The 70,322-nt window shown below is 44.7% G+C and overlaps 3 protein-coding genes across 5 annotated transcripts; 1 reads left to right on the top strand and 2 right to left on the bottom strand.

Annotated features, from left to right (window-relative positions):
• The first annotated feature begins 22,185 nt into the window (after nt 1-22,185).
• Nucleotides 22,186-48,908, top strand: ATP1A3 (ATPase Na+/K+ transporting subunit alpha 3). The gene is made up of 23 exons (XM_088139895.1): nt 22,186-22,364; nt 28,223-28,351; nt 28,493-28,552; nt 30,086-30,289; nt 30,402-30,515; nt 31,178-31,312; nt 31,771-31,888; nt 32,596-32,864; nt 33,140-33,338; nt 33,732-33,841; nt 34,447-34,581; nt 36,366-36,558; nt 37,415-37,590; nt 38,327-38,463; nt 38,972-39,122; nt 40,138-40,306; nt 41,583-41,737; nt 42,507-42,630; nt 44,068-44,213; nt 45,160-45,290; nt 46,530-46,631; nt 46,785-46,876; nt 47,602-48,908. Exons 1-23 carry the CDS (start codon nt 22,359-22,361, stop codon nt 47,628-47,630), a joined length of 3,084 nt encoding a protein of 1,027 aa, XP_087996021.1. The 5' UTR covers nt 22,186-22,358; the 3' UTR covers nt 47,631-48,908.
• Nucleotides 48,909-52,047: 3,139 nt separating this feature from the next.
• On the bottom strand, nt 52,048-57,871 carry RABAC1 (Rab acceptor 1). Of its 2 annotated transcripts, none has more exons than XM_007437570.4 (6): nt 57,744-57,871; nt 56,237-56,350; nt 55,773-55,985; nt 54,698-54,795; nt 53,087-53,188; nt 52,048-52,534 (listed from the first exon to the last, which is right to left on the bottom strand). In XM_007437570.4, the coding sequence occupies exons 2-6, from the start codon at nt 56,314-56,316 to the stop codon at nt 52,446-52,448; spliced, it is 582 nt and encodes a 193-aa protein (XP_007437632.1). In that variant the 5' UTR covers nt 56,317-56,350; nt 57,744-57,871; the 3' UTR covers nt 52,048-52,445. The 2 variants fall into 2 exon arrangements, with proteins under 2 accessions (XP_007437632.1, XP_087996020.1); XM_088139894.1 differs by lacking the exon at nt 57,744-57,871 and adding an exon at nt 57,281-57,300.
• A 2,315-nt stretch (nt 57,872-60,186) lies between these two features.
• Nucleotides 60,187-67,676, bottom strand: LOC112541795 (cornifelin homolog). Of its 2 annotated transcripts, none has more exons than XM_025172791.2 (4): nt 67,571-67,676; nt 62,592-62,722; nt 61,101-61,237; nt 60,187-60,888 (listed from the first exon to the last, which is right to left on the bottom strand). In XM_025172791.2, the coding sequence occupies exons 2-4, from the start codon at nt 62,713-62,715 to the stop codon at nt 60,802-60,804; spliced, it is 348 nt and encodes a 115-aa protein (XP_025028559.1). In that variant the 5' UTR covers nt 62,716-62,722; nt 67,571-67,676; the 3' UTR covers nt 60,187-60,801. The 2 variants fall into 2 exon arrangements, with proteins under 2 accessions (XP_025028559.1, XP_025028558.1); XM_025172790.2 differs by having other exon boundaries at nt 67,559-67,659.
• Nucleotides 67,677-70,322: the final 2,646 nt, after the last annotated feature.

Genomic DNA, 70,322 nt, shown 5'->3' with positions numbered 1-70,322 from the left:
GAGTCTTGCTGTGCGGAGCTGAGGGAACAGAACTATTGCTCTCCATGTTCTTCTGGACCCCTGGCCTCCCTCCAGCTCATCCTGGCCCTCCCACGTTTTCTGCAAGGCAGCTTTGTGCTGACCCCCCATTCCTTCCTCATCCGGAGGGAGTGCTCAGGCAGCTGTACTGGAGGGCAAAGAATCATGTGGCTCAGGAACGCTGGGCTGTGGCCCTCCAGCCTTTGGCGGGGAGAGGGGTGGTGTGGTTTCCACGCTTGGAATGCCCCACCCCACCCCACCCCACCAGAAAGCACACATAGCTATGAGTCACTCCCCACCTCAGTTAAGGCAAACAGGGTTTGGGGTTGTGTGGGCAAAATAGGCGTTGGGCATTGAGGCTGAGCTCAGAAGCCACTAAACTGTCTTTGGGGGATTCAGGGGACCCAGTGGATTCCACGTGGAGATCATGGGACCAAGATCTGGAGGGGCAGTTGAAAGAAAGAGCAGAGGTGACCAACATACCAAACCTTGGAAGGGGGAAATTAACAACACAGGACCCCCCAAAGAGAAGATAGTGGGGTGTGAGGTCGGGTCTATGGAGCCCCCTCCTCACAATATCTTGTCTGTCTTTTTTTAATTTTTGTTTCATTCTTTTAATTTTTTTTTTCCTTTGGGATAAATTTCTATAGAAGCCAAAACAAAACAAAAACAAAAAAAAAATCCCTGGAGACTTTAGTGGCAACCCCGAAAGACAAATAAATGTGAAAATACTTGATTCTTTTATGTGAGTGATGGGAGAGGATTTTTTTTTTATGGTGATTGTGAGAGCTCCCTAACCTTGTGGTACAATCACAGGTGCATGCACACACACACACACACACACACCCCTCATTGCACAGTTTGCTGTTTTGTCTTTTTTACTTAACTATACAGGAATTCTTGAAAAGAAGAAGAAAAAAAGAACAACAGTTGAGCAAGCTTTGTGTGGGTGCATGAAGCTATTTTTTAAAAATGTCCCAATGTGTTCAAAAGTACATGTTCTTCCTTGGGAGAAAAACAGTGTGCAGTGACTGAAAATCTGCATTGATTCATAGCCCCAGAAATGGAAGCGAAACTTTTCCTTCTGCTTTGATTCCCCAGTGCAGAAGGAAGGATAATTAAAATAAAGAGAAATGGAAGAGCTTTAATGCAGGAACATAATGCACATTTCAGAGACAGCGCTCCCCGCCTTTAGGCAGGCAGGATAAGGCAGGCTGTTCTCATGCAGCTGGTTTTAAGGTAATAAAAAGCAAATGTTCAAATTAGTTTAATGTATTACTGTATGTTTACAACATGCCAGTGAGGGCGACCATTTGAATATTCTTCCTTGGGCAACCACATTAGTTTAAGTTGTTGTGAGATTCTAGCAAAGAGCATGTTGACTTTCAGCTGTAGGGCTCAGTTTATATGTCCAAAAAGAAATTTAATCTTTTTGAAAAAGTGCTACTATCCGGTGTAATGTATATCAGTCCAATCATGGAGCATGGAATGAGGCAAAGAGCTAAAGGGATCAGCTTTCCCCAACCTGATGTCCTCCAAGATGGGGAAAGCTAATTCGAACGCATTGTCTGAAGTCTTAATATCTTCCTCAGCATCCTGTCCACCATGATTGCTATGGTCCACATTTCCTTGTAGTCGCCATGTCCACACTCTGTTCTTCACTGAAGCAGCTGTTACTCAAACCTGATGCTGCTGAGATACTGAGGAGAACCTATGAAACTCTGCTCCTCTAGTATTTCTTCTGAACTCTTTATTGCCAGCCTCAACTTGAACCTGGATTGAAGTATATCCAGATAATCTGTTTCTTCCCAAAGTGCCTAATGTTGGACTGCCCTGGAAGTGAGTATTGGCGGTAGGATGGTCATTGTTATGTTCATTTAGGCCCAGGGAGGGCTTTACTTCCTTCAAGGTGGTCCAGATCATTCTCTCTTGATGATCACTCTCCTGTCCAGCTTGAAATAAGCTAACATAGGCCAAGTTTGTAATTAAAGGTGGTTAATTAAAAGCTTCTAATAGAAGAGAATATGTGTAGCTCAGGGTTGAACTGTGGAGTCCCTTGAGTTCTCTGAGCTTGGCTGTTCTCTTGCAAACATTTCATTACCCGGCTAGGTAACATCTTCAGTTTGCAAGAGGACAGCCATGCTCAGAGAACTCAAGGGACTCCACATAAAAGCTTCTATGCACCTGGTCCTTTTTCAGGCTGAAGTGGCTGAAATAGCCTGAGTAATCAGACCAGTCAGTGATCTGGGGAGTTCCACAGAAGCTATGTCAGTCAAGGAATGAAAACCAGTGGGAATGGTAAATTTGCCACAAGAGGTGTTGGAAGGTTCCAGTCAAGGTCTAGATGTAAGGGTTCCCTGGCATCAGAGAGTTGTCCAAGGATACAATGGTGGTAAGAAAGTAAAATGGTTTCATTACTATCACGAAGTTGACACAATATGCTTTTGTGCCAAGTGGTAGTTGCTGCACAGAACTGGCCTATGATGTTTAGCTGATTGAGGCAAACATGGGAACTCCTTTTGTGGTCCACAGGAGAAGCTGTGGTGGGAGAGAGGAGGTCTGTATCTCCTGCTTCTGAGCACCTCAGAGGCATCTCCTTGACCACAGGGAGAAACAGTGGTGGACAAAGAGGAGCTTTGGCCTGATCTGGCAGGACCGATCTTGTACTCTTAGCTGTTGCGCTGCATCCTTACATTCTTCAGCACTACTGAAGGAAGAATGTCCTTCAAATCTCTTGAAGATTGCAGACTGCTGGCATGCCCCATTCAAAGTGAGATAGGTTGGTGCAGAATTACTTTATCTTAACTTTCCCCTTGCCCAAGAAATATATTTTATGAAGAGATTGACTAGAATTTTGAATTAATGTGAATTTTGAGTGGCAAAGAGAACTCTGGAATTTTGGCAGTGCTTGGTGAGTTGCCTGCAGGTTGCTCCCCCGGCCCTCCCAGGATAAATCACGTTAAAAGCTTCTGTTAAAAGCCCACTGCTGATCAGATTTACAGTCAGTTTTGCAGACCTGTAATGCTCATAGCGGAGGGCTGTTTCATGACAGGATGTCCAAAATTATGATTATAGAAAAAAATGACAATTTTCAGACATGACGTTCTGTCTAAGATTTCTACCAACAAGAAAACCTTCATTTAAACCATTGATTTTAGTCAACTTGCTGGTTCTCATTTATGTTCTTTACTACCAACAGGGACATTTTTATGGATTGACACTTATTATTGATTGGTGCAGCCATTAAAGCATGTTGATTTGCAATTAAAGAATACTTCTGTAAAAGATAGAGTGCATTTCCCCATCCCCACTGACTTTGGAGGGCACATTGTAGCTAAATATATTATTTGGTCCCATAAAGAAATGAATTCAGTTTTTTTTCTTAATTGCTTCTTTTTCATTTTTTTCTGCCTTCCATTTCTTTTGTAGACAAAAGGTAGGATTTTACCCCATTTTTAAAATGTTTCTTTTCAAATAAAATCTTGTGGATTCACCGTACTTCATTTACTTGAGGTTCGTGGGTTCAAATCTCAGTTCAGCTTCATTTATTTGCATATATATCCAGCCTTTCTTGTAGGAACTCAACCCCACATCCATGACTTGCCCCCCCACCTCATTTTATCCTTGTAACAACCCTGTGAGGAAGGGTAATTTGAGAGGCATAGTGGCCCAAAATAACTCACAACCTTCATGGCTTCGTGGGAATTTGCTTCTGCCACTCCTGTGACTCTTTCATATGGAAGTAATCGTCCTGATTCATCATGAAGGGCTTGCAGTCATGAAGGTGTAGGTCATTGGAAAGAAAACCACTCCTTGTAACCTCCAGAAATCTTCGGGCTGCAGTTCCCAGGATCATCAGCCAGCATATTGGCTGAATGTTTGAGAGCTGAAATTCAGAAATATCTGAAGGACCCCAGAGTGGGGAAGGCGATCCAGTTTCTGCCCTCCACTTCCACTAGAGGGGAACTGGGGTGAGATCAGACCTTGCGTCCGTGGCCCTGGTGATCCCTGACAGCTGATTCTTAAAATAAACCCAATTTTTTAAAAAAATGATATCGTTTGCTCTCATGGAGAAAATCGATGTGGTCGCTAGGAGTCAAAAACGACTTGATGGCACATACTCGCTCACTTGCGTTTGGTCTGTCACATAGACCTGGATTGGTTCACCCCATATTTTTCACCCTAAATCTGGGTTTGAAGAGCCCTAGTTGCTGTGTTCATGTAAAATGCCATGCTCCAACAATGCGGAGATAATGCCTAGGCATCCCATAACATTTCAACCTAGTTTAAAGTGTGGTGTGAACACAACCAAGACTTCCAATGCTTCCTTGCGCTGCCCATGTTTTAACACCAGATGGCAGAGTCTTCCTGAATTGGAATGGTTCCCCCTGAAGAGAAGCAGCATCTGCCCCCCCCCTCCAAAAAACCCTGAATCACATCTATTTAGTTCAACCGTACTTTAAGATTTTTCAGGTTTCAATATAGGACATGAGTATTCCTTCTCTCTCATCTCTCTGGTTTGAGTGTATCTTTTTCCATTTTATCTTTAAAAGAAAAACTGGCCTCATTTGGCAAAAGCTTGCAGCAGAGGAGCCTCTAATATTCTGAGGACAGATTATCCACCAGCAGCCCTTTGCAAATCAAATTGTACTAATCTGGGGTTCAGAGGACACTCTAGATCAGGCTAATAGGGGATGGAAGAGTGCATGAACCAGGCCACCATTTGCACCTAAAATGTGGTTATTTAATTTGGGCAAAGCATATCATGTGAATGAAGCCAGGGTGTTTTGGGAGCCCGGATTTAGTTTAAAATATGTTGTGTAAATGTGGGCCACAGGCTGAAAGTGAGAGCACTGCTTAAGAGGGTTGCAGAGGTGACTTAAAGAAGGAAGCCAACTCGGTGTTTGATTTGCTTTAAACCGAATGATCTGATCTGGAGAAAAATGTCTCTTGGGCCAGCTCAAGATTTGCAGATGCTTCTAGTTCAGTAGCTCTTCACCCACACCCCGCCAGCTGTCTTTAAGGGCATCAACTCAAGGGCATTCTGGCAAAGTATAATGGGCATTCCTAAACTTCCTAAAACAGATGCTGCTGTTTTAATTTCCCACAATGCCTCTAAGCAACATTATTTGAGAGGTATTCTGGGAAATTAAAATGGTGGCCCTGTTTACTACCCTGGGAAAAAGTGATTCCTATCAGCGTCTTGATTCTGTTAATAAACATGGATCTATTCAATACTGTAAAGGGACAAAGTTATTCTGTGTCTTCAACAGCAGAGCAGCAAAAACAGCTTCAGCTGATACGAGTAAGTAGAATTGGTTTGCTGTATTTATTATTTTCTCTATATTTATATTCCACCTTTCCTGCAAGAAACAGCTGGGTTCAGCATCTTAAATCTGGGTTAACAGTTATGGTTACAGAGTATGCTGTGTCTGAACAAACAAACCACATTGTCTCTTAAGGTGGTAGTGACCCAATTCACATAAAATGCTGCTACTCATGCTTTCAAGCTGTTCTATCATCCTTAGCAACCTCTCACGGTTGTGGTGCAGAGTTAAACCAAAAATGCATTAAAGTACTCTGTATTTCAGAGCTTCATCCTAAATCAGTGTTGTCCAAACTTGGCCACTTTAAGATGAGTGGACTTCAACTCCCAGAATTCCCCAGCCAGCATCTTAAAGTGGCCAAGTTTGGACAACACTGTCCTAAAGGCAAAGTACATATTACTGTATTTACTGAAAGTGGGATTGACGGTAGCTAGACAGAGAGGAGTTCTGCTGTCATGGGGCAAGTTCATAGAACACGCTTGATTAGATTAAAATGGAAGTTTGTGTTTTAACTTATTGTGGGAACCCAACCGTTCCCTTGGCATGTTCTGGGAAACAAGCCATCAAGTGAGGACATAAGATGGATTTGATTGATTATGTGCCATCAAGTCAGTGTTGACTCGTAGCAACCACATAGCTAGATGTTTTCCAGGAACATCTGTCCCCTGGAAGGTCCTTCAGGTCTTCAAATGGTGCACCCATCACTGCTGTGATAGAGTCCATCCACTTTGCTGCTGGTCATCCTCTTCTTCTCTTTCCTTCTACCATTCCCAGAATTATAGACTTCTACAAAGAGCTAGGGCTTTGCATAGTGTGTCCAAAATTGAGCTGGTCATTTGTTGATTTATTCAGTGATACATTTGTTCATTTCCTTGGAATCTTCTCCCAACACTGAACCAGGTTCACTGTTGCATGAACCAGACTAGTATGAGTCTGGATCAAGGAGGATGGACAGAAGAAAGTCTTAGTTTCCACAAGCAGATGGATCAACTTATGGAAAGTGGCGTCCCAAGGTGTGATGGCCACCCATCTAGAAGATTTTGAAATGGGGTGGCAAACATTCATGGAGGAATAAAATTGCTACTGGATACTAGTCATGATAATGGTATCAGACCTACAGGACTGAGAGCAGAAGGTTCTGCGGGAAAATTACCCAAGGGGGTGTTATCCCCTTTATGTTTCCTTGAGGATTTTTCAAGGCCATTTGGTTGGCCATTGTAAAAAAAAATAAAGGATATGATTCCAGTAGAAGAAAATCTCTGTAGCTCAGGGTTGAACTGTGGAGTCCGTGGTGGTCTCTGAGCTTGGTGGTTTGCTTGCAGACGTTTCATTACCCAACTAGGTAACACCATCAGTGCTCTAATGATGTTACCTAGTCAGGTAATGAAACATCTGCAAGCAAACCACCAAGCTCAGAGAGCATCAAGGACTCCACAAAAAGGACATGAGTTTGGAGAGGACTTTGGCCTGATCTAGCAGAAATTTAATATTCTAATATATACACTGGGATGGCAAGCCCTTTTTCGATCGGTCAAATGGGGGCAGTAGTTGTATTTAAGTTTCTCTGGTAAGCAAATTATAACGGGCATATTCTTCGCTCTTGTAATGGAAAGACACTCAACCTTTCCCCTCTCTCTCTCTTTAATCTTAATGCTTTTTGAGGGCTACTAAATCTGGACAGCATAAATGCAGGCTGCAAAAAAGGTGGGAAAGTCTGTATCTGCTGTTTCTAGTAGTCATCCAGACGTCCTAGTTTCTTCTCTGAATGTCAAGTTTCGGCTTTGAAGGAAGCTGGGAAGGGGCCCACTAGAGCAGCAACTTTAAGACGTGTGGACTTTAATTCCCAGAATTCCCTAGCCAGCATGAGGCCATTTTTATTATTAACACGTGGGGCAACCTCAAGTCCCCATTTGGTCTTATTTTGTTCTCCAGTCATCAGACTTTCAAGATGATTTTTTAAAAAAGTCTTCAAGTCAAGCTTCACCTCTGGTGACTAGTCTAACTGGTCCAGAAGTGGTTTGCCATTGCCCTCTTTCAGCATACGTTTTGGACTTCTCAATTTTAGCTCCAGTGTGGCTGTTTCCGGGAACTCTCCCATCCATATACTAACCAGCCCTGATCCTGCTTAACTCCTGAGCTCAGGCAGGGTTAAGACAATGGAATGAAAGGGGTTAAAATTGCACAGGGATGGGGAGGAGAAATGCACACGCCCACACCCACCCACCCCTTGTAATCGGAGGGTTTGGTGTTAGTGGTGATGTAGATATGATAGGAGGATAAAAGATAAAGACCCCAAAGAGATTTCCCACTGCTTTCTTCCAAGATGTGGCTTCAATTTCCCAGTCCAGTGTAGCCCCCCTAGGACTTCCCTTCCAAACTCTAACCAGATCTGACCCTATTTAGCTTTTTAAAGGTTCACTTGTGGTTGCTGAGGGCATAAGCGCTGGAATCTTAGAATAGCTTTGGGGTCCAGGGGTTGCATCCAACCAACTGAGATCACGGGATGTGTTTGAGGTCCATTGGGAATATTGGGAAGAGGGGCAGATGGAGAGGGGAGCTGGAGAAGAGACCTTGCCTATTTTCCTTTCCTTTCCTTTCCTTTCCTTTCCTTTCCTTTCCTTTCCTTTCCTTTCCTTTCCTTTCCTTTCCTTTCCTTTCCTTTCCTTTCCTTTCCTTTCCTTTCCTTTCCTTTCCTTTCCTTTCCTTTCCTTTCCTTTCCTTTCCTTTCCTTTCCCTTCCCTTCCCTTCCCTTCCCTTCCCTTCCCTTCCCTTCCCTTTGTTAAGTGGCAGAGTTAACAGTTTGGACCAGGTGGATCAGAAGGATGTTTCCCACTGCAAAGCTGAACATTTCCGGGAGGAACCTGGCCTTGTCCTTGAGAAGGAAAGAAAAAGAGAGGAGAGGGAAAGGGAGAGGGAGAAGCAAGGATACCGCCCCCACCATCTCGAATAAAGTGAGAACTGAAGGAGCATTCTTTCACCTATGGGGGGGAGACAGACAGCTGCAAGTTCATCCCTGTGGAATCTATGCAAGAGAGGCAAAGGGGGAGGCGTCGTTACAGCTGCTCCTGCCCCGCCCCCTTCTGCCAGTCTTTGATGCATGATTGACAGTTGTAAACAGTGCATGCACCAGTGCAGACATGCAGCTGAAAGGGCGGGCGGGGGCTGAAAGTCATTGCCTCCCTCCAGAGATCAGCTGCCTGTCTGCAGCGGTCTCTCCCCCCGCCACTCACCCCATGTGCCTGAGGTCCTCCCATGACATGGAAGATCCCAGACCTTGCAGACAAGGTTAGGTATTCCAGTTAGGTATTCCAAGAGCTCTCCACCAGCCAGCCTGGGCAAGACAGTGGAAGAGGCAGGCCAGGGGTCTGGGGAGGGGTCTGGGGAGAGAGTCTGGAGGGGAGGACACAAATGAAATAGAAGGTTGTGTCTTCCTCTGGGAAAGGGGATCTCGGTTTAAAATTTTCTAGCCACTCTAACCACTAGCGTTCATGCCTTTCTTACAGTCGGGATCCAGAAGTCCTGTTTCCCCCCATCCCAGGTGGCAAGGCACTTTGGGATAATAATGCAAACACCTTAGAAAGTTGGTCTGGTCAGAATTAGCACCTGGATCCTCTTTCCACCATCCCTGGCTAGGAAGAGAGTAGCTGGGATGGCCAACTTACCCACCGGCCACTGCAGCTGTGCTTTGAGCACGTGCTTGACCTGAATGTCAGAGGAGCTGGCAGGGTCTTGCTCACCTTGGCTGTGCTCAGAAACAGCTAATCCGGGTCAGGATCTGGTTAGGACATGGGGGGAGACCACAAGGAATTCTCCAGGCTGTGGGAGAGACAGAAATGTTCAAAAGGTGACAAGCGATTGCAATGGGGAAGAAAGCCATGACGTCACTTTCATACTGCTGCCAAGAGAATTATAAGGATAAAATCCAAGGAGATTTTGTCTGTCTTTCTTTTTTTAAAGATGAACAAATATATTTCTTTCACGGCTGAGAAGAAGCATCCATTCTGTTTGTAGCTGTATAAACATCATGTTCCTGCTGAAAACCCAGCAAAACTCCGGGCTGTATTTTTCTGGTCATTTGGCAATCCCAAATTCATTTTCATCATCCCAGAATTAGCTATCTTCCCAAACCTATCTCTAGCCTACTCTCTCCTGCCCCACATCCTTTTTGCTGATTCTCTCCCCTACCATCCCCACCATCGTGCCAATATGTAGATGACAAGAACATGGATTCATATTTATGGAGCTAAAACATTATTCCTCAAGTAAAATAATCCCTAACAGTACTTAATCAGCTAGCTGAGAGGGGGAAGTGGATCATTTTCAATGGGTTTTATTGCTTTTAAAAATTATTTTATGGCTTCTTCAAGTGTGCTTTTAATTGTCTTTTTAATTATCTTATAATTGATTCTAGAAATGTTAGCCATTTCTACCACTCTTTTCAAGCTGTAAGGCCAATAAATGGTGAGGATGATGATGATGATGATGGATCCCAAACATCGTTAGGGTAGAGGTGTGTGTAGAGGTGCGTTCGTGTGCATGTGAAGATTTAGAGCATTGTTTTTCAACCTTGGCAACGTTAAGATGTGTGGACTTCAACTCATGCTGGCTGGGGAATTCTGGGAGTTGAAGTCCACACATCTTAACGTTGCCAAGGTTGAAAGACACTGGTTTAGAGGCAATTATCTGGATCCAAGCTGGAAGAAAATCACTGTTGAAGTGGTGGGGTGGGGAACCAAAACTAGGGCAAAACTGGATAAAGCAGGATAATAGTGTTGAAAGACTGTACATGTGGATTTTCTGTCTGTCTCTCCACATCAAACAACTCTCTCTCTGTCTCCAGAAATAGCCCACTGCCCACACCATCTGTCCCCTTCAGTCACCCAAGCAGCTCTCCTTCCACCCTGGAGGGGGTTTTCCCTGCCCCCCCCTTTTTTTACAACCCTTGCCAAAAGAAAGGCAACAAGGCCCCCGCCCACCACCACAAGACCACCCACCATCGCCTCTTTGCAAGATCTCGCCATCTTTCCCCTTTCACTGTGTTTCCTGTGCCTATGTCTCGCATTCTGCAAAGGAGAAGAATCAAAGAATTCAAGAGGAGGGAGTGGGGAGAAGAATCCCATAAGCCAGGATTAAGCCTGGATCACCCTCTCCCATCCCTGCCACCTTCATCCGCTTCCTCCCGTTCGTGACTTGCCTGGTGAGACAAGTCCTGTCATTCCCACCCCCTCCTCAGCTCAGTCTGTTGCATGCCATATGCTTGAATGGCCAAAAGACTCTGTGGATCAATGGCTGCCATAGAAACCGCCAATGACCTTCAGAGAGCAAGGGAACAAGGGCATGGAGCCTAGGATGGGTTGGGGAACCCCCCTAGATTGACTGTCCCCAAGGCCATCTCAACCCCACAGAGCTCAGAGTCAAGGTAATAGGCTTTTAAAGAGGAAATGAGATTAGGCAATGCTTCCCACAGGGAAACTCGAGAAGATGTGATATACTCCCGTCAGACTTACGTGCTTGTCGCTATGGATCTGCTTATTTATTTATTCCACAAAACTTATATGCTGCCAAATATTTATTTATACACACACAGACACACACACGTATACCCAGAGTATAGGCCCCCTCGACAAAGTCAAGCCCCACAGGCAATTTATGATATCAGTGACATTAAATGTTTGAATGGGTTGCTGTTTTTTCCTAAACACTTCTTTATTCATTTGATCCATGACCTTTCAAGGTTCCTGAGTATAGCACTTGGAAAAAAATTAATAAAAAATGTGATTGGCGTATGGGGCCTGTCTTTTGGTATATCCTGTATGTATATGTGTGTGTGTGTGTGTGCAAGCATAAAAACCCAAGATTGTGGGAGAACAACAGTCACTTAACACCATACGGCCACCTTGCAGGCTTACCATGGGATCTCCAAGGTTGATGGAAAAACCATGTTTTAAGGGCTATTGGATTTGGGCTGTATAGTAAACAAGAACAAGGGATAAACCGATCTCCAACCTTGAAAATAGTGTATTGATTTTTCTGAGTAATCATCAACACCAAACCAGGAGAGTGTGTTAGATGTTCCAGATTACTAAATCCAAACCAGTGGTAGGGATGGTATCAGTGCAGAATGCTTCACAAAATGAAGCTAAGTCTCCTTCTGGTTTCACTGCATGATTTGGGAAATATCATAAAGTTTATTATAGGGCTGGGTACTCGTTTGTTAATCATCTCTCTCTACAGGCCATTATTGGTGTAAATCTGATGTGTGTTGCCCAATAAGTTGTGATGGAATGGAATTATGAAGGCCAGGCTCAGAGAGATAAACGTTTTCTTAGCTCGCCAGAACAGCGTGGGAGGAACAAGAGGATGAGACTGGCACCTCCCTGAGGAATTCACACTGTTGTGGCTGGATGACTTTGGGAGATGGGGTTTTAGTCTGGGAAAATTCTTGCTAGAGGTTGGAGCTAATAAACATAGCTGGACTGAATTGGCATTGTCTCTTGGAGTTCCTTGGGCTAGGCCCAACATCAATCTTCCCAGACTAAAACCCCATCTCCCAAAGTCATCCAGCCACAAGTGTGAATTCCTCAGGGAGGTGCCAGTCTCATCCTCTTGTTCCTCCCACGCTGTTCTGGCGAGCTAAGAAAACGTTTATCTCTCTGAGCCTGGCCTTCATAATTCCATTCCATCACACAAGTAGGGGTACCAACTACAGTAGGGGGATCCTATTTAGGACATCCAAAGCTTACTTTGCTGAGCATCTCTCTGCTCCTTTATAATGATCAATATGTACCAAAGCAAGTTGAAGAAAACAGGAGCTTTATTCGGAAGGGATTGTTATAAAGCCCCAGAGACAAAAGCTGTGTGGATTAAGAACATTTATCTTACCATACACGTCCAGATAGACTTCGCTTGCTTACCAAGGCGGCCTTGCAAGCCCGCTTTTGAACTCTCACCACCAAGTGGGAGAATAGTATTCAAGGTTAGCTCAAGACCATTGAAGGGGCTTGCTTGGCGGGTTACGGCTCAACTCTTTTGGAATATCCCAAGGGGACTGAAAGGTTGAAAATAAAAAGGCATTGATCTTTCCTGCCCAGGAAAATTCTGAGCCGTGTGAAATCATCACAAGTACAGGTGATTGTGGTAGTTATTCCAGAATTACTACTTTGGAATTTAAAAAGGAAAGACAAGGAATATTTAGGAAGAGACATCAATCCGTTGCCATCTCTGATTTAAAGATGGAGCATTCAGGAAGATTCCCTCTATGACAGTGTTTCTCAACCTTGACAACTTGAAGATGGGTGGACTTCAACTCCCAGCATTCCCATGGCTGGCTGGGGAATGCTGGGAGTTGAAGTCCATCCATCTTCAAGTTGCCAAGGTTGAGAAACACTGCTCTATGATCTGAAATCCTGTTCTTGTAATCAATTATGGAGGCTACCCTTGGCCTTCAACATTCACAGCGACTACATCCACTTTTTTTATTCCTTTTCATGACCATAGAGCAAAATGGCCTCTCCTTTCAGACGTTAAAACTGCTGTTCCTAGAATTAAGACCAGCTATATCAAGAATGCTCTAACCATGAGTTACCCCAGCCTGCAGCTACTCCTACATTCAGTTTGAGGATGGTTCTTCCCCTCCTAAGTAATCTGTAGTTCAGCCTGGTATCACTCACATTCTGGGACAGTTGGATGGCGATTTGGAGGAACCCTGGGGCATTCTTTTTAATTCGATAAAGCGTATGTGTAGCTTTTAATTCTATAACACGTAGAAAAGACCCATCCTCCTCCTTTTTTGTTATTCCTGGGCAGGCGAACAAGGGGATGGTAAAGGATCATGTGAACTTGTCTTTGCTAGGATCATGGGGCTATCAACCAGATAATCGACTTTTTGGAGTAGGAATGTCCATGGGATGTGTGTGTGCACGTGAGGATGGTGCTTCTGACTGCATGATAAAGCCCCACCCCTTTTCTACACATATTGCACAAGAGGTGGGGGCTTCAATTGTGCAGTTGCAGACCCCATCTTGACTTTTTCTCTCTCTCCCCTGCAGACACTTCTGCTCCCCTATTTCAGTAGCCATATCCACAACTCTGTTTCTGAATTTTGAACTCTGTTTGCACATCACACTAAACCACACTTTAAGAGTATAGTTTGGCTAAGCCCCAATTGGTGTTTTTTTTTCCCCCCACACTGCCCTAAGCATTAACGGTTGGGGTTTTCAAGCCACAATGGCTGGGCTCAGGCAAGCCACTGATCGGACAAACAGATCGTATTGTGGCTTAGAGTAATGTGTGAACCAGGCTTTCGTACAGATGGAGGGTAGCAGGGACTTGTTTTAACTCTTTCTCTCTAAGCCACTTAGCAAGGATTTAACCTGAGGCAGGAATTGGCTGTAAAGACTCTGGAATGATGATGATCAATAAAACAAGGAGGTCTCAAGAGATCTACTTGGTGCTTAAATGGTATGCTCAGACCACAGTCCAAAGGAGTGGTCAGGGCCATGAGTAAAATTATTTTTTTATTCACATGTGTTTATAAATAAGAATACAATATCTCTCCAATCATCTATTTAATAATTTTCCAGTTCTGTCTCATTAAAAATAGCAAGTTGGTAACATTTTGGACATCTCAGGGTGCCACATTCAAGGTTCTTTTGGGAGGGGGCTCATTATTATTATTATTATTTTAAAATTGACTTTAGCCACCCACTCCCATTTATTCTGCGTGGCTATACTAAATTTTAATAAGTAAACACATAAACCTGAAGTCTCAGGTTGTGCAACTTTGCAGTAGAGTCTTTTGAGCATGTGCAAAATGCATCTTTTTTTCCCGGCTAACTTTATTAGGTTTTTAAGATAAAGAGATAAAAACTAACAAGAACTAATGATTAAGATAGAAAGTACAGAAGAGAAAAAGGTAAAAAATGAAAAAGAAAACAAAGTCAAAAGTGCAGAAAGAAAAAGAAAGTAAAAGAAAAGCAAAAGAAAAATGAATTCCGACTTTCTTTTATAACAGATATAAGTATAAATTTGCTTTAAGCCTGTACTCTAAGTTTACAACATAACTTTCATTTTTTTCTATTGTCTACTATTATTTCTAATTGTCAAATCCATATAACGTGATTTCATTTTTCTTTTTTATGTTTCACACAAAAAGTCCAAAAGGGGTTTCCAGCTAGCTGGGGAATTCTGGAAGTTGAAGTCCACAGATCTTCCCCAGCCACAGATGCTGGCTGGGGAATTCTGGGAGCTGAAGTCCACACAGCTTAAAGCTGCCTAGGTTGAGAAACCCTGATCTAGATTGTAAATGTTAAAACATAGCTTCTCCCACTGGGTGCCCTCTAGATGTCAGGCCACAACTCTCATAATCCCAGCCAAAGTCACCACTGACACTGTCGTTCATTCTAGTATATCCCGGTTGTTATTGCTGCTGCTGGAAATATTAGTTTAGGGAAGCATAGAAGGTTCTCTATCTTCACCCTAATCTAGAACTGCCAAATTTTGATCCAGACTTTAAATGCTAAAGTGACTCCCTTTAGGAGGATGTTTATCCTGAAAAACAGCAGATTAACAAATATTTTAAATTAAATTTCTCTAGCTTGAAAGAACATACTGCTTTCGATGCAGCAATGGGGAGGGGTGTGTGTGTGTGTGTGGCTGGAATCTGCTTTCCTTTGCCTTCCCCAGTTGAATAGCCTGCACAACTTCTGCATCTCGGGGACGTTCCTCCCCTTTCCAAGGCAAGGGAGAGAAAGCAAAACCTGATCATCGCAAGGTGGCATTTCACCACCTTCATCCCGTTTCTAGAGCCGAATAGAATGGGGGCTGGGCTGGAGGAATCTTTGGACTGGGACTTTGCAAAAGAGGGATGCTGGATCGGAGAGGCTGCATATCCTTGGAAGATGTCGTTTTCCTTTCTGTCGCTTCAGCCAAGAAGAGGTGGAATTCCAGCTCCTGACCCTGTTTTGCTTTTGCAACCACCAGAGACAAGGAAGGACAAATCAAGGTTGAAGGAAGAAGAACACAGGCTGAGAAAAAAGAGAGGAGGGGGAAACAAGAGGCAACCCAGAAAGACCCCCACCCCACCCCAAGGGCTGGTGGGAGATATGCGAAGAAGGGCTGTGATGGGCTGGTGAAAACAAGGCTCCCCATGGAAATGGGGATAAATTGTCCCACTTTGCTAAAGATACCACCTCAGCCTGTTCTTAATTTCTCTATGGCCACCAAGGTAGGTCTTCAGGCCAGATCTCTCTCAGCAGAATAAGCTGGCAAGGCCCCCAATGCACCAAGGTTGGCACATTACTTTCTGAGAAAGAGGAAGGGTCATGGAGACCCTTCATTCCGGAGACTACAACCACCTCACTGCCCCATTACTTTAGTCCTCTTCACGAAAGAGCCTTTTTTCTCCCTTGAGACAGAGAAGCAGGTTGTCTACCTTCTGTTTTGCTCTCTGAAGCCACCTGCACTTCCTGACAATGCAAAATCTTGCTGCTTCAACATACGCAGGGCATACATCTCTGCCAAATGAAGATGCAGAGAAGGATGTTCTTCACTGGTGCTCTCCAAATCAAGCTGTATGGGAGTTGGGAAGGGGTCTTAGACGATGTGCATCTGTCTTTGTGTTTTATGCTAGTGACAGCTATCAACGATAAGAGGTGGGGCGGCAAAGAGAGAGAGAGATTTTGCTACCAGTTCTGCTCGTGTGCTCCTTGGAAGTGTCTAGCTACCCACTGCTAATTATATTGAACTAGACAGTGGCACCAAGTGCCCGTGAGATTAATTGTATCTGGGCTAATTCCCACCTTTGTGTCATTGCTTCTCGCCACTCAGTGCAATATGACTGAATGCATAAACAGCCTCTGCAGAAAGTGAAGGCTTTGGTGCGGCTGTTTCACTCAGGAACCCCAGTCACTTAACTGAACAGGAGTGTGTGAATTCTCCTATGGATGAAGGCTTCAATGCCTCTGGATTTGTCCAGGTCACATTGTGGCAAGGTGACACTGGCTGTTGTTTTGCCATCTTCCTCCTACTCAGGTAGTCATGTAACAAAACACATGGATTCCTCTCACATGGTAAACTTTGCGCAGGGACTTTCCAATCGCCTATGCACAAACATTTTCCATGGAGGGCATTTCGTCAGCTGGTCTTCTGTAACAAGTGTTCTCTAGGTGAGTTGGACTACAGCCCCTCTCCTACACAACCAGACTCCTAGATAGACTGATGAATATATCAAAGAAAAGTGAATGGGTCAAGAGGAACGTTATGGATGGAGTTCATGGGCTCCTCAAAGAAGAGAGAAGTGAGAAGTTTAAAGAACAAAAGGCAAGGTATGAAATGATGTATGCGCAAGATGGAAGAAAAGAGGATTTGCAAGGACAGACAAGTATCAAGAAGTAGAGTGAAGTATTGTTATATTTCTTTGATCTCCCACTGTTGATTTCATTTAACGTTTCCCCTACACTTTCCTTGACTGGGTTTACCCCACATAGCATCATGTTCTTGTATTTGTTTCCTGTATATATGGGGGTGCGCCTGTTTGAGGAAGGCTGCCTCAAATCGTAAGTGTAATATGTGTATATATATATATATCCATCTTTGATGGGAATAATACTTGACCCTGACTTTGACATGCATTTGTGGACACCATCCTTGATATTGCCAGATGAAGGGCTTTTAATGCCACCAATCAAAAGACATTCTGGAACTTTCCAACTTTTTCTTCCTTTAAGGCTTTCTTACGAGTGCTTCCAAACAAAGCTTTTTTTTATGCACGCATAACCATTATTTCCAGATTTTTATGGAGTAAGGCCATCATCCTTGTGCTTTGTCTCCCCGCTGCTCCTGCTTCTTTTCATTACCATTGAAAAAAATGCATGGGTGAAGCAAAAAAGTGGGATAGCTCCTCAAAGCCCAACGCCATGGAAGCAAGCACTCTGTGGGAAGCATATGTGGGAAGAGGTGGTGGGGAACATGGATCAGATACAAACAGAAGCTGATAGACTCTCGGGGCTTTTGCAGAACTGTGGATGAAGCAAGGCAATTGCATAATTAAAGCCTTGTTTGATAGAGCCCCCTCCCTTGCCTTGAGCAAGAATAGATTAAAGCAGAGAGCTGTCCCTTCAGCACCACAGCCTGGGGTAGGTTGCAAGCAGGAAGAGGAATGCCACGGCTTACGGCTTGCGGTCTGAGTCCCCGAGAGAACTCTGTGATGGGAAGTTCTTGGCAAAAATGTCCCTTTGTGGGATTGGAGGGAACAAGATGGAAAGCAAGCTGGCCAGGTCAATTCTCCTGGAGTATGGTATACACTTTTCTCTCATCAGTAACAAGAGTCAGCACGGGCCAGATAAAAAAAGAGTGTCTGTGGTTAGAAATTAGTCAGAGCCTGGGAAGAAATACAGAAGCAAGCAGCTAATGTCAATGAAATTGAGCTGCAAGATGATTCGCTTGGCTAGATAAAGGCAGGCCAAGGAGTCTGTGAGCATGACCCTTTGAGCCTTTCGGAAGGCCATCAAGACCTGGCATTTTACCCAGGCGCTGGGTGGGATAGAAGAGAAGAGAAGAGAAGAGAAGAGAAGAGAAGAGAAGAGAAGAGAAGAGAAGAGAAGAGAAGAGAAGAGAAGAGAAGAGAAGAGAAGAGAAAGAATGGAGTGGAATATGGAAAATTGGAGCTTGCTGCAGGGCACCCAAAGAGGATGATCAGGGCGCAGGGTTTCTGTTTTTGTGGGTCCTTTCATGGTTGTTTTACAGTTATTAGTGTTACTGTTGTTGTGACCCACCCCGAGCTGTTTAAGATGGGCGGCCGTACAAACCTTTTGCATAAAATTAAATAAATAAATAGCCCAACAAATCTCCTCTGAAAGCTGCTAAGGGGTCGAAGCAAAAAAGGAGCATCATTGCATCCCAGGAGGTCCTGAACCTGAGATCATTATCATAACAATCCTTAAGCTATAAACTGCATGAAATCCAGCCAAGGTCAAATCCTTTTAAATCTCCAGGGGCAAATTTACTTCAACATCTCTCATGGAAACCCTGAGATGCCAAGGTAGTTAACTCTGTCTGTATCTTATTCCCTATGTGTTTTGAGGCCCAGCATGCACTTTCTGTATATTGTCTCAGCCCTTCCTAGGGTAGGACCTTGTTTTTCCTATGATCTATGCATTGCAGATATGAAGTTAGTAGGTTCTGAAGATGAAGCCAAGTGGCCGGCGTGAGTCATTTCTTCACCTTGTGGTAAGCTGAATTCCCTGCCATAAGACATGAAGATGAACGGTAGTTTAGATGATCTGGAGAGGGTATTAGACACATTCACAGAGTAAGTTATCAATCACTTCCAAAAATCATGCATTTGCATTCCCCCCAGTGTCCGAAATATCTGCTCAATGCCAATTGGTGGGGACCATAAGCGGGGGACTACTCATATTCTGTTCCCAAAAACATCTACTTGGCCAGTGTAGGAAAGGATGCTAGATTAGATAATCCTTTTATCTGTCTTTTATGTGTTCCAGCATGGATCACTGGGGTTGGAACCCACCACAGTAATCTCTTGATATGCCAGCAAAGCACACTTTCACTGACACTATTCTTCTTCTAAGTCTTGTTTTTTAATGTTTTCCAAGGACGCTGGTTGAAGCTGGGGTCCTCCCTTCCCTCTCCAGTGCCCCATTACTCCCTCTCTTCATTGATGCAGTGATCCATTTCTTCTTGGAAGTAGTTTGGTTGTATTACTGAATAAGCAGGTCAATGGGGGGTGGGAGGGAGGCAGATGCTGTCAGCCCTTTGAAGTAGGCCAGGTCAGGAAACAGGCATGACAAAAAAATCACTAGAACTCCACTTTATTGCTATAGGCTATAATAGGAGAATCTTGAAAGCCTGACCGAGTTTGGCCTTCCCTCCCTCGTTTACCAAAGAGAGCCAAGGTAGAGCAGTCTTGATTTTTTTTCTCACACTTTCTTGTGTTCCTGGGCTAAGCTCATGTTTTACTAACAGTCAACACATAACCTCTCCAAAACCACTACTGTGCTTTTCTAGAGATGCATCCTACAAGCCACCTGGATCTTATAGTTCTCCTTGCGTGAGATAATGGGAGATGTAGGCCCAGCCATGTGGAGGAAGCCAGCTTGGGAAGACCTGGTGTCAAGTGTGGTGAATTGCTCCTTCTGTTTTGTTCTGTCCCCAGATGAGACTTAGCCTCAATCAATTAATAGCTTAGAAGCTCTTGCAGTATTGATGGGGGAGAGACCAGATATGGAAGGATACATCCTCCTGCTGGTATCCTGCTCAAGCATTTTGCAGGCACTGAGACGGCCAGAGCAAAGCGTATCTTCCTCCATCTCAGGTGGGCTGGACTTAGTCATTGAGAAGCAGGGCAAGTCTTTCCTAAAGCCCATGTTCCTTTTTTTCCCCTTGCTGCTGTGGAAACCCCTTCTTTCTGGTTGCCACAGTGACTCTGGGTCACATGGCCTCCCCCCATCTAGTTGCCATGGAGATTGGATGAAGGATGAAGGAGACGAAGAATTGGTGCTAGGGCCTAGATGCTCTGAATTCTGGCAGCTGCCTTCGTCTGGGGGACTAGCAGCATGGTGTGGAGATCGGGGGCGGGGGGGGAACTAGGACTGTAGAGTTGATGCTCACCCCTGGAGAACAGGAGCCTTCCTTGGCTTGAAAAATTAGTAGGAATCTATTGCTTTGTATTGTAGCTACTCTTCAAAAATCCAAATTCACACCAAACTCTGCTGATGGGGGGGTGGGGGGAGTGGGTAGGATTGTGGAGGGAGGGGGTGGTATTATCTTGCAAACACATCATGATGAAAATCTGCCCCCCCCCCAAGTTTTCTAGTCACTCTTCGGTAACTTCCTGTGTTGCTGGGCCAGAGAACACTTAAAGGATGGAGACGAAGCCAAACTTCACTTTCCAAAGACAGAAGTCTCTGTGTGTGTCTGTTTCTTGTGAATATCCTTTTCATTTTTAATTGATTCTAAAACCCTGTTCTGCTGCTTAGTTCAATACTAAGATCCAAAAATGGCTTGCAAAAGCCAAGGGACAAATTTGAAATGGTGAATAAAGCCACGTTTTAGATTGTAAGATTAGTAAGAAATCTAGCAGCTACATCCGTGAGTTTTCAACCTCCTGGACAAGCCTGGAAATTGGTTAATTCGGTAACCAGCTTAAGTGTTGGTATGAACACAGGGTATAGTAACATCTGCAATTGTAGAGAAGTTGTATAACTCCTTGTTGGTACATATTAATTTGTCAGGTTTTTTTCTCTTTTTTTACTTACAAGAATAGATGAGAGCAGTGTTTGTCAACCTCAGCAGCTTGAAGATGGGTGGACTTCAACTCCCAGAATTCCCCAGCCAGCATGCTGGCTGGGGAATTCTGGGAGTTGAAGTCCACCCATCTTCAAGTTGCCGAGTTTGAAAAAACACTGTTCTAGGATATTTCATCCCATTCTGGGGGGTGAAGTCCATACATCTTAAAACTGCTGAGGTTGAGAAGCACTGGACTAGAGAAAGAAGTAGGCTAAAAGTGAGATTTGGGACCACAAATTTTCCTCTATTTTACTTTTTGCTTCTGGCTGGGTCCAGCCTCTCCCGCTCCTCATCCTTGATATCTACAGCAATGCTAAGTATGTACCTGATCCTATCATTACTACTGAGTAATGAACCTGGTCTAATATGAGTAGCAGGAGTAGAGGATCCTTTCTCATTTCTTCCATGAGCTTTTAAAGTGCAAATATCAGGAACTGAACTTCGAAACAGAGACCTTTGGTTGGCAAATCATATGGTCTACCATTGTGGTTCCTTTCTGGTTTATATCTGGTAGTTCTCTGTAGCTACATTATATATTCTTATGTGTGGGTTTATAGCTGCATTGATATAATACATTTAACCTGGTTACTGAATTAACCCAGTTTCTGCCTTGTGTCATATATTCAATTCTACACCGCCCAGAGTCGCCTGTGGTGAGATGGGCGGCTATGTAAATCGATTTCATAAATAAAATCAATCAATCAATCACGCTGGGCTCACGACCTATTGAACCACAACCCAAACCAAGGTGAAAGCAGCCCCCAATTGGCCCCTTGTGTAAATGCACCCCGAGGCCTGAAATGGACCTGATTAAACAGGTTGTGTGAATGCAGCCTATAAGTTGTTTGAGCATGTCCTTGGCTTGTGCTGTGATTGTGGAATCTACTGCAGAGTGATGCTGTGCTGATTGGGCAGGTGCGGCTTTGGGGTTGTGCAGTCTGGGTGATTTCCAGTGGTGTGCAGTGAACAACACTCGGTGGATCGGGGCCTGGGGTATAACATGGGAACTGAGTTTGTGGGTCTACCTTCGGTTGGGATGGGAAAGGATGTTGAGTCTTGGGCAGAATGTTCCTTGAGATCTTGAGGTTGTCTACAGACAGGGGTTGGTGGGTGCACATGGGGGGGGGGGCGTGGGGAGGGGGCTGGGCTGGGCTGGGCTGGGCTGGGCTGGGCTGGGCTGAGCAGCCAGGAGGCTGAGGCCATAGGGCTAGGTTTCTCTGGAGGCTGCTGTAGAGAAGACCCTATTATGGTGACATATTCCCCCACCATCTGCAGCTTGGGGTTGGAGACATCCTTTCTGGGCTTTGCATTGGGGGGGGGGGGGGCTTAGGCCGGCTGCCTGGCCAGGCTTGGGGATCCCCGGCTCCTTCCCCCCACCTTGGTGAAGGTGAATTCTGCAGTAAAAGAGGCGGGGCTTGGTGGTGGGTCGGGGAGGGGGGAGCCGCTGCTGATTGGCTCCCGAGCCTGCCCCGGCTCAGACAGCAGCGCCCGGAGAGCGCTGCGTCCTGTCCTTCCGTGCCTGGCAGCCGTGGGCACAGCATCCCTGGCTGGGGGCGCCGGCAGCTCCCTCCTCTCCCCGTGTCTGTCTCTCACTCTTTCGCTCCGGCTCTTCCCCCTTCCATCCATCCATCCATCCATCACTTGCCTGCCGGGCATTTCTCCCCAGAGAGCCTGGCTCATCCAGGCTGAGACGCCAAAGCCGCCAGGATGGGGGTAAGTCGCAGTCCCTCGTCCCTCCTCCCACCACCGTGGGGCACCCTGATCCGGATCTGGCTGTGGCAGACGAGCACCCCAACAGGCAGAGGGTGCGGGGCCAGCGAAGCGCCCTGCGTGGCGCAGCCCTTTCTAGCCACCTTCCCCGAGCTCCGCTTTGCAGGTGGGCTCGCTCCCTTCTCTAGCTAAGATGCTCTTTGTTCGCACCTTGGGAGGGGCTAGCTTCTCCTGGGCAACTTTCCCCCCTCCCCACACACACACAGCCCATGGCGTGTACCTTACTGGGTCTGTCTTTGTGGAACCGGTACGTATAGGATTATATACGGGGCTCCCATCGGAATAACCTTGCCTGTTGCTGACTGTGCGTTTCTGCATCGTGAAACACGCATGGTCTGGATCGACAGGTGTCTGAGCGCGTATTGTGCGTGTGTTGGGGGGGGGGAGTTAGCCTTCCTCCATGCTGCCAGATAGGTTGTGCAACAACCCCCATCGTCCTCAGCCAGTGCTTGCTGGGTGGAGATGATGGGGATTGTAATCCAAGTACTGAGAGCAAGTACCCATCTATATCCCCCCCCCCATATTTCTTTCCTCTTCTGCTCTCTATTGACCCACAATGCATCCTAGGAGGGCGAGTGACGCATTCCAGGCGGTTTCCATTTTTCCTCTAGTTCCCACTTTGCATCAAACTGGATGTGTTGAACCCCTTTCATGCAGCTTGGAACTTATTTTGAGCTGGGCAGTCATAAAAGCTGATCACCCCTCTTTTCTGCCCCCAGAACCTTGAGAGTCCCTAAATATGTGTGTGTGTGTGTGTGTGTGTGTGCGCGCGCACAAGAGCATATGATAGGTGCATTATTGGGGTGGAAGACTTTGTCTTAAGGACCTGAATTCTCATTTATGAGACTCTTATTTGGGGTGGGGGGGAGAAGAGGGCTACCTGGGAATCTGGGTACCTTGACAAGGCGCGGGAAAGAAGGAGGCATGTGTGTGGAAGACCTAGCAAGAAAGTAGCAGGATGTGTTAGCCCCTCTTCTTCCCCACAGGTGACAAGATGTCAGCTAGGGATGGAGAAATGGAGGAGAAAGATGAGTCACTGGGTTGGAAGGAGGGAAAACATGGAAGGAGTGGAGGGGCAATGGAGAAGGCCAGTGAGCCAAGAAATAGGAGACGGGGTATTTTTTAAAAAATTGGGAGAGAAAGATGGTCAGGTGAAGATAACAGAAAGGAGGGGGCGCTCTTCCTCCCTCATTGATATTCAGAAGTGGACACCAGTCCTGCTGGGGGGGGTGCACACGCGGAGGCTGCGGCAACCTAAGGCAGCTGTTCCCCCCCCCCAGCACTATAGTCCTGGGATCCCCAAGGTAGGCAGGCATGAGCCAACAACAGCACCCTTTCCCATTAGCCACCCCTCCCCACAAATATTCTGGAGTGATTCCAGAATGAGAAGAAATGGGGAATAAACCATAACGTGTCCTCTGGAGGCCAGGGGGCAAGGGAAGTGCAAGAACAGGGATGGGAAGATGGTGGGGAGACGGTTGCCAGCCCCAGATATGTGTGGGTAGCTGGGGTGGGGGACAGATGGCCAAGGTCCAGGAAGCAGCTGATCTGCCTTTCAGTCTGATCAGAAGGAAGAACCTACTACAGAAAAGGACGTCCTGCAGCAGCAGCTGTAACCTTGCAGGAAGGAGAGAGAAAGATGGGGGGGGGTGGAGTGAGAAAAGGAAATGCAGGGGTCAGTCTAAGGCAGCTGGATTCTTCCCCCCTCCCCCGAGTAAGCTCCCCTGGAAAAGAAATTGAGGGCAAGAGGTTGGATGGCTTCCCGGCTTCCTCCATTGCTGCTTATGGCTCCCTCCTACATCAGTTCCCTCTCCCCCCTCCCCATTTCTGGTTTCTATATTTGGTGTCTGCAGCTGTGGAGAGACAATCCTCTGCAGCAGAAAGGGGGGGGGATCAGAAGGGGGTGAAAGACAGAAGGGAAGGAAGATGGGAAAAATAGAAGAGCAATGGGGGGGAGGGGGATTTTGTCTGGCCTTGGTGAGAGCAAGCAGGACATCCCCCCTGCCCCCCCCACCCCGCTTCCTTGTGTCTTGGCTCCCGAGAAGTTCAGGTTCTGGAGTGAGGAATCCCCATTTCCTTGTATTTTCTGTCTTTCTGAAGGTCTGTTGGGCTGGAAAAAAGGCATCCCTTGTGCCCAGGCCAACCTTCCATTCACCCGTGTCCTCTTCGCTGGGTCACTGTGACCTACAGCTGGATCCCCAAAGGTTGGCAGGCCATCTCTTAGACAGGAAGGGAAGGGGGGTGCATTTCTGTCCCTCCTCCTCCTCCTCTTCCACTTGGCATGGGCGCTGCGGTTGGTGAGGCACTGCTGCAGCTCTGGCACAACGCCAAGGATCTCTTCCTTCCTGCCAATGCAGCACCGCAGAATCTGGGGGTGGGAGCCAGCCCTGGCCGAGATGGAAGGGCCCCCGGAGCACTGGGTGGGGTGCAGGACCCCAGAGAGTCCTTCAGCTAAACAGCCTGCTTTCAACAGCACCCCCCTGACCTCTAAGGCAAGAACAGTGCCCCCTCTTCACCTTCTAGGGGTTCTGCAACGGTTGTGGCCAAAACAGACCCTCTGGCACGTCACTCTTTTTGATTCCCCTTTTATATCTGCCACAAGGAGTAATGGCTCCCCTCTGGAACGCTTTCTCCCTTCTGCACTGCAGTAAACCCGCCCCCGCTTCTGCATTATCTATAGATTTTATACATTGTTCTTCCTCAGACAAGGGGCGATGATGCCTTTGCCAAAAAGAAGGGGCCTCGTATTCGTTTGGAAGGTCTGCATCGTCCACAGTCACCCTGGCACACCAAGGTGGAGACAGCGTCTCCGCCTTGGTAAGGGCAACAAAACGCCCCCCCCAGCTTGCATGTCCCCCCCATCATGGACTAAGGGGGCAGAATCAGGCCCAAGCCTTGTAGCCTCAGGTGCCTGGATGTGCGGCTGGAGAAAAAGGGGGAAAGGTGCCATGATGGGGGACAACATGTCAGCCTCCATCCCCTTTTCCTCCACGGTGATCTTTCTGCACGGCTGCGTTCCCAGCATCGGATGGGCTGGCGTCGGGCTGTGACATGTGACAACCTCAGAGCTTTGATATCCCCTTCTTACTGGTGATTATCAGGAAACGTGACCATCAAAGCAACCAGCGCCCTCATAAATGGGTAACTCTGCTTCTTAAAGGGCAGGTTAAATTAGGACACTTGGCTGTCAGGATCGGCGCTGCTCCTGCGTCCAGCTTTTTTGGCAGGGATTTATATCATGACAGGCAATTCCACAGAACTAGGGGGGGGGAGGGTTTGAGACTTTTTTTCTCTGCTGCTCATCCCTCCAGTGACCCGGGGAGGGCGATTCCGGCTTTGAGCAGGAGACGAGGCCGGCTTAAGACTGTTGCTTGGGCCTTCCTTCAAGGGCATCCCAAGGTCAATCAAAGCATGGCGTATTCTCCTTGGATTTTTCTTGGCATATGTATTTATGCCCTCCCATCTTTCCTCCTTTGTGGACAGCAGCCAGGCTGAGCTTCAGAAGGGGGATAACTTCAGGTGATAGGTAGCTGACCGTTTTTCCCCCTTGGACAGAATTATCTTCCTTTGTTAACGGATTCAGCCCTCGGTGAGTCTATTCAAAAGACACTCTCTGAGATTACGTACAAATTATAGATTTCAGAGACTTGTCAGGTACAGGGCGGGTGCTCCTTTTTTCCCTCCTCCTGGTGCATTCGTGAGAACGTTGCAAATAATTACAAATAATGACAGCCCGATAGGGTTAGGAGGGTTTTGAAGAGGTCTAGGAACCCAGAAAGCCTGTTTGATATAGACCATAATGAGACTTCCATGATATTATTCCATGTCAAGTTAGCTTCTAAAATATTGCCCTCCATACCCAGATTATCTTCCTTTTCACTAGAAGGTAGAGACCTATCATGTAAGGATCAGGGTGATGCTCAGCTTCTTTGCAGAAAATCTTTTATTGGGGTTCTCAGTGGCTGTACCCTGCTAACAATTCATTTTGCTAAATGATCTGGAAAAGATGAAAGACTAAAAAAGATAAAAGATATCAGGGCTCAAACAGCAATGCTCCCCAGAATCTGGACCCCCTCTTAAGCCAATTTCCCACTGATGAGAGAAATGCAGTTTATTATTTATTTGTCGGTTGGTTCCAGTGACTTACATCCTTCCTTTCCTCCAGGAAGAATGCCTAACACTTCCTTCTCCATTTTTTCCCACGACAACAGTCCTGTGGAGTAAGTTGGGTTGAGAGATTGGGACTGACACAGTCCCCCAGGGGGCTTCCATGGCTAAGGGTGCAGTTGAACAAGATCTCCCAGCTCCTAGTCCTTCAATTCAACCAATACCTCACCTGATCCAGAGGAATATAGATGGCACAAGGTGCCACTTCTGAAGTTAAGCCTTATCTGTTAAAACCCTCAAAAGGACGAGTCTTTAATAAGCAGAATGCTTTCTATCTGTAATTTCAACAGTGGAGCTTTGTAAGGTAGGCTAATTCTAGATGAGGGGGTGAGTCAGCAAGGAACGGTCTTGCTTAAGACTACCCAGTGAGATCCATCTGAGTTTCTTCCAGGTCAATTTATGAAAAATAAAAAATATTCATGTTTCAACACAATGCCTGTTTTAAGACTAAAAACTGGCTCACAGGGTTCCGTAAGTGCAATTCTGTTCCCACTGTGGTCAGCAAAACTTGGGGATTCTCACAAGCAAGGCAAGGAAAATGAGTTGTTGGCTCTGGTGCCTGGTTATCAAAAGTGTCCTGCCTCTGAACCAGGAGGTTTCATATGCATTAGTTATGGTTAAGAGCCATTGATTGGTTTAACCTCTCTAGGTCTGATTAATCCTTAAACATCATTTAACCATTCCAGGTTCGTTTCATAAAGACATGGCAATGCTGGCCAAAAATTCTGAATTTCTGAATCAATCCACTCTCCAAAGGAACCAAGAGACATCCAGGACCGGGCTGTGATACTAATACAGCTATCGTTGGACAGAAACTGCTATGTTGGATTCACACAACAAGTTTAATTCTTAATCTGGGTTAATGAAACACAATGGCTGTGTTCACATAACCTGCTTTGCCAAAAAAAATAAGCTGGGTAATGGCTTGGTATGATGGCCAGGGACCCACAGCCTGCTAAAATGACAGAGGTTTCCTACAACATGGTGACCCATCTTAGCCTAGCCTGGAGTGTTGTGTGAACTGAAAATTACTCTGCCAGCCATGCTCAGTGACTAACATTTGGGATCCAGGTAGTCCCTTCGTTAAGAATGCCCAGTTTAAGGATGACCCATGGTTAAGAACGGAGCCTATTGTAGCAAAATTTGAATGACATTTGCAGTGATTCAAGTTAAATATGCAATGGTTTGAGTTCATTACACAAACCTACTTATACAGTATTATACAATAATACTGTTCCGGCTTACATACAAATTCGACTTAAGGACAGACTTTGGGAACGGAGCTCATTCTTAAACTGGGAACTACCTGTACTTACTCCTACTATAAGCCAGTCAATTAAATCAATTGCTATCAATGAAATCTATCAAGGGCTTCCAAACCGTTAGATGTTAACAGGAGTTGCTTTCATATCCAAATTTTTGGGAAGAGAATTGTCCACCCTGGGCTTCCCCCCACCTATGTATTGTCCCCTCTACATTTTCCTCGTTTCCTGTTTGGAATGGCTTAATTTATCAGCTAATTTCAGAACAGGTGTAAATGGCAAGATGGGGCAACTCTGGGAAACCATTTGGGTAAAGATCGCATTTTTTGATCGGATACTTTTTTCACTTCTCCGTTGGTCTTCTCCACGCAGTACGGGCGCTCAGACAGTTACCGCGTGGCCACCACACAAGACAAGCATGATGACGATTCTTCGCCCAAGAAGAACAAAGCTCAGCAGAAGGTTCGGGATCTGGATGACCTCAAAAAGGAAGTGGCGATGGTGAGTGATGCACTGCCTTGATCAAACTGTGGCTCTCAGGTGGTTGGATGGTTCAGCAAGAGATGTTGCAAAGGTTTGGTAAAGAGGGAGCGAGATGTCAGAAAGGCCACCTAAGCGTCCTCTTTTTGGAATGTATTTCAGACGGAGCACAAAATGTCCATCGAGGAGGTCTGCCGAAAATACAACACAGACTGTGTGCAGGTGAGGACATTCCAGGCGGGGGTGTGAAGCTTTTCATCTTGTCCTCAAGGACTGGAGATAGGTTGAGCATTGGTGCTGCTGCCTGGAGGATCTGGAGCACCTTGACTCAACTGCAGGCACGCGGTGGAGGGAAACAGCTGACTAGCAGACAGAGAAGCTTTAGGGCACCTATGTAATAGCTGACTGAATAAAGGGGGAGCTTTCGCTTCATCACACAAAGATGGGAGGGGGTGAACTGGGCCAAATTAGGGGCTTTCTCAGTCCCTTGCTACCATAAGCCAAGAATTTCAGCCTTTCCAGATCCTGACCGTGCACATGTCTGAGCATACACATTGAAGAGAATTTGACCTTTCTATAAGGATCAGTGTTAGGTGTGGTCAACAGGTCCCAGCTGCTATGCCTTTATGAGGTCCTTCATTTTTATTTTGGGACCCCTTGGGGATTCTTGCATCAGCTTCCAAAGTGTTTGACTTCATTGAGGTACCTTAGACTCTAAAATAAATTTTCGTATATGAGATTTCCGTTGTCTCTTCCTTGTACCTGCTGTCTCCCTCTCGTCTTATTTGGTCTGCATTTAGGTTGTAGAACATGGAAGAGAAGCATTTGTAATGCAAATGACCCTGAGATAATTGTGATTGCCTTATTTTGACTAGACGTTGCCGTGCAATTGAAACTAAAACTTTGGACCTGCAGAATTTTTGCAACACTTTGATAGCTGAGTCACAGGCAAGGAAACCTGATGCAAGAAAGCATTGGAAGGAGAGACTTTCTTGGCAGGGGACCCCGTGATTATGAAGGGGATTTTCCAGTGTGAAACGTATCTATTATTATTATCATCCTCATTATTATTATTATTATTATTTTATTGAAAAAAATTTACAGAATAAAAAGAATACAAATTTAAAGAAAAAGGAAAGTAAAGAAAAGTGATGAGTAAATAAGAAATAAAGAAAAGAAAAGGGATAGAAAAGGGGGAGGAAGAAAAGGAAAAAAAGATATCAAGGATCAGCTTTCGGTCTTCTATACAGCAGTTATAAATGCATTTATATTTTATCCTCTCTAAGGTTGTATCATGGCTCTTTTATTTCCATATTCTACCCTTTCTAATCATCAAACCATAAATCACAAGTTCATTTTTTTCTGTTTTCAGTAAAAAGTCCGTAAAGGGTGTCTAGTTGCTAGTAAATGTAGTTATTGTCCTTTCTCTAATCAAACAAGTCGATTTTGCCATCTCTGCAAATTTTGTCGTCTTCCCCAACCATTCCTCCATTGTGGGTATTTCAAAGTTTTTCCATCTTTGTGCATATAACAATCTTGCTGCAGTTACCCAGTGTGAAACTCATCTGTTACATTCTGGGTGTGCTGACCTCTGTGATTTCTCCAAATATGGGAAATTTGGCTGTATAATTTGGAGTCGGGAGGAACTGCATTTGTGCTTTTCCCCCAGGAAAAATTTTTTGAAAGGATGAAGGGATGCAGGGATGTTTCTGTTCCAGCCCATGGTTTCATGCCTCCTTTCTCTCTGCCCATCAGGGTCTGACCCACAGCAAAGCCCAAGAGATCCTGGCTCGTGATGGCCCCAATGCCCTTACCCCACCACCAACCACTCCTGAATGGGTAAAGTTTTGCCGCCAGCTCTTCGGAGGTTTCTCTATCCTCTTGTGGATCGGGGCCATACTCTGCTTCTTAGCCTACGGCATCCAGGCAGGGACCGAGGATGACCCATCAGGAGACAATGTGAGTGTTGGTGGGATGACTTTTTGCAGGGTGTGCTTGTGGGAGAAATGAAGAAGGGGTATCTCAAGCAGCTTCTGACACACCAACCTTTTCCGCTTCTGCTCTCGGACAGCTGTACCTCGGTATTGTCTTGGCGGCTGTTGTCATCATCACTGGTTGCTTTTCCTACTACCAAGAAGCCAAAAGCTCTAAGATTATGGAATCCTTCAAGAATATGGTGCCCCAGGTATGACATAAATGACAATTTGTATTTTATACTGCCATACCATATTCAGATGTCCCATAAAGCTAGGCCAAAGCCATCTTTATAGGCAAGGTATAGGTATTATCTTCATTGATGTTATCTTTCAGCCCACCTATCTGTAAAATGGGAGCAGAATATATGTGCTACTTCAGAGGATTTTGTGAGAAGGAATGGGTGACATAAGGTGCTATGCTTGGGTTACTTTAAACTTTGTTTTTATGGCGTAGTATGTTGTGTGAACCCAGGCCATTAAATTAATTTAGGATTCAGTGTATTGTGCAACCTCAGAAATGGGTTAATCAATAGTCTGTCTGGTTAAGCCTGTTGTGTGAACACAACCATTTTGAGTCATGGGTTTAGAAGATCAGATATGAAGCCTTTGAAAGTTGCAAGCGCTTACATATGTGTTAACTAATAATAACATGAATAACAAACTGTTCTCTCCTGGAGACAACATGGCAACCTCCAGATGTGTTGGGACCCTCACTGTCTAAATTCCTAGGCAGTGTGAGAGTTGCATGGCCAATGTATTTGGAAAACGATAGGTTGATTTAAGAAGATATATTTTAGGGGACATGTATCAGCACCTGAGTGAGAATCCAGAATATTTATTGATGTAACTAAGTTTGCCTCTCATTCCAAAGCAAGCTCTGGTGATCAGAGAAGGTGAGAAGATGCAGCTCAATGCTGAAGATGTGGTGGTTGGGGATCTAGTAGAGGTGAAAGGAGGAGACAGAGTCCCAGCTGACCTAAGGATCATCTCAGCTCATGGCTGCAAGGTTGGTGAGGCTCTTACAGTATTGTTCAGCTGCTGTCCCAGGGTCTATCAAGCACCTGAGAATTATAGCCATGAGTCCTGTCCTTTACCAACTGCTCTCTCCCATTAACCAAATCTAAGTGGAGAGATCAGGTCACCAGACACAAAGTCAGTGTTGCGCAAGCCGTATCACTGAACAACCTTGGGGCTTGGATTTCTCCCTTTCTTTTGTTCAACTTAGAGCAGCCACAGAGAGCTGGAAGAATGTATTTGGATCCTTGTCATAAAGTGATCAGCTTTCCCAGACTTATATAACATACAAAACCATCTGTCCTTTCAAATGAATTGTGAAGATTATTCTTCAAGATCTGTCAGTTTGTTGACCTGCCAAATTTGAGATTTCAATTTCCAAATAAAACCAGGATAATTTTAACTGCAAACCTTTCTTGATGGACTGAATGCATGGCGTTTTCTCTCTAGGTGGATAACTCCTCCCTGACTGGTGAATCTGAGCCTCAGACCCGCTCTCCAGATTGCACCCATGACAACCCCCTTGAGACCAGGAATATCACTTTTTTCTCTACCAACTGCGTTGAAGGTAGAGCTTGAGTTTGTGTTAGAGTAGCTTCTAGGCCTGGCTAGAAAACAGGGCAAAAGAGAAGCCGGACCTCTATAAAAACATTCCTGTGAATTGATATGAGTTTAGACACCAATCTAGATATCACTGCTGTATTCTGAATAGAAAAACTTTCTCACCCTGGTGGATTATAATCAGAGGACCTGTGTATTGTCCTCTGGCTGGGGAATTCTGGGAGTTGAAGTCCACACAAAGTGGTCTAGTTTGAAAAACACTGGTTTAAGAGAACATGTTAATATAAGGAACTTTTTCTATTTGGCTGTGCAGCTGTTAGGGCATATGTCTGCCTTGACCTTTGAGAGGGGTTGTTATAGAGGAATCTAGAGAAAGTTAGTAAGGGCTTACCTAAACTGTAGCCCTAAATTAGCTTAATGGATTGTCTCTCTCTCCCCAGGGAACCCAGGGAGAATTTGTAAGTGACAGTTCTGTTATCAAACAATGGTTCCTAAGATGGTTTAAGTATGGCCTTGAGTGGTGGAAATCTAACATAAACCCATAGCATAGATCTCCAACCTGGTCTGAGATTACAACTCCCAGAATTTCTAGCCAGAATGGTCAAGTTACTGGGAATTCTTGGAGCTGTAGTCACAACAGATCTGGAAGTTGTTAGGGTTTCAGAAAATTGGAGAGATAATGCATGCCCGTGGATTTGTCTCTTCTCCCACCAGGCACAGCACGTGGGGTTGTCATTGCCACTGGTGACCGGACAGTGATGGGCCGAATTGCCACCCTGGCTTCAGGCCTGGAAGTTGGCAAGACTCCCATTGCTGTGGAGATTGAGCACTTCATCCAGCTGATCACAGGCGTGGCTGTCTTTCTGGGGGTCTCCTTCTTCGTCCTCTCTCTCATTTTGGGCTACACCTGGCTAGAAGCTGTCATCTTCCTCATTGGCATCATTGTGGCCAATGTCCCTGAGGGGCTCTTGGCTACAGTTACAGTAAGTACCTGACTTGGGTTGTAAGTATAAGAGGTCCACAAAAGAACTTGCTGGAGAAAAGAACACTGCTTTCATGTCTTGCCTTGATTTCCCAATGGTGGTGGTGATGGTGATGGTAGTGATGCCTCATTATTCCATTAGAAATAATTGGCTGGACACTGGGCTCACTTTTTGAAGAAAAGTAACTCTTGAGTTTCAACGAATATGCCAGATTGGGCATCTCTGATGGAAGTCCTTTCCTTCAGCCAACCACTATGTTTTATCCCTCCCATTAGGTGTGTCTGACCTTGACAGCCAAACGCATGGCTCGCAAGAACTGCTTGGTGAAGAACTTGGAAGCTGTGGAGACCTTGGGCTCCACTTCCACCATCTGCTCAGACAAGACAGGGACTCTGACTCAGAACCGAATGACTGTTGCCCACATGTGGTTTGACAACCAGATACATGAGGCTGATACCACTGAGGATCAATCTGGTGAGGATTGTTGTGGGGAGTGGGAGGGAGTACATATATCCTTTTTCTACCTTGCACTAAGAAGAGTTGACCAATGGCCTTTTCATAGATGAGAGAATACAAGCTGAGGGGCTTCCTGTCTTCTTCTTGGGAGTCTCTAGCTCAGCTCTAGGCCCACTACAGATGCTCCCAGTTTTGCTGTGCATGGTGGGAATTATATGTAACAGACTGAGAAAGGTTGATGTAGAACCTTGATTGAAATTCCATTCTTCTCTTGTTACAGATTTGACCCATTCCCACCTACTGTTTCTCCTTCACCCAATTCTCCTTTTTCTCCCTGTTCCGCAGTTCAGGAGAGTTCCCTTCTTAACCTAGAACCACCCTTCACCATCTTCCTTTACTTTTTAATTGCAGGCACGGCCTTTGATAAGAGCTCCCCCACCTGGGTGGCCTTGTCCCATATTGCTGGACTTTGCAACCGAGCTGTCTTCAAGGGGGGTCAAGAGAATGTGCCTATCCTCAAGGTGAGAGGAGGAGACCCATTCTTTGTGAGGAGACATGAGGGACATACAGCTGGGTCCTAGCAGCAGCTATACAGTTGAGAATTGCCATTGTGCTGGACATAAAGACAGGTGAAGATGTTAGGAATGAAGGTCGAGTGTAAGGAAAAGAGTTTTCATTTCTATACTCTAGGATGAAATATGGGAACATGAGAATAGGTCTGCTGGATCAGGCCTAGGCTCATCTAACTAGCATTCCATCTTACATGATGGCCCACCAGATGCATCTAGGAAGCCGAGTCGTAGGAGATCAAGGCAGCTTTTCCATCTGTTGTTGCTCTCATACACCCCCTATATAGAGTAGACTGACCCAGCACCTAGTCGTCAGGGCTGATAGACCTGTCCTCCAGGAATTGTACTGGACCCTTTCTGAAGCCTTCTAATTAGCAGCCGATCTCCTGTGGCACCACTTGGATATAGTTAACTCTGTCATGAATATAGTTAACTCTGAATGTAGTTAACTCTGTCATTAGGACAGTAGAGTGATGCTGAGTAGCAGCAGTGGGGAGACAGTGCCAGGCTGCATGTCCAAACACAGGAAACTGAAATGATCTTTTTATTCCCCCAAGCGTGATGTGGCAGGAGATGCTTCTGAATCCGCCCTGTTGAAATGTATCGAACTTTCATCTGGATCTGTGAAGCTGATGAGGGAGAAGAACAGAAAAGTGGCAGAAATCCCCTTCAACTCCACCAACAAATACCAGGTATAGATTCTTGAGGGTCCCTCAGAAAGGCATCTAATTCTAGGTTGAGTGACCCTTCATGTAAACAGAAGTTCTTCTTGCATTAAAAATGAAGCAAAGTTAATACTGTCCACAGGGTGGTGAGCGTCGCCATTAAAGAAATCCCGAAGATCGTTTTTTTTGGCTTGGCTCACATTCAAAATACATTTTGATCTCCAGGGTAGTCTATTTTCTTACTTCAAAAAAATTAAAGAAGTAATAGTATAGCTATTATAATTCTAATCCCCCCAACCTTTTTTTTTTTTTAAGAAAAAGAACCATACACAAAAAAGAAGAAAAACACATAATTTGGGAGCTTGTATAAACTCACTTCAGCAGTGCTGTGTGTCTTGCCAGCTTGTGTATCAGAACCTTCCTACTTATCACTTTGTCTCCCTTCCCAAACTGTAGAAATCCTATTCTTCCTTCGCTTCCTTCACAACCTCAGTTCCATTTTCTAGCTATCCATTCTGCAACTCCTAAATGCAGCTTATGGAAACATACTAAATTTTAATTTTTAATATCATAGTAGAGGGACTTTATTAAATACAAGATTGGCAAATAATAATATTAACCACACTGAGTCCTAGTGAAACGGAAATAAAGTGAAATCAACCTTGGGCCTACCCCTTCCATTTGGAGTGTGGCCCCTGGTGGGTCACCAAGCACAGACTCTGACAGAAATAATATTGTGCAACTCTGTTCTAGAATCAGAGCTGGAAGGGTTTAGAGATATCTAGCCCAACCCTACCTGGTGCAAGATCTGCTAAGCATTTGGGATAGAGGGCTGTCCAATGAAGAGGAACTCGCTACTTCATGAGGCAACCTACCCTACTGGTTGACAAATCATACTACCAGGAAATCCCTCTTAATATCCAACCTGAATGTACTTTCCTGTAGTTTCAACCCAGTGGTTCTGGTCCAGCCCTCCAGGACAACAGCACCATCTTCCTCTTCCACAGGATCCTCATGCAGCTATTCTTTCTTTTTCATCTTTTCAGCCGAGGAGAAAAGACCGAACTGATGGGCAGCAAAGAATAATTAGGGGAAGATGATAATGTTTAGTCTGCTTATAAAATTCTGTGCCATGAGCAGGATTGCAAGGACAAAACAGAAATGATCTGGAATCCCCAAGAGACCACATCAGGAACACACTTCAGAAAGATCTTCTTGGATATAGAAAGACAGCAAGGGGCTGGCTGAGAATTTTGAGAGTTGTCGTTCCAGAGTTTCTGGAGAGCACCAGGTTGGGGAAGAATCAGAGGAAGTAAATACTGGTATTCCATAGTTCCCACAAAGAGGTTTGAATCAGAGAACCAAACAAAGTTCCCACATTCTGGGAATCTCAGGCCCATCAGCTTTAATCCCCGTCTTTTCTGCTGATAGACAGGAAGGATTAGCTAGGATTCCCAGTGTGCCACGACCTAGAATGATTGTTCTTGGCAAACAGTCTCCAGAGAGAGAAGGGGTGGTGCTCCTGGGTGAAGTCAATGTGCACTGCTGCTATTGTTGCTTAAGGCCAAAACCAGTGGACTCCGGCTAACATCCGATGACCGATGTAATACTGGTTTGCTACATGGTCAAACAAATCATGATGGCAGCTGTGACAATGCAATCAAAACGTTGCCTGTTTCTTATGGGCACTGCAATTTGTCATTCTATATTCCATTTCATGAGCAACGTGGGTTAAGCAGTGGCCTCCTAGGTTTGTAATCTGGGGGTGCTCTTTCTGTCCTGTATGATCTAATTTTCTGCTCACCTTGCAGCTCTCGATTCATGAGACAGAAGACCCCAACGATAACCGCTACCTGCTGGTGATGAAGGGGGCACCTGAGCGTATCCTGGACCGATGCTCCACCATTATGCTCCAAGGGAAAGAACAGCCTCTTGATGAAGAACTCAAAGAAGCTTTCCAAAATGCCTACCTGGAGCTCGGAGGCCTTGGCGAGAGGGTGCTGGGTATGAATGGCTGGGGAGAGGATCCAGGGGTAGTTGGAGGAGACTGAAGAAGGCAAGACACCCATGGACAGGAGGACTAGATTTCATGCAAAATTTAGGAGAAGCCAATTAATTTTTTTTTTAAAGTCAGCTAGAAGGAGTCAAGCGTCCTCTATAGAAGCTTAGATATCATTTTCTGAACCCAGATTTTCCAAGAGAGGTGGGCTAAAAAGGGTATGAAGGACTAGTTGGGGAGGGACGCTGAATTGAAATCTGTGCTCAGTGATTCTGTGTCTGTGTTCACACAACCTGATAAGTGTTAATGAAGTTTGTTTGGTTGTGGCTTAGAGGGTTGTATGAATCAAGTTATTATGGCAAATCCAGTAGCCCTGAATCTGATGTCATTTGTTCTCTATTAAAAGTGGTAGAGCTTGAGTTAACCTTGCAGAGATTTACTGAGCAATACCCATTCTTTGGCATTTGACCTGGTTATTGGATTAACAATTTTCTGGGTCTGTACAATACATTGATCCGTAAATTAACCAAATGGATGGGGTTCCCCTACTGCTCTAAGCCACACAGAAATTAAACAAACTTACCATACTTAGCATGTTGAATGAATGCAATCTATAAGTACTATAAATGTTTTTACAAAAGCTGAAATATCTTGGGGGCAGGATACCTAAGGTGTTCTTGACCTAGAAGCTACTTTATCCCAGAGCCAATCCTGCATGGCTTACATTGCATTGGGTGGTGGGGGGGGGGAGGGTTCTGTCTCTTCTAAGATACAGCCAAGATCTTTGGGTAAGTTCTGGCCATCCAGGTTCTCCTTGCCAAACTTTCTCCTTGTTTTCCTGACCACCATTTTTCCTTCCAGGTTTCTGCCACTACTACTTGCCTGAAGAGCAGTATCCAAAAGGGTTTGCCTTTGACTGTGATGATGTCAACTTTTCCACCGATAACCTCTGCTTTGTAGGACTCATGTCCATGATTGACCCACCCCGTGCTGCTGTGCCCGATGCTGTGGGCAAATGCCGAAGCGCTGGCATCAAGGTAAAGTAGTTTGAGAGTCCAGAACAGTGTTTCTCAACCTTGGCAACTTGAAGATGTGGGCTGGGGAATTCTGAGAGTTGAAGTCCACACATCTTCAAGTTGCCAAGGTTGAAAAACACTGGTCTAGAAGATGAACTGCAAGTGTTCCTTGAGTGAATTGCTGGACAGCTTTGTATAGACACACATTATCCAGTTCAGAGATATAATCCAGTGTGGCCTGAAGGCAGGTGTTTTGAAATCTCCTTATCTCAACTTTGATGCTACAGAAGGCCAGTTCTCGCTCCTAAGCAGACTTTTTTATTTCTGTCTCCTTATAGTGAAAAGATCTGAAATGGTTCAGCTGGTCACTCAAACTCCTATGGCACAAATTCAATGCTCTTTAATTAGTCAGTTGACCCCCAGACTCCAGAATCCAAGGTCCTCCTTTTTGTCCATGATTAATTAATGGATTGGCCTGAGGTTTGCAATATCTTATGTGATGTCACAGCAGCTGAGCTAATGGCAGCTTCTGGTTTGTGTCAGACTGAAGATGTACCAGGAAGATCTATCAAGAATCCTGCAACTGCCTAGGACTTCTTAGAAGCAATTGCCCTTGGCAATTATCTACCTCAATACCTTATCTACCTCAATACCTCTAACTCTTAGAAATGAATTGGGTTGAACAACTTATTCTGCTTTAGTGGACAGTCTTCATGCTCCCCTAGACTCCTTTAATAACCATGCTTTTCCTCTACAGGTGATCATGGTAACAGGTGACCATCCCATCACAGCTAAAGCCATTGCCAAAGGTGTGGGAATTATCTCTGAGGGCAATGAGACAGTGGAAGACATTGCTGCTCGGCTAAACATTCCCGTCAATCAGGTCAATCCCAGGTAAGAAGAATGCAGGGAGGGAGGAGATCAACATGTGGGTCTGGGGAGAAAGCAAGAGATGCCAGGACATCATGGAACAGAGAGGATGGAGATTTGGACAACAGAGACTGGGGCAAGAAGTCACACACCTGACAGGGGTTGCCTATTTTTCTTTTGTCCTGTCACCATATTATGAAATGGTTTTCTCAGTGAAGCTAAGCATAGATAATACCAGAATTTTTATTCTATAACTGTGTGTCAATTAGATATCTGTTTAGTTATGATGGCTTTCTCCTTCATTACCCTGTGTGGGAATTCAATAAATGGTTGTTTGGTGACGGCATCTCCTGGAGGGCTGTAACTATTCATCCTGACTAAAACTGAAATGTAGGAAAAGGCAGGAAGACAAATATAGCAAAACAACATTGAAATGCTGAGGCATAACAGCCCACAGCTAGCCCTCTATCTGAATATGGGGTGGTAATGCTTGCCCTATACCCACTATCCATTCTGTCTTTTGTCCACTTAGAGATGCCAAGGCTTGTGTGATCCATGGGACAGATTTGAAGGACATGTCTACAGATCAAATTGATGAAATCCTACAGAATCACACCGAGATTGTCTTTGCCCGTACTTCTCCACAGCAGAAACTCATCATTGTGGAAGGTTGCCAAAGACAGGTAGAGATTGAGAAGGACATCCAACCAACAGTGCACTTCATCTATATTTCATCCAGCTAGCAAATCCTGTTAAACTTGTCTTCTCCAACTAGCAGAGAGTTCATACAGCTAATGGAGGACTTCCAGTGGAGAATAGTGCAATACAGTAAAAATATGCACAACAAAATGCATTGTTTTAACAAATTGAGAGGTTGAGGGAAGGGTTTTGCTAATCCCATAGCCTACAGATTCCACCATCTGCATCCTCTGAATCTCACCTTTTCACAACGGAAAGCACTCAGCATGGAGGTGCTAAAAATACTTCGAATGTGCAGAGAGACTCTCTTCCCTAGTAGAAGCACATAATCCCTTCTCTACCTTTAAAACAGTATAGTACATGAACAATTTAGCATTTCATCTGCATTGTGTGTAACAACTCCATTGTCAGGCTCTTTGGCAGCTGCATCCAATTAAAAGTGATTCTTTCTAACTCAGAGTTTTCTTTAGCAAGATTTATTGAGATGAACCTAATAGTATTATAAGAATTGCAGCAGCTGAACTATTTCCCATTCAGAACCAATTTATTCCCTAGTATAATACATCAGAGACTTTTTGAGTTTCTTTTTAATAGCCTTTCTACGAATAGGCAAGGTGGGGGGCGTCTTTTCACTGAAAACAGAGAAAGCTTGCAGCTGGCTGTTTCCATAACAGTCCCCTTAATCTTAATCAGTCTTGGAACCAGTCATTGCATCTTTTACCAAAACCTCACTCAGTTTGCTCCTAGACTTTCCAAGCAGTTCAGATTTGCAAAAACTATCAGATAATATTCTCTGTAGTGAGCAGGTATTATCACTGGATACAGCTGGCAATGTTGTGTGAACTAGGTTGATTAGATACCCTAGTGCAGGTTGAGCACCTATTTCTTACTGCCATTTTCTCCATCAAAACCATCTCTTCTGGCAGTTCATCGTCACCCAACCATCTTTTGGAACAGCACCTATTCCCTATTGCTGATGGTGCCTTTCTTCCCCCTTAGGGTGCAATTGTGGCTGTAACAGGTGATGGAGTGAATGACTCACCTGCCCTGAAAAAGGCTGACATTGGAGTAGCCATGGGCATTGCTGGCTCTGATGTCTCCAAGCAGGCTGCTGACATGATTCTCCTGGATGACAACTTTGCCTCTATTGTCACTGGAGTTGAAGAAGGTAAGCAAGGAGAGGGAGATTGGTTCCCCCTCCCTCTACAACAGTCGGATTGAGGGTGGAACTCAGTTGTAGGTACTGTTAAAATCTTACTTCTGGGAGGAAAGTTATACAGCATCAGAATTCACAGAGGGATTCTATGAATCATTATAACCAAGATATCCCATACAGTAAGTTACCCAATCTATAAACAGGAGCAGGCAATTTATGAGCTTAAGATGGCAATAGATCCTTGGCATAGTATCAAGTACTTTTCAGTCTAATTTCAAAATTCCTCTGCAAGAAATCTGTTTAGTCATTCCGTAAAAGCTGTTTCTCTTTCTTCCATGCAGAGATTGTCAGAAAGAGAGGGGAAAAGGGCATTAAAGAGAATGAGTATTCCTCCCATTTTAGCTTCTTGACCATCACTTCTTTCAGTCCTGCTCTTTATACAGCCCCAGCAGGTTATTCCTGGAGGAATATCACCCACTCCAGAAAGAAAGGTGATTCCTTCTAAAGCAGTGTTGTCCAAACTTGGCCACTTTAAGATGAGTGGACTTCAACTCCCAGAATTCCCCAGCCACACTGTCCTAAAGCATCTGCACCAGATATCTATTTTTCCTTGGATCTCCATGTTGGAGGAGATGACAAATACGTTGTTCTCGCTCAAGGCAGAAAGCATTCCAGACAGATGTTTATCCAGCTGTGGCTCACATGCATCCAGCAAAGGAGTACCCATCCCCATCCAAGGGGATCTGTTCTATGCTGTCATATTTCCTAATGCTGCTTTCCTCAAATGGGTGCCCTCCAGATGTATTGGAGTTACAACTTCCCTAATTCCTCACCAGCATGGCTGGCCACAGGAGTACAGTAGTAATTCTGACATGTATCAAGTTCTGTCAATTTGATATGGTGCTGAGAAGTTGGAGGGGTTTATTACCCAGAAGTTCCAAAAGAAAAAAAAATTAGACCAATTATCTATTGAGTTGAGTGACTGACCCCTTGAGTATGGCTTCTTTGAGCCGCTGTTTCATTACTAAACTAAATTCTTCCTATTTTCAACTAATATTATAATCGTCCTGGTAACAATGTTATAGCTGCTTATTCTTTTCCAAGAAACCCTTTTCTAAGATTTGAAAGGGGAGAGGATAAGAATTACTAACCCTGTGTTAGGAAAGAAGAGGAGAAGAAGATTGTACCAATAGTGCAGAAATCTTGACTTTGGTGAACCCTGCTTCTTCTGCTCCCCAGGTATGCCCCATTCTCTCCCCATTATACCCATTTGTCTCCCTCTCACCAGGACGCCTGATCTTTGACAACCTGAAGAAATCCATTGCCTATACCTTGACCAGCAACATCCCAGAGATTACTCCCTTTTTGCTCTTCATCATGGCCAACATCCCACTGCCTCTGGGCACCATCACCATCCTCTGCATTGACTTGGGCACTGACATGGTGAGTTCTCCCCCTTACATTCATTTTTCCTCCAATGCCAAGTGTTTCAACATTGCCTCCTTTGCTTTCTCTTTGCAACCCTTTTCACAGATAGAAGGGGGCTCTCTATAGTTTGCTTCTCTGCCAAGATTCAAAACCTGAGACTAATCCTTAATGACAAGGGACAGCAGATCCTGGCCTGGACTACTTTTGACTGAAGGTGTCAAGAAACAGAACTGCACGCTTCTTCGTGGAAATTATCATAATTCTCTGCACATAGGAAACTTGGACTAGGCTAGTTTAGAGACCTTCTCTCACACAACTAAATGTCACACGGGGAATCATCTCATTACCTTCTCAGGCTTGTTAAGGCTTCCACCCCTCAAGGACCTTGGGAACCATAATTCTTACAACCAAAATTCTCTTGTTACCTTTTGTAGAACTGGGGAGATGCATCTAAAGTGCAGCTTAAACTGTGGGTTTGAATGACGTTTATAGCTTGAGCAGGAAGGCAAAGGCACAGAATCATGTTTCTTGCAGAGGTAGACCCTTGCATATCTCTGAAAAGAAGAAAGACGTGATTCAATAAATGGATGGATGGATGGATGGATGGATGGATGGATGGATGGAAAAAGAAGACCCAGACTTGGGGAAAATGACTAAAAGCAGCCTGATCTTTTATTCTAGTTCTTTGCCTGGGTCTAGAATGAGAAAACCTAAATCTTTAAATGTAAGACAAAGCCTGTTATCGAGCAAACTCTACAATCTCCATTCCCTGTTTTCCCTCCAGGTGCCCGCCATCTCCTTGGCTTATGAAGCAGCTGAGAGTGACATCATGAAGCGTCAGCCCCGAAACCCCAGGACTGACAAGCTGGTGAATGAACGTCTCATCAGTATGGCCTATGGGCAGATTGGTGAGTAAGGTGCAGGCAACGGGTTGGGATGACCTCAGAAGTGGACTATACGAGATAGGAGACAGATTGGACAGGGTTGGCCTTGTCACAGTAAGGGAATCTGGGGATCCAAATAAAAATGGACAGTCCTGTAAGGCAAAGGGAGAAATATTTCTGATGGATGAATGGGTTATGCACAAGACTCAGCCAGTGACACCCCTACTCCATGCATCAAGCGAACAAACTTGATGCTGTTTGCATTATTTGGGAGGAAGTACTTGGAAGTAAAGCGAGACCAATCCTAAACTCTGATTTTAAAGAGCCATGCTTGGTGAGCATTTTTAGCGTTGAAAATGTCACCTTGTTTTCTTCATCTCACTTGCATCATGGAGGGAGATCGTGGGACAGCATTGGTTAAGCTGGCCTGGGATGATGCAAATTATAGTCCAACACATTTGAAGACCATGGGGTTGGTGGTTTCTAAAGTCTTTCTCTACTGCCGTAAAGAGCCAAAAAAGCTAGACCTTTCTCCTCAGTGATTAAGATAAAACTGCAGATCTGGAAAATATAAAAGCTTCACTGATCAACACAAACTAAACTCTGAGTGCATAGCTTAATAAAACAGGAATAGCAGCACCAATATTTTAGGCACAGTAATAATAATGAACACAGAAACGTTATCATTGAGTCATGATTGATCAAACTACGTTCATCTTTTAGCAGTTATAATAGTTTCTACACAGGGAGATCAAGGTGAGGGGATCAGCTTTGTTTCAAAAAATATGGTCTTCTGTGAGTACAATGCTATTTTGGTTTGTGGAGAAACCAAAACGTAGAACTCTGTGGGATGGACCTTGGAATACACACAGAATTGCACTGCAGTTAATAAAGCTCTTGCTCAAAGTCTAGTCCTTGGCATCTCCAGTTAAAAAAAGGATCAGGAAGCAGATCATAGGAAAGTTTCTCTGAAACCCTATTGAGTGATGGAAATTAGATAGGAAAACACTGGCTAGTTGGGTAAATCGTCTTCCTTCTATAAAGCAGTTCCCTACATCTCTATGATATATGGTGGCTCTGCTACATGTGAACCTGAATTGTTATCGTAAGATGACAACTACAATAGAACATAATTCATATAAATGCTTCCACCTATATTAATCTCTCCAGGATGGATGAATTTCATGCCCAGTGAAATGAACTAATTTGCTTTTGCAGTGAGTGAGAATTACCAAGCAGAAAAGCTTTCCCTATTGTTCGAGGTCCTCAGGGACAAAAATCCATGCAAGGAGTGGGGCGCTTGACTTCCATGGCAACACAGGGCTGCACCTCAGATGCAGCTTAGATGTGAAAGCATGGAGGATTTGAAGTTTAAGAGTTAAGAGAGCTGCAAAGAGAGGGGTAAGTTGGAATGGAGGAGCTAGACAGAAGGACTTCCCCAACTCTCAAATTCTCTTTCAGGAATGATTCAGGCGCTGGGCGGCTTCTTTTCCTACTTTGTGATCTTGGCTGAGAATGGGTTCCTTCCCTCTGTTCTTGTTGGCATCCGTCTTAATTGGGATGACCGGACAGTCAACGACCTGGAGGATTCATATGGGCAGCAGTGGGTAAGTTGAGGAAAGCAGCAGAACCAAGTTAGCTATTTGGGTCACTTTACAGAAAGGAAGGCTGAGATCCAATCCCTGCTTAGTGGCAGTTCTCTTAGAACAAACCTACATAAAGTGGTGTTATGCATGTTTTAGATGTTCCAGGAGTTTCTGTCTTTATATATCAGAAATTAATTTGATCACGTTGATATTTGATTTCATTTCTGGTAATTGACCATTGACATTTCCAGTTCTAACTGATTCCACGGAAATTTATTTTGCAGTGGCAATGCTGCCATAGAATTAGATCTTGTGCCTTTTGAAGATGTTGTGTTCAATACTGTATTGTGACACTGTCTTTTGCTGAAATGTGCATGATTTGATATTGCTAGTGGGAAGAGAGAGAGAGAGCTGTTTTAATTTTCTGCCGATGCTAGATTTTAGTCCTAAAATTAATAGAGTATCAGCATGGCTGGCTGGGGCATTCTGGGAATTGAAGTCCTCACATGTTAAAGTTGCTGAAGTTGAGAAACACTGGTGTAAGCCATAGAGGAGGCTTAATTAATGGACACTTTCATATATAAAATTAGAATAAAATTCCAACAAATGAACCACATTCTGAAATTTGGAGAGGCTCCTTCAGGCTGTGAAGGCCTATACTGAAGTTTGCTTAGCTTATCCTTAATCCAACTTGGTGACTGATAGATATCCCAGATGTCACTCAAGTTAACTTGGAACTGAGCTTTTGCTGAATTAGCAGTACAATTGCAGCAGCTGTGATGCAGCGTGGAGAGTGATTTTAGGAGAGACGAAGAAAGCAGGAACTTCCATCTCCTCCTTGCACCCCACAAAGTGTCTCATCTTGAACTGAGACAGCAGGTTCAGTTATGCAAGAAAGCACGACAGGGAGTTGTGTTTCTAGTTCTGGAGGTGTATGAGGATGGTCGATTCCCTGTTTCCTTCCTAGACCTACGAGCAACGCAAAGTGGTGGAGTTCACCTGCCATACAGCCTTCTTTGTCAGCATCGTGGTGGTACAGTGGGCTGATTTGATTATTTGCAAAACCAGAAGGAATTCTGTCTTCCAGCAAGGCATGAGGTATGGCGGCTTGGTTTCCTGTTTGCCAAAAAAAGAACATAAACTCCATCTTGCTACCCAGAAGAGAAGTCTTTGCCAAATCTTAGGGGCAGGGGTGTGTCCACTATAGCCAGTGAAATCAAATGACTTAACTTGATTCCCAGAAACTTAAAAAAAAAAAAATCTAAGCAGCAATAATTTTTTTAAAGGAGTTTTATTTCTTGCCAGCAAAAAACTGGACAACAGTCGCAGGCTGCAGCCAGTCTGTTCTCAGCCATTTATTTGTTTGTTTATTGAATTTAAATAGAAGCCCATCTCAACCTTGTGACACTAGGTGGCTCATGATACAAAAGACACAAAACAAAACAAAAAAAATTGTAAAATTATAATTGGCGATTACTGGCAGAAAACAAGCAGGCTGGGCTGTCTGGCCTGTTTTTTGCCAGCAAGCAAGGAACAAGGGGTGTTTTCATGGGGCTTGTGTGCAATGACGTCACTGTAGACACCCTGTCCTTACAGCAACATCATGATGCGGGCATGTAGAGGAGGAGCTTGTGCAGTGACATCACTGTGGGGTGGGGCTTGTCCATCCCACTTTGTTGCAGGCACCTCTGTTTAGCAAACAGTGCGTGTTTAGGATTTGTTTGGGATTCAGAAGTTGTGATCTTCAGTTAGGAATCCCTATCATATGTGAGGATCAGGACTTCTCATGGGGAGCTATAGGCTAGTCCACACACAGGCTGGATTTGTGCCTGCAATTTCCAGTGGCTGGGTTCAAACAACTTCTTTAACTTGGTTATTGAATTCACTCCTCTTTGGGATTTGCACAATACCCTAACCCAGAATCTAACCCGTCCAGCTTACAAAAAATAAGTAAATAAAATAACCAAGCTTAGTGTGCTGAGTGAAGACAGCTCCTAGTTTTTTCACTGACTTGGTTAAGCATGTTGTGGGAACTCAGCCCTTACATGCAAGGAAACTGTGATGCCTGGGAGGGTACGGCCCTTCCGGGTTCTTTGGCGATGGTGATTAGGGCTGTGCAGCCATACAGGTTTGAATGTGATTCAGAGCCTGTGTACGGGGTGATGTTATTTCCTTTCTCTTCACAACCTGTCCATCCATCCATCCATCCATCCATCCATCCATCCATCCATCCATCCATAACCTCTTCTCTTCTCTTCTCTTCTCTTCTCTTCTCTTCTCTTCTCTTCTCTTCTCTTCTCTTCTCTTCTCTTCTCTTCTCTTCTCTTCTCTTCTCAGAAACAAGATCCTTATTTTTGGTCTCTTTGAGGAGACCGCCTTAGCCGCCTTCTTATCTTACTGCCCCGGCATGGATGTGGCTCTAAGAATGTATCCTTTGAAGTGAGTACCGACTTTTTATTTTGTTGGGGGGGGTGGTTTCTGTCTCTCATGCAAGTTTGTTGGAATCCAAAGAGCTGGGTGCCCTCTCAGCCAGGAAAGTCCCTCCCCTTCACCCTCCCCAGCTCTTGTGCTAAATGTGCCTTCTCTTCTCAGGCCAAGCTGGTGGTTCTGCGCCTTTCCATACAGTTTCCTCATTTTTGTGTATGATGAAATCCGTAAACTCATATTGCGCCGTAACCCAGGAGGTGAGAGGGGGCCAGGAGAGCGGGTTGGGGGATGTGAGGGCCTGAATGGGCTGCAAGGTTTACAGAAAGATCCCTTCCCACGTAACGGAAGCCGTCAATCCTGGAGCTTTAAAATAAGGCTTCCTATGTTTAGTACAATATTTTTCCATGTATCGGTCATTTTGCAGACAGTCCTAAGCAAAGTATGCTTTTACTTTGAGGAATTCATGAACTAAATTAATTCTCCCTTACTGTCCTGTGTGCATTTTGAATCCTTTCCTTTCCTTTCCTTTCCTTTCCTTTCCTTTCCTTTCCTTTCCTTACCCTTACCCTTACCCTTACCCTTACCCTTACCCTTACCCTTACCCCTCCTTTCTCTTCCCCTATCCATCCTTTCCTTTCTCCTTTCTCCTTTCTCCTTTCTCCTTTCTCCTTTCCAAAAAAACCACAAGAGTTTTCAAATGCAAATTCCTTGGGGCAAGGCCCTGTTTTGGGGCAGAAATTGGGGTCCAGTTATCCTGCCTTGCACAATCAAGAGCATTTTTTCAGCCCTGCAAAGTTCTTCCTTTGAAGAATAATGATCCCGGCTGATCATTATTTTCATAATCTGTTCCATCATCTTACCCAGGTGGGGGTATACATAAGGAGCAGATGAAACAGACGGGAGGATTCCGGATTGCATTTGGAGGGAGGGCCCTAATGGCCATCTGGCACTGATGCCTAATCTGTATTCATTTCTTCTACAGGATGGGTGGAGAAAGAAACCTACTACTGAATCTCTTCCTGTGTCCACTGCTGGTTGTCTCCCCTGCTGGGGGGGAATCTTGACCCTCCAAACTTCTGCCTAGTCCTCCCCCCGCCCCCCATGATGATGAGAGATTGCAACACCAGGATCATATGCCGGGACAGAGGAACCACAAACCGAGCCCTCCTTCCCCACCCCTTTTTCGCGACCCAGGCTGCTGGGATGGGAAATCTGTCCAGTCTCGTACTGCATGCATGCCTCAGACTGGAGGCAGGGGAAAGGACCCCTCTACCTCTCACCCACCTCTACTCTCTGCCAAATTCTACCTTGGTTTCTAGAAGCAGGCTGGGGAAGGGGGGGGGGAAATGCCGTGGAGATTGGGGCAATATTTCTTTACCTCTGCAAAACTTCCCTCCTCCAACCCCAGTGTTCAAATTCCCTTCCAGAGCTGGTATTGAACCGGGGACCAGCTGCCTTTGAAACGACATGCCTCGGATAGGGGAGCCAAACAGGATGGGGTTTCTGGGGGCAGGGGGATGATTGCGACCTGGTTAGCGCTAGTAAGATGTCTGACCCTGATTGGGGGAGGTGAATTCCTCCTCTCCCCACCCCACCCGCCGTGCCAATCTGTTCCCTGTTTCCTTTCCCATGAGAAGAGTGTGCGTGCGTGTGTGTGTGTGGGTATGGGTGATTGTGTGTGTCTGCACATGTGCAAACGAGGGGGACAGAGGTCAGCCATGGATCTTACTGTTCATTTTTGGAATAAAAAGCAGCAGGTTTTTCATTCCTCTCCCCCATAACCCTTGAGCCTGACTCTGTAGATGTTTAAATGAAACCTGAAGGGGTGGAATCTCTTTCTTTTGCATGTACATTTGCTCTCCTAGGATCATGACAGCAACTGAAGCCACCTTCCCTCCAGTGGTCTGCGCCCCTTGAAGAGGGCCTTTGGGTTGTCCCCCGCAACCGACCGAGAGGAGGGAGTGACGTTTCGGGCTGTGTTCCCACTGGTGCTTAACTTTGCCCCCTCCCCTTGGCTAGCCATGCTCCTGTTTCTTGAGCCTGCTACTTCAGCCATAGCCCCTTCCTGGAAGAGCCCCTCTCATCTAAGCTGCGAGGGCGGGGAAGGGAAGGGAAGGGATCGCTCGCTCCTGGTGGGTTAAGGCGGCTTCATCTCTCTGTGCCTCCTCCACCCCACATCACATCAACCTTTACGTTCTTTGTAAGGTGGGAGGCGAGGGGAGGGGGGACATAATGTCAGGGTAGGTGTTTTCTGTCCTGTCCCATCTCCCCTGCCCCTTTCGGGATCGTGTCGTCGTGTGAACCAACCAAAACAACAACAACAAAAAAACCCCAACAGATTTAACAAATAATTAAAGAAGTGGAATATTTAATATGAGATATGTGACCGCCTCATTATATACACCAGGGGTTTGATGCCCCATCTGTTGGGAAAAAAAGAAAAAGAAAATGCACGTGAGAGTCCATCTACCCGTTAGGCAGAATGAGAGGGTGCACGGAGGCCATAAAATTGTGGGTTGTGCTGTACCGAGACAGGGTGGAACAAGGAGCAGAAAGAGTGTGTGCGCATTTGAATACAACTCAGCCATGATCTCCGGGTCTGATTTGGACACAGTCCTCAGAAGACCACACATGCAAGGAAAAACACGGTGCAAGTACTGATATTATAATAATCTGCAACCTTGACTCCCAGGGATGTGCAGAAAGTGAAGATGGAGTTGGAAATCGTGTTTATTCAAGAATCCTGCATGCAGCTCAATGACAGTGAAGGCAAAAGTGGGTGAAATGGCCACGGGATCACATTTTGCTGAAGACAACCCAATCCAGTTTAGAGCTGGCTGTAAGGGGGGAGCGGGGGGAGGGAGGGGCAAGCACCCAACCCAGGAGGAAAGGTTGGAGGGAATTGGTGTCAGCCTTATAGCACTTCACTCTGAGGCCTTCTTGGAGATTCTACTTCAGCTCCTAATATCCCCCACCCTTCCTGGTCTAGTACTGTCTCCTGCGTTAAGATGCTGCTTAACTCAGTTAATGTAATTGGATTGGGGTTTTTTTCCATCTGGCACCCAGGGATGGGAGGGAGAGGAGGAGGAGGAGGGGGTCATAAGGCCACGGAAGGATGGAGAGCAGGACAGAGACGGCCATGGTGACAAGGCAGGTGAGGATGCTGAGATTGGGCACGGGTGGAATGATGGGTATTGTTCTCCCACCTGGATTATGCAGCATCCAAGAGGCCTTGCAAATTCTACCCTTCCTGAGGACTGAGGACTGCCCACATTGTCCAAACTCTTGTGCTTCTGAGTATCAGCCAAATAGGAAAGCACTCTATAAATGGAAACTTTTGGCATGGAAAGGGTGAAGAAGCACAAGGGAATGGGGTGGGGAGGGGGAGGAGAGGGGAAAAGGGAAGTCTTAAGTGCATCATTTTGGAATGCAAGGCCAGGGGTCACTAAAGGTATAGGAGCAAGAATGGTTTTAAAAAGCAGACCACCACCTTAACCCATTCCTGACCTATAATCTAGTAAGCAATGTGGCTGAGCAAGAGGAAAGGAGAAGGAATATCTCCCACCTGGGTGCAGATTCCCCGTTAGCCTCAGGGCTTCATCACCTGCTTCACACTCTAAAAAATAAGAAACCAGCAAAAGGCATCTTCGTTTGGAAGGATTCAATAACAATGCCACATTTTGAATGAACTAATCCCACTCAATCCAAAAACAGGCACCATCCTGCCTTCCCACTTTGTTGCCTTCCACTGTAACTCCACAATGCCACGCTGGCCTGCTGTCAACTGGGAGTGGCGGGGTAGTTCATCAAAGGGGTGGACACCTGATTGGGAAAAATCAGTGGTAACCAACTGGAAGCAGGTAAAAGACCCAGCCTGTTGCAAGAGGAGGAAAGAGAACGGTCATCTTCTGATACTGTTTGGACATTGCTAACGTAATGGGGGAGGGCCCACAAATATTTCCACCATCACCCACCTTTAGAAAAAGTTGGGCTACCACGTCTGGACTGAAAAAATCCAGACGGCTGCAACAAATCCTTTGCCATCTAGTGGTGATCACACATTTTGCAACCTACTTCTGGTGGTTCCTGGGAAATAACCATTAATCCCATGCCATCCCTCCATCTGCTTGAACACCTGAACACGGCAGCTTTTTGCAATCTTATGTGAGTCTCCTTGAAAGGAAATCCATTTCCACCCCTTGTGGCTGCCAAGAATTACCCACTAGGCAAAGACCACCTTTCTTGAATGAATTCCAGTAAATTGCTTTGAAGGACCACACCGTTTCATAACAAAGGATTCAGAAACTGAAAGATTCCAAAAGTCATGAAGCTGAACTTGATGCCAATGGAGAGAATGCAATCCATGATGAAAAAAGCCCTCCAGGCTTTCATTAAATATCTTTAATGAAGGAAAGCCAAACGTCTGCTAAAGCAACTTTTTCCACTTAAAAACCACAATTTAAAAACTTTCCTGATGTTTTGCTGAAATCTTCTTTCTTGGAACTGAGTCTGTGGGTTTGGGCCCTAATCTGATGCAGAAGGCTGGACAATTATCGGTCACGTTGGCTAAGTTTATGGAGCGCTAATTAAATGCATCAGGAACACATCACATTATTAATCCTCCTCTAAGACATTTCTCTCTCACTCACACACAGAAGCTGAGTTTGCACATAGTAAACCTTGTCCCGTGACATCCATGAGAAAAATTCTCCTGGAAGGCCATGGAAATATCCTGCTACAATGAACAGAACAGATTATCTGTTAGCAGAATATTAGCCATTAGTACAACTACACAGTTTAAGACTCTTAATTTCCAAAAGTGAATGATATTGGATAGGAACTAGAACGTGTAACCTAAAGGAAGACCAAGCCGAAGCAGAGATAGAATTGCTAGTTGTAAGTTATTAGAAAATGAAATGGAAAATATAAATGTGTATACTAAATCGTTGCAGTAATATTGTAGACTAGACTAATAGGAGCTTTAAAAAGAACAAGGTTTCTTCTGTACATTTCAAAAAGATTTCTACAAGATAAGGTGCCTGTTCATTATGTGAACTCTTGTGAAAAAGTCCCGGTGCAGATCTGCTGCCTGAATACCAACATAGCTCAAGCTATTAAAAACAAGAAAACACAAACTGGTCCAAACTCCTCCAAATGTGAAGAACCGGGATTAATTTACTTAGGGGTCATGCAAAGATTCAGCTTTTCCAACCTTGATAGCTTTTGCGTTCCCATATTCCATCTTTAGCAGACAAATGCAGCAGTGGTAAAAAATATCTGTGATGTGCGATTTTTGACGCATCATTGCCGAACAAGCTGCAGACCTTGGAAGGAAACATGGCAGAGTCACTAGGCGTAAGCTTGATGTACTCCTGTGGGTCACTGCAACCTTGGGCTGCACACATTAAACACTCAAAGGAGGCATGGATTAATGTTACTGTTTCTTTAATGTTACTGATAAGAGACAAAGGAGGCTGGGTTCAGGATGTCTGCATGGAACCTCTAGTGCTTGGCTCCTGGGAAAGCAACGATGGGATCTAAAAACCCACAGAGGAAATATGATAACAGCAGCATTCTATTATATATTCAGTGAAAAAGCCCACGGTCACTGGGAACAAGAAGTTTAGAGATGGGGAGATGCCTGAAGAATAAGACTAAAGGGCAATCTCAATAGGGTAGCCACTGAGAGCTTTAAAGATTTGGAGGAAATGGCAATTTAAGATGGCGTGTTGACAGTGAGTGACATAGCAGCATTATATACATGGGTAATGTAACAGCAGCGAGGTGAGGGAGAAGAGATAGAGGTGCAGGAAGTTCTCTGGCCATTCACACGGGCTCCATCTGAAGCTCATCGGTCTCTACAGATTCCAGTTCATGGAAGGCAGCGTGTGAACCAATGACTACCAACGTGGCACCTGCAGAGGACGACAGAAGAAACAGTGGGAAAGGAAGACACGGGGTGATCGATCACTTCCCCTTCTCAGGCTCACAGTGATGGGAGTCTTTCTCTTGTAGCTCCCAAGGACTTCTGAGGCCAAAAGCTGGACGAGGAAGGGAAGGAACCAAAGTAGAAAGGAAAGATTCCAATGCACAGTGTGATGGAACAGAATCCCAGATACCGGGATTTAACAATGCTGCAGTTCCCGAGAAGGAAGAATGTAAAGTCAAGGTATTCACCCCATTTTCAAAGAGAAGTACAGCATATGTTCTCTTCTGCAAGGGAAATGTAACCGCGATAGAAAACTATGTCACTTCATTTTTTTCAGTTAAGCTTGCTGCTGTAAGCAGCAATTAAAATATCCAAAGCTGATCACTTATGACAGGAGAGAGAGAGTCATGTGGGCAAAGCTAGGGACCATCAACAATAACCAAAAATGGATCAAGGCAATCCACCATCCGTGGTTCAAAAAGTGAGCTAAGACGGATGAGTGAAATGCACCTGGAACAGCATTTTCCTACTTACTCACCCAGCACCCAAAAGACAGCTGAGCCAGCCCCTGCCAGCCAGAAGAAAGGAAAAGAGACAGCTCCAGCCAGACTGTACTGATGAGCTGTGCTGAGTTCTCGCCCTAGAGGAAAAGACATTGAATCAGAATAAAGCCAACTGGCCCATCAGGCTGGGTTTCCATTGTTAAAAACGGTGGCAGTCTTGAATGCTTGACTGAAGAGATACCAGCCTTAAGGCTATGGTTTTGCCTTCTGTGGTTTAGGAACTACATGACAGGGCTGGAATCTAGCAAAGTATGGAAATTTGTCAAAGATTGACACTATTCTTGTTGGTGCACCACCATCTTGTGGCTATTCTGGGAACTGTAGCTTTCAAGGACTTTTGCTGACAAGAGAATGTTTTCAAGTTAGCTATTTAATGCAGTGTTTCTCAACCTTGTCAACTATGAGATGGGTGGACTTCAACTCCCAGAATTCTAGCTAGCTGGGAATTCTGGAAGTTGAAGTCCACTCGTCTTAAAGTTGACAAGGTTGAGAAACACTGATCTAATGGATGGATTTAAGAAAGAGAACTGCCCTCCTCATATGAATATGAGCTATCGGTTTTCTTTTAATGTTGTATAACATGTAGTGCATTATCTCTCTCTCAGGATAACACCATCCTGAGAGTTCCTTAATTTACTATTAGAAATCAGTTTTTCATAAACTTATTATAATTTGCTTACTTCTTTTAGGCTCAGTGACCGGAACCTCTGAATGCAACCCATAGTAGCTTGGAAATAGCCCTGTTCCCTTTCCATGCCAAGGCAATGTGGTCTGGGAGGAAAAAGTCCCAATTTGCACATATTTCCTGTCTTTCTACGCATCACACCTATATGTGTTTTTGCACAAGTTGCAGCTCTTCCAATGCACCCATACAGTGACTATTAATCATAGGGCAAAAGTATCTTCCACTGATGCCAAGATTTAAGCTTTGACCATTTTACTGTAATTCACTTGCTACTTTTGTTACAGCCTTGGTACTAGAAGAACGTTCCTTAATCTGGTGCCCTCCAGAAGTTTTGAGACTTCAGTTTTCATAATCTGTAGGCGCTGGTGGTGCTGAGTAGATTTTATGGGAATTTATCTAGAAAGAGCCAGGATGGGAATCTATACCTTACCTTCATTTAATCTAACAATTAACTTTAATTTAAACTAACAATATAGTTCTGAGTGTCAATAATTTAGATCTCCAATTCAGCCTGCGCAACCCTATTTAGATGCCAGGGCAGCTGACTTGGAAATTCAGAAAAAATAGAGGATATAATCCACCAGCGATTGCATGACAGTATTTCAGAAGGCTTTGGGCCTGCGTGATTGAATGTTTTTTCGTAGCGAACATTTCCTAGCTATGGGAAGCCTACATATCAAGGCTATAGCCTCCTCTTTCCCCTTATGAGCTAGCTTTCAACAAGCAAGGAGGTGTGTGTTTATTTTTTTAACTGTAGAAGGGCAGACATTAAACAAGAGAAAATAATAGAAATGTATGTTCTAGAAGAGCATATCATGCATAAAACTCTAGGTTAGCTCCAAGCTTTGTTTTATGTTATTACTGCACACGGCACCTACGGAAACAAAAGATTGCCACTTACCAAACAAAACAAGCTGTGACTGCTGGGTCTTCAAGTACATGATGTAACAGGCTCCAAAGAACACAGCCAGTGCGATCAGAAGTAATGGAGATGTGATGCTAACAGGAGAGAGGAAAGGCCAGTGGAGTTAAATGCATCATGAATCAACATGCAACAGCAAACTTTCTTGCTAATTCAGTGGAATTAAGATTGAATTAATAAAAACATGGCTGAATCCATTACAACTAAAAATGGAAGACCTTTTGAAGATATATTAGGTGAGTGTATTAATTTCTTTACAGGCCTTCCTCGGGGGCTGTTATTTTCTAAAAGCTCTAAGAACTAAATTGAATAGTGGAAGGTCTTTATGACTGGGAACAACAGGGGGATTATCCACTAGACTCTGAATACTCCCTAATGTGTCCAGCTACAGGCCACTCAGAATCCTTTTCCTTGATGCATACTGCAGACAGAAGTTCACCCAAACAAGCACTGAAGCAGTGACATTGCCAAGAACAAACAGAGAGTCAGGTATCCGCAGCAAACTGAGATTACATCAAAATGACAAAATGCATGTGGTGATGTCATGACACAAAGCCACCCGTATTTACTTGTATCCCAACGTCTGATGCAAAAACGTAAGTCGCCATTTTTGGTCACGATGCATGTTTTGTTGTTTGACCCCTCCTTATCCCCTGCACAGAAATGCCCATGGGCACAGAATGGGACATTTCTGCTGATCTATTTGTGTCTTTAACATACAGCTTACTGCACAGGCACAAACTACAGGAGTGAGCTTAGGCAACACATTCCCCCTTCATTCTTTTCTAGAATTGTGCCTGCTACCTGTGGCTGTTCTAGAGCCAGCAGGGTACTAGAACAGCCTTCTTGAAACACAAGCTGCAAAGGTGCAGAGTTTTGATTGCACGTTTGTGGCTGCCATCTTTTGATTTTTTCAACCCTTCCCTGCGGATGCTCCTGGCCCAGGAAATTTCACCGTGGAATATATGCAGGCCTGTGCAGGGATATTTGCAGTACAGAGTCAGGAAAATTTCTCCCCCCACAAGTAAACAAAGAAGCAATCAAATTTACTCACAGGCAATACACAATAAGTCCTAGGAAGACAAAGACGTAATTGCTCTGGAAATATTCCACATTGCGTACAAGCCGCTTACACAGCTCCCCAAAATTCCGAGGTTTTCCAAAACGCCTCTGGTCCAGGAAGTTCGCCCAGGGACGAATGGTAGCCCGACGCTGATCTAGCCATTCCTTAGCTGGGCCTTGGGGCAAGAGTGCTGGGATGTTGATCCTAGAAGGGGCAAAGTCAGAAGGCCAGGAAAGAACTAGAAAAGTGTTCTTCAAATAAACATGTTAGTTCCGAAGCTCTTTGGAAAGAGCAGCTATTCCAACTCTGTTGTCCTCAGAGTGTTAGATTACAATTCCTCTTAACATCCAGCCAATACATCTCTTAGCCGTGTTGGCTGGGGAGGATAGGAGTTGTATTTAACAGTTCGGGGGGCACCCAGCTGGGAAAAGCAAAATGATCTTCTTTTAACTTACTTGGTGCCCAACACCGCTCCTGTCGTCTCCACCTCAGTGGCTGCATTGAAGAGATGTTCTGGTCCGGTTTTACCAGCCATGGAGCTTCAGGCAAATTCAGATAAGGCTGAGAAGCTGAAGAAGGACAGAGAGACAGATAGGGGAGTCAGGCATCACACTTGTTGGTTGGGATAGATCAAAACCCATCCTGAATGCCTCATGGTGCTCTCCACAGCAATCTAGACCATGTCATAACATATTTTGGATGCAGAAGGAGTTCTTCACTACAGATATTGACTAGCAGAGCTTGGAAGCAGGGGTGCTGCAGCAAAGCAGGGCAAGTAAATGTCACCCCACAGTGACATCACTGCACAAGTCCCACCCCTTCCTTTACCTGCTTGACACACTGCTGCGTAGCAGGCTTCCAGAGTGACATCAACACAAACAACAGGCCAGGCAGCCCAGCCTGCTTGCTTTTTTCTGGCAATTGCCAATTCCCAGCTGAGAAGAGACCAGTTGCGGCCTGCTGGTGGTCTGTTTTTTCACCAGCAAGGAATAATTAAAACATCATTCTTTATTTCCCCCCATTTACTTGGATTTTATTTTAATAATCTGAAAATCAAATCATGCCAGTTCATTGGTTATCGTGCAGATGCCTCTCTGGGAGGTAAGAGAACTAAAACCTCTTGTCTCATTCATTCCTCCAAGCAGGGGAAAAGATTTTTTTCCCCATTGTTTTTACTGAACTGTGATTAACAAACAATATCAGGTAACTGCTTTAACATAAATCCAAGATGCATAGAGAAAAATAAAAGATATAGATTTTTTAAAAAAAAATCTGCTACAAAGTAAATTGTATACTTATATAAAGCAGCGTTCTTCAACTTTGGCTATTTGAAGGCGTCTGGATTTCAACTCCCAGAATTCCCCAGCCAGCATGGCTGGCTGGGGAATTCTGGGAGTTGAAGTCCAGACGCCTTCAAGTTGCCAAGGTTGAGGAACACCAAAATAAAGTAGACCATATTATAATCTGTTGTCTCTTTTATAAACATCCTTTATCCTTACCTTCTTTCCTTGCCCTTCCTCATTCCCACAAGCACACCCTCTGTCGGAAACAGCTAACATGGGCCTCTCGCAGGCTCTATCCTGCCGGTCCTGGAAACTGGATACTGCCTTGCGCCCCATCTTGTGCACAACCTGGCACAAATGGTCCCTCTGCCCCTCTCAGGATGAGCCCACCGCCCCATGTGAGGCGCCCCAACGCTAGACAAGGCTCACGGATGGGCCCTCCCGTGCCACAGCTCAGACGGCATCAGGTGTGTCTCCTATGTTTTAGCTGCCCTTCGCCCACCCACCAGCAGCAGAGGCGACAGAAAGCGCCGCAGGCTCGCCAAAGAGCTTGGCCGCCCCCCGGGTTCCTTGCTCTTTCCACGCGTCCACGGCCAGGATCAAAAGAGGCCCCTCCGATGCTGCGCAGCCCAGCCTCCCCTGCATCCAGGGTTGCCCCTGGCAACAGAACCTCACTTGCCTCTGGCAGGACCTGGTCCAGCTCCCCGGCGGAAGCGATCTGTCTGCGTGGCAAGAAAAGGGCGGGCAGGAACGCGGATGTTTACTTTCCTAGGCGCGGGGCCTACTGGGAAATAGAGTCTTTTGCGGGCGCCTTCTCGCGAGCTGAGTCATTTGCATAAATAGCGGCCCGTGGGCGGTTTTTGCTCCTTTCCCTTCTCTGCTGGGAAACGAATTGTTTCCTTACTATGCCCAATTCCTCGGAGAATACTAGGATCGCGCCTTTTCCCCAACCTGCTGCTCTCGGCTTGAAGCTGTACTGACTGAGGATGATGGATGGTGTAGTCCCGACCATCTGCAGGGCAGATAGGGCTACAGAGATTTGCAATTGCTGCAGCCACTATAGCAAAGTTGTTCTAGTTTGCTTGGTCTGGCGAATCACGCATTTTGGCTGCTGGGACTCCAGTTCTGTGTGCTGGTTAAATGGTGACTCGCTTTCAACCTGAAATTCGGAATAAGCCCATGATGCGTGCTCAGATGCGAAGGCGTGGTTCATTTGGGTTGTTCGTTATAATCCTGGTTTATTTGATAACAGCTAAGATTCGTGCATGGTTAATTTATTAGGTAGTTAATTAAGTAGCATGCTGGCTGGGGAATTCTGGGAGTTGAAGTCCACTCATCTTAAAGTTGCTGAGATTGAGAAACACGGGTCTATACTCTTGCAGCAAAAAATGGAGTTTGGTAGCTCCTTTTCTAACAAATTTTATTAAAAGGTAGAATTTTTCTTGAACTGCAGCTCCCTTCATCAGATGCAAAAGGTGGCTAGACTGATGTAGGATTTAAGTTGGGGTGAAACAGGGCCTCAGGGGCTATGGATGACTGCCAGGGCCTGGGAACAGAGGCGGTAGCCAGAATAGCAAACCTTGTGCCTCTGCGGTATAGTTTTCTGCAAATTTCATGTCAATATAGATTCAAGGATGGGTGAATAGTACCGTAACTCCACCCTGGGAGAAGGCCAATAATCAAAGGAACTCACACCCTGCTTAAAAATTCAGGCTTAATATATGAATACCCCAACAATCAATGTTCATAATGAAGTTTATGAGGCATGACTGTAAGGCAATGCTGAGTTACTTAGGAGTAAACTCCAGTGAACTCAGCAATGCTTGCTTCTAACTGCCTATGTTCTAATTAGAAAGGCTTAGACAACAGATTTTCAGCCAGTGGAAATGTAGTTGTTACCTTTCTAATTAGATATACAACTGATCCTGAAAATAAATATTACTTTTTAGTCAGCAAATGTGAAGTTACAAGGCCATAAAAAGACCAGGGAACAAAAAAGCCTCTGCTTGATTATTTTTCTCACTCTCTGACTGCTGTTACAGCGACGCTAATCTATTAAAACAACACTAAAACTTGAAATCCTTCATATGGCCTTATTCACTTGCAAGAACAAAGAATGTCATTGCTTCTGCTCTGCAACGATTCCATGTGCATATTTCTCCTATTCCATCGTACCACAAAAATATATATAATTGATATCCATCACTGCTGGCAGCGACGCTGGCAGAATTTTTCTCACAATTATCTCCCTTATATTTGCAAGTGCAGAAGAGGACATCTCTCTGTCCCACCAGAGCAGATAGGGTAGGCTTGCTCCAGGTCCCTTTGGTTAACATTGCCACCTTCTGGATGCTCGGACAGGCACCTGTGATGGAATGGACTTATGAAGGCCAGGCTCAGGGAGATAAGCGTGTTCTTAGCCCCCAACAGGAGCATGGGAAGTTCAAGATGATGAGGCTGGCACCTCCCTAAGGAATTCATGGTGGTGTGGCTGGCTGGCTTGGGAACTTGGGTTCAGTCTGGTGAGGTTTCTGTCTTGAGGTTGAAGCTAATAAATGCAACAGAACTGTATTTGCATTGTCTCTTGGAGTTCTTTGGGCTGAACCTGACAGCACCTTCTCCTTTGCAGCCCCTGCCCTATGGAACACCCTCCTCTCTGAAATCCGACAGGTCCCCACCCTTTTATCCTTCCGGCAAGCACTCCAGGCCTGATCCTCCCCCAAGCCCTGGGATAGGGTGAGGTCAGAGCAGGGTGAGAACGTGGTGGGTTTCATTAGGGAAGTGTGGTTGTGGCACCAGTTTTTTTATTTTTATTGCTGTTGGTTTTATACAGTTTTATATGGTTTTTATCATGTTTTATGAGTTGCAAGCTGCCCAGAGTTGTTTCAATATAAATGGCTATATAAATATTTTAAATAAACTGGATTGTGGGGAAATGATGTGCTAAACCACAAAGCTATTGTGTTGAAATATTCACTTCCAGACATAAAAATTTAGGCACATTTAGTGGAGGGAAATGAACAATCCAGGTGAGGTTTCTACACACACAAACACATTACTAAGTAGTCCAAAGGAACCCAGTGGTTCCCATTTCCAAAAGCAATAATTGTAAAAACTAGCAGTCTTAGATCAGTATTTATTAGGACATAGATTTCAAGGTGGAAATGACAGAGGGAATAAACATAAAAATCCCTCTTGTTGAAGCCTTCTGCAAGAGGATAGCTCTTTTTTTTTTTAGCACCAAGAGGCAGCTGCATTCAGAAATGAGTTCTGTCTAGGATTGTCAGATCTGGGCTGCAAGATTCTGGAGGACTACCAGATGACAGCAAAGAGATGAAGAAAGTAACTAAAAGAGGAGGGTTACTCTGTGTTTACTCATGATATCCAATTTAATTCCTTATGGGATGTAATTTTTTTTTTCTGTGTTTTTCATATGTGTGTGTGCGTGTGTGTGTATATATATATATATATATATATATATATATATATATACATGCATGCATGCATGCATGCATGCATGCTTTCTTTTTTTCTGCAGGATTTTGCATGGTGGGATTTTAAACTCTAGTGAACAAAACAGCAAAGAGATATGAAAATTATTTCTGTTGCGATCTCGTGCCCGCTTCCCCCCACCCCCAGTTCAGATCTGACAGCCCTAGCTCTGCCTCCCATGATTCATTTCTTCCTCTCTTCGTTTACTTTCACCAGAACGAAGATTGGCCACCTCGCCCATCTTCTCAGTTCCTGTTCAGCTCTCTTGCCATTTGACAGAGACCACACAACGGGCAGCAGGACATGACCACCCAGTCTTCACAGATAGACCCCTGAGTGGAAAACAAAGCCTGGGTTAAAATGGGAGGTCAGCAATGATGATCAGCATCATGATCAAGATGAGGATCGTGATGGAGGAGGAGGGTGACATCCTTTCATGGGGACAAATGCCTCCTTTTGGGAAGAAGGCATTGTCACATCCGGTCACAAACCACCCTTTCCCCACCTCAGTTTGCACTTTTATTTTTGACACTCTGCCTTTTACCTGAATACGGTATTTATCACGCACACCCGTACGAAGAGCGATGAGAGCCCCTGGCAAAAGTGGAAGACAGCAGGACTCACCTGCCTGCTCGGACACCCGACAGGCAAGGATGCAGGGTACAAAGGTGGCACAAAGACCTGGAGAAGAGGAAGGAACAGGGTGATGTTCTCCCAAACTCCTTGAACAGACCAACAGAAAGCACAGATGACTCTCCTCCCCTTGGACATATAGTAATCAGATTCTAGTCAACTCTCCTCTCTACTAAACCATGACCTCTTTTATGGATTTTCTGCAACTGCAAGACTAGGAGAGCCAAAATGGTAGGAATACTCATCTAATTTGTGAATTAGATTCTGCGACAAGGAGTCCCTGGTCCACTTATTATACATATTTGGGCTCCCAAAGCTGGTAGCAAAGACTGTAGCAAAAAGAATCAACCATATTCAATAGCTGAACAGGATACCCTGTTCTCCAGCATAGCTGACCACCAGCATTCCTATTAGATGGATGGAAAGCTTTTCCTGATGAAGCAAGTACATCACTAGATGGAAAATAGTGACCTGACTTGAGTGACTCCTGTATGATAACTGCAAGGCTGGACTACTGTAATGTTTTATTTCTGGGACAACCTTTGAAGATAATCTCCAAACTGTAGCTGGCCCAGAAGGTGACAGTGCAGAGATGGAATTGGTGCTCCTTGAAGGTCCCACAACACTGCTGCATTGAGCCCTTTCCAAAGTGCAACCCAGGTGTATGAAGCTTTACAGAGTTAGGTCCAAGCTACTCTGAAGGCTGCCTGCATCCACAGATTGTTCAAAATGGCCTCTCTTCTACTCCAGATACATTTCACCTCAAGCGTTAATTCTGTTTTCTCCAGGAGAGGTTTCATAATACAAGACAAGTTGCTCCTGGAATTGAAGTCCTGTCTTTTGTATACTTTATGTCTGGGTTGAAAAAAAACCAATAACCCTCATTCATAGGCAAATTGATTATTTAGTCTTAGATGTTTGGTATTTTTGTTTTTTAATAGCTTAGATTCCTTACTTTTCATTATGTTCTTATGGTTGTTTCTTTTGGAGATAGGGATAAACTGCCAGAGCCATCCCAGTTTGCCATATCTTTTAGGGGCCCAGGGGGGAGAAGGGGGGAATCAAAAAAGTCAAGATGGCACCCGCAGTTGTGAGATCAAAGCCTTGCCATTTGTTTACGTGCACTGCATACTGTTTTAGTTTTTAAAGGTTTATACACCTTGTTTATAATTGTGTATTTATGATTTGGGGAGGGCAGGGGCATCTGCAGTGGGGTCAAAAAAGTCAAGATGCAATTCATGGAAAAGGAGCAGGATTTTGACTGCACATTTGTGGCTACCGCCTTGAATGTTTTGGCCCCTTTGTGGAGACCCCTGGTCCTTGACTTTCCTGCGTAAAGCCAGCCACTTGCACAGCAGCAAGAGACCCCACCTTTGCCCCCAGAAATACCTCCATTACTTACAGATGCCCATGTCAGAACAGCAGTCACACAGGTCAGAACTCCAGCTTCCCTGGCTACTGAATGTGTAGCTGGTGCCTGTAGGTTGTGGCTGAGCGTCAATAATCACCTCTGATTGATAGGCCATGTTGTCCCTAGGGGGGAGGAGGAGGAGGAAGGGAGCACCAATTATTTCGATTAACCCATCAGCTCCTTTGGGTCTTGGGAATCTTTACAACCATTTTCCCAACTGCCAACCTTTCTTCCAGCCCCTGCTCCCGTGATACTAACTCTGAGCTCTGCCAATATGTCACCCTTGCGAAGTAGTCCAGAGACAAAGCACATCCAGAAGTTCTAGGTCTAACTTTATTTTAGGGTTACATTAACAGAATCTTGCAAGTCTGAAAGTGTATTTCTCTCCCCTCACCACCTTTACAGTTCAAGAAACTAGGGAGGGTCCCTTCTGAGATGTTTGCCACGTCCTGATTCCTTCTGTGGACTCAGCTGCCTCTTATCTGACCATTGTCCAGTCTGCAGGTCTTCCTTCTGTCTCCCAAGGTCATTCCCACATACCATTACATAATACTAGTAAATGATGACTTTATTTACCTTTCTACTATTAAAGAGCTCATTTATGGATTTCTTCACACAGGAGCAAGCTAGGGTGTCCTGTTTTCCCACACTTCTCCTCCTAGCCATTTATAACCCATCCATTGTGGGTGGATTTCACAAGAGACATTGTTGTACGCTCTTTTAGGAATAAGCTACATGGTGCCCCTGAGTACGGCTTTGGATCCAATTGCAAAAAGATGCTTTGGCACATATGGAAAGGTAGCATTTGTCTGCAACTCCTCAAAGCATTTGTGTCTTTACCCAGGATTGTGGGAGGAAAAAAAATGTAGGAAAAGACATTGCTGCTTTAAAGAGGTTGGCTGAATCAGAAGCACTGCACAGCCACGTTGCTGAGTTCTTACACACCTTCTGGCTTTCTTGCCCAAAGACTCTTCCTGTTGGATGTGATAAGAGTGCCCCTTTTCATTCGTTATAAAACGACGCAAGACTTTCCGTCAAACAACAATCATTGCGTTTTCTTCACGTAACAAAAACCATTTGCAAGCCTTCATTTGCCTTTCCTTAATGAGCCCTCAGTTCAGGAGTGTCTGCTGGGTGTAGTCAAACAAGTCAAGAAGGTGCAATGGAAACTCCACCTGTTTTTTATGGGTTCACACCTACTTCTGCGTTTTTTGCCATTTAAGTGCTGGTTCCCCTTTTCACAGATTAGGATTCCATTTCACTACATGCAGTGGACCCCCAAAGGCCTCCTCTTCTTTCAGGGCACCTTGTTACAGCTGCCAGGAATTGTCGCCCTTGGCACGGCCACAAGGGAGACGCATGCGCCAATCAGAAAGCGATTGGTCTCCCGTGGCATGGCTATTCAGGCCATGTTTTGGCCTTCAGCACATTCCCATGAGCTCTTCTTTCAGTTCTCTCCTTGAGGGACACAGGGAGGTATTTTAGAGAGCAGTCCCATTTGCTCTTAGCCAACCCACATGAATATTTTGAGCAAGGCAAAGCACACGTTTCTCCTAATTGTACAAAACCATCTATTGTAAAATGCATGTTCAAGGACTGCCACAATACCATCCCACCAGAGAGAAGCTCCCATTCACAGAGCAAACAAACGTGAGCAGGAAAAATAACATTCTGAGGGTTACACATGTGACAAGGAAGCACCTATTTGTTTGGCTTACATTGTTTATTTTGCAATAGCACCATTGTCAAACTTGGACACCAATCAATTATCACTTGTTTCTAATAAACCCAAGTTGTGCTGGACTGGAATACCCATTCCCCCCAAACATGATGTGGGATAGGCAGACTAGCTGCTGGCTAACGGCATGTGTGCCACTCTCTGCCATTTAGGCTTTTTGTGAGATACTTCCAAATAAATTATATTTTACAAAAAACATTCTAGCTGAGTTTAAGTGCAACACTGATCTCCACCTGTTTAGCAAAACAGAACTCCTCTGTTCTATTTATTTCAGCACATGTGGTACCAAAATAAAATTTAGCTTGGTTTAACATGATGGCTTATTCCAAAACATCCTAGGACAATGGGTAGGCTTCCACAACACCCTAAGCCATAAACTAACCAAGGCCCTTTTAGCCCAGCCTGGTGGGTTGAATGAACTCCGCTAAATGCCTTTGCCAACCAATCAATGATCAATAATGATGTGACCTAGCTGGTAATGAAACATCTGCAAGCAAACAACCAAGCTCAGAGAGCACCAAGAACTCCCCAATGTTCAATGTCTGGAATGGTGGCTTGCGAGCCCAGGAGTTCCCTCCACATCTGTCCCAAACAAATGTGGCCACCAAGTCTGTAGTGATAGCTCCTCCAATGAAATGTCAAACGCCTATAGCGGGGGACCTAATTATAGGCAAGTGATGTGGTCATCTGAACCAAAAGGAATGGAGAACTGGAGAAAATAGAAGGGTGGGGCAAGACCCGGAAGGGAGAGACACAATTTGTTATCAAGAGTTTTGCTCATGCAATGCTGATAAGTTTCATAGTTTCCGTAAATAATTTATCCTTCCACTGACCTCTCCCCAAAACAAGAGCCAGCATGGTGCAGCAGTGAAGGTGCTGGACTAGAAGTCGAGAGACCCAGATTCTACTCTGTCCCCAACCATGGAAGCTCCCTGGGTGGGGTTAGGCCAGTCACACTCTCAGCCCAAAAGCCAACATGATGTTGTGGTTAAGGAGGTGGACTGGCCCTGGAGGAACCCAGGCTCTGGTCTCCCCTCAGCCATGGAAGCTCCTGGGGGAGCGGGCAGGGGGACTCTGGGCCAGTCTGCCCATCTCAGCCCAACATTGTGGAGAAAAACAGGAAGAGGGGACATTTGTACCCTACCTTGAGCTCCTGAATGGTGAGCTAGAAACCCAAGTCATATATGGGTTTATGAATGAGCAATACCATATTCTCCTCTTGATAATAAAATGTACTAGCCAAATATTGGTTTATTCCTCTCCACTTAGCCTGCTGACGAACTGAACGTTGCCATTCTGGATTTTTTAAGAAAAGGGTGCCAAATTTTGAACTAGGCCTTGCTGCCAAGGGTTCAGGACTTCACAGGTAGCTGTGTTTCACTCCACGTTCATCTGCTGATCTTTACAGCTCAGACTTCAGTGAAAACAAAAACGCTCAGATTCTTTCTTCCTTTTGGTTGCTTTTTAATTGCTCGCCGGTAACCTTATTTTAGGAGAAGTGAATTCATGAAGATATATCTGTTATAGTAAGAGAAAACCTCAGGCTACAATAACCAAGTTAGCCTCCAAGGTGCCACAAGACTTTCAGGAAGAGAAAGCCCTGTTGAAATCAATGGGAATTAAACATTTAACTGTGCTTTGAGTTGCCTACAATCAATGAGCTTAACATCCAATCCTAAAAACATCCAATTGAAAGAAAATCCCATTGATTTCAAGGCAGCTCACTTCTGACTACACTTCAGCTTTCAGCACTGTTAAGGTTTCTTGCCGTTGTAGTCCAGCTTCTTCACAGCACCTGCTGACATGAATGCATGCCACTGGGAATTTGCCTTCAGGTTCCAGCCCATGTACCCATTTTTGTTTTAAGACTTCTAGCAAGCATAATGTGGTACTTTCACATTTTCTCTTGCTACCATATTTAGTAGACTTCCTTCCATCCTCTTTTCATAGATAAAACTTAGCCAATTTGCTTAAGGTAGGTCTGCTCTGTTCATCAGCTAGAGAGTTACCTTTGGTCTCCAGATCTGTTTTTCTATCTTTAATGCCAACTTGAGAAAAAATAAATGACATTTCCCCCTTTTCCTCGTGGTACCGGTCACTTTTTTTTTTAAAGGCTGTCGTGAACAACACTAGAACAAGGCCAGGGGAAATCTTCTCTCCCCCACTCCCCATTCATTAATACAGCAGAATTTGAACCCCGGTTTCAAACACAAGTCTATTAACTTGGCTGCTTCACTATCTAGGTTTATTTCTCCCTTCTAAGACAACCACGGGGGAATTTATTCCTGTTCCACTATCCTCTTTCCAGCTCATTCCGGTATCATAATGGCTTTACTAGGACTTTGAATCATTCTGTGCAAATGCTCAATATTCACCAGTTGAGCACTTGCACAGCATTTGCTATGGGGAAAAAGGAGCCCACCCTTTCCTGTAGGGCTCCTTTTTCCCCATAGCAAACAGCTAATCTAATCTGACATAGTCCATTTTACAGCCTTGTTCCCAAGGTAGGCAGAGTCAGATACCTGGTTCAGGCATCCCATTGAGTTATCATGCAGTTTATTTAGCTTTACTTAGCATGATCGGGGTTTGAAACCTCCTAACCACCTTCTTATAGCCACCAGCCTGGAAATAGCCTAAAATTTTAGCCTTTGTTTTAAGAAGGACTAAGAGATGAAAGGGATGCTTTTGTCCGATTACATAACAATTGCAATTTATAATCTGGCAAAATTAAGGCAGTGGAAAGGGCTTGAGATCGCAGAACATACTAAACTAAGGTTAACAAAACACAACTCCTATGTTCATGGATCATGGTAGACCCAAACCAATAATCCATATTATGATTTAAGGTGGCTATGCTGGGATCCATTTGAACATCGTTCCCCCTGGAGAGAAGATTGAGGTGAAGGAGTTGAGGCACTCAACCCTTTCTCTATCACCAATACCTATCCTATCATTCTTCTCCTTGCATCAGATCCACCCCTTCCTTATTCTTCTTTTTACTATTGACACATTGTTGCTTGTAGTTTCCTTTAACATGTGAACTACAAACCACTCAGCCCAATTTAACCTAAGCTAGTCTGCGAGCTGAAAGTGAAATACACAATTCTTAGGTAGCACAGAGACTCCTCAAGGTCTTTCCACTACTATTTATCCCCCAGCCCACTCCAAACAACCACTTGGCATCAACAGAGAATTTGCAAACATTCCCATGCTTGCTTACCTGGATTCTTACCTGGAGTTTTCTTTTTAACCCCCACTGGAACTTCAGATTCTGGGCTGACGAACTGTCTCCAGTCAAGAAACCCAGTTTAATCAACAAGCAGCTGTTATATAGACTTTATTGCAAGGGCGGGGAAACTGAGGGGCTGTGCTCAAAAGGAGTTGATAGGGAAAACATGAGTAGTCCAGGTGGGGCAAATTTTAGGTGGAGGAGGAAAGCATAAGAAGGTTACCTTGTTAAAGAAACTGAGTTGATGGATAGGATTTACAGAGAAGGAAGAATGTTGGTTTTTTTAAAATAAGGAAACACATTTGTACAAATCTGTGTCCTCTGCAAAAAAAAAAAAAGACTTCTGGGTTTAATTGTTGAGTATTGGCAGGACAAAAGAGGCTGATTGTGCAATATGTTATGTTCTTTTATGACAAGGATTCTTAAGCCAAATAGGTGTGCAACAGAAGTTAGCCAGCTGCCCTTCACATCTGTATGACTTGGTAGAATTCTCAGCCAAAGTCCCTGCTGGTAGTATTCGTATCCCAACCACTGATGAATGCTGCTGATGGCAAGAGATCTGCCTGGAAAATTGTGACTTGTTGGAAGGAGAAACTGGGAGCAGCTGAGTTCAGATCTGGAATAATCTCATTCTAGGCACAGGTTTTTCTTTGTATTGACTTTCCCACATCATGATACTGTGTTTGTAGGTGCAAAGGAAGCCTTTGAGCTAAGCATTAAAAAGACATATATAGGAAATGGAAGATAGGTATGATCACCCAGAAGGTATGCACATTAGCTAATATCTGCAGAATAACTGTTAGAAAGACTAAAGCACAAAAGGAACTTGGGCTTGCAAGGGAAGTTAAAAGAAGGGTGCTTTTGTCAGTAGAAGAAGGAAGGGCTGGATCTGCTACTAGGAGAAAATGGTTGGATAGTAAGTGAGACTTTTTAAAAATCCATTTTTTCTGGCAAATGTATAAATATTGGGTATTGGGAACACTTGAACTGATTCTTGTCCAGAATCTCCAGGGTTGTTAAGAGAGAAGGCTTGTTCTGTCACCCTTAAACCAGAAAGGAAACCCAGAATGTAATACATAGAATGAGTTAATAATTTAGATCCTAGGGGCAAAGAATATTCTCTTAGATTTGTACCCCGCCCCCCTTTAAACATGTCTTGCTCCTTCTCAGAGAGGTAAGCTACATAGTCCAAAAGTATTATGGTTTCTTCTTACTGAATGATGCAAAGGTACCTTCAACATGATCCCATAATTTTTGACCAGCCCAGAAAGATTGGCATTGTGGTTCAACATACCTAGACGTATGGGAAAGTTGCACTAAGCTCTGCATTCTTTAGGATACGTAAATATTTGCCTAAGCAAACCTTTCTTTTCCCATTGCCAATCTTTATGGACTTTGGACTCTCAATTTATATGTGGTTGAAAGATCAGCCGGCACACAGTTTACTCAGTGATGCAGAAGGCAAACATTAAAAAGTGGAGATATCTGCTTCTTGTGGATTAAATCAATCCAATTTTCTAGATTTGCGTAACACGGAGAGCAATAAGTAGCCCAGACTGATCTGACCTAATGCCCTAAGCCACCAACTAACCAATTGTATTTAGGCCTAGCATTTTGTGTCCACCTAGCCTACAACTCTGATCATCTTTAGCCAGTGTCCTTGATGATCATATCAGAATTGTATTCCAAGCCATCTGGAAACCACCAGATCTGAGAAGCTGCCCTTACAATGAGATGAGCTGATTTCTTATGAGTTTCCCCAGCCCATTTTCAATCTCTCTGGTACTAAAAATAAAACCAGCCATTTAAAAGACACTTACAGGCTTAAGGATTTGGCTAGTGTGTCCAGCGATGAAGGAGTGGTATCTCTATGGCACGCCCTGTGCTCCTAACAAGCATGGTGATTGTAAAGGGGAGTTCTCAGTGATGGACGTTCACAAAGTCCCAGTTTAAGAAGAGGCCAACACATTAAAACTGCTAATAAAATGTCATATGGAATACTGCTATTGCAAACTATAGAAACCTTTTTTTCTTCTTTTGTCTCATATGGAGTTGTTTTGCCTGTTGAAGGAAAAGCACGTCTGAAAAAAACAGGAATCGTTCCTGGGCATTACAGCCTTCCTCAGCTTTAAGGGGAGCTTTAGAGACTGAATATACCAGTGTTCCTCCCCCTTGGCAATTTTAAGATGGGTAGACTTCAACGCCCAGCATTCCCCAGCCAGCACGCTGGCTGCGGAATGCTGGGAGTTGAAGTCTACCCATCTTAAAGTTGCCAGGGGGAGAAACACTGGAATACACAATGCAGAAACAAGTTGGGTGATGGTCTGGTCCACCGAACAAGCTAAGACCAAGAATGGATTCCACAAACCCTGAACCACACAAGTACTCATTTTAACCTGGTTTAGCATGCTGTGTGACTGCAGCCTGTCCCCTTTCCAACACCTCTGCTTTGCTGCAGTGCGCTGGAGTGGAGAGTGAGGAAAACAACAATCAGCAGTCCCAGGATCTCTTCCTCCAAATCAACTTGCTAGGAAACAGACCGTGGGCAGGGGAGTCACTGCAAAAGGAGCTTAGGGTTTCAACTTTTTTTTTTTCTTGGCCCCCACTTCTGAGTTTATGAGAGCTGTAAGGCAAGAAGAAATTCAACAATTTAAAAAAGCAGGGGGGAGCCCCCAGATGGCATGGGCTGACCTCAAAACACTAGGCAAGGTCAGTTGGATTGGTGCTTGGATGGGAGATGACCAAGATATCCCAG

The sequence above is a fragment of the Python bivittatus genome, unplaced genomic scaffold (genome assembly GCF_059951505.1).
Source record: "Python bivittatus isolate LINGU-HERP-01145 unplaced genomic scaffold, Pbiv_v1 ctg000310_np1212, whole genome shotgun sequence".
NCBI lineage: Eukaryota > Metazoa > Chordata > Lepidosauria > Squamata > Pythonidae > Python > Python bivittatus.
The sequence above is the reverse complement of the archived record's forward strand: the minus strand, read 5'-3'. Positions and strand labels throughout refer to the sequence as shown.

What these genes read in the sequence shown, in the direction of transcription:
- ATP1A3 (XM_088139895.1), top strand. An exon ending in TCTCAGCTCATGGCTGCAAG is followed by an intron (nt 31,313 to 31,770) that starts GTTGGTGAGGCT and finishes TTTTCTCTCTAG; the next exon opens with GTGGATAACTCCTCCCTGAC. An exon ending in GTCTTCCAGCAAGGCATGAG is followed by an intron (nt 45,291 to 46,529) that starts GTATGGCGGCTT and finishes TTCTCTTCTCAG; the next exon opens with AAACAAGATCCTTATTTTTG.
- RABAC1 (XM_007437570.4), bottom strand. Translation starts at nt 56,316, where the DNA reads ATGGCTGGTAAAACCGGACCAGAACATCTCTTCAATGCAGCCACTGAG. An exon ending in GGAGCGGTGTTGGGCACCAA is followed by an intron (nt 55,986 to 56,236) that starts GTAAGTTAAAAG and finishes TGCCCCTTCTAG; the next exon opens with GATCAACATCCCAGCACTCT. An exon ending in AGCTGTCTTTTGGGTGCTGG is followed by an intron (nt 52,535 to 53,086) that starts GTGAGTAAGTAG and finishes CGTCCTCTGCAG; the next exon opens with GTGCCACGTTGGTAGTCATT.
- LOC112541795 (XM_025172791.2), bottom strand. Translation starts at nt 62,715, where the DNA reads ATGGCCTATCAATCAGAGGTGATTATTGACGCTCAGCCACAACCTACA. An exon ending in CTGTTCTGACATGGGCATCT is followed by an intron (nt 61,238 to 62,591) that starts GTAAGTAATGGA and finishes CCTCTTCTCCAG; the next exon opens with GTCTTTGTGCCACCTTTGTA. An exon ending in GTGATAAATACCGTATTCAG is followed by an intron (nt 60,889 to 61,100) that starts GTAAAAGGCAGA and finishes TTTTCCACTCAG; the next exon opens with GGGTCTATCTGTGAAGACTG.